The sequence below is a fragment of the Phyllostomus discolor genome, chromosome 5 (genome assembly GCF_004126475.2).
Source record: "Phyllostomus discolor isolate MPI-MPIP mPhyDis1 chromosome 5, mPhyDis1.pri.v3, whole genome shotgun sequence".
In the NCBI taxonomy this organism is placed as follows: Eukaryota; Metazoa; Chordata; class Mammalia; order Chiroptera; family Phyllostomidae; genus Phyllostomus; species Phyllostomus discolor.
Window position 1 is genome coordinate 62,788,277 of NC_040907.2, and position 72,089 is coordinate 62,860,365.

Consider the following 72,089-nt stretch of genomic DNA (forward strand, 5'->3'; position numbering starts at 1 on the left):
GGTATTACTAATATCATGCATTTATTGTAAAGAGGAAAACGTCCTACATGAAATTCTTTGGTTAATAACTGTGCACACACTAAGACCCCAAGAAATGGGTGCTATTAATGCAAGTAGCTGGGTTATTTTCCCCAGAATATCGATTCTGCATTTCTGTTTGAAAGCAGTAAAAATAGACTCTCAGAAGTAATCTCATTTTAGTCATGATAGGGTCAAAATAAGCAGGGGAAAAAATCATTCATAAATTCTTTAGTTTAAGCTTTCCCTTGTGTTCACCCTGAATCAGTTGTGAGCTCTGAAACCACCTTTCCTCACTTCCCAATTTTTACCATCTATTTAATGGGGGCAAAACCTTAATACTTCTCCCACAGTTGTACCATATGCTTAAATAATCTTTCAAGTATTATTCTCTCCTTTTCCCCTTTTACATTAATAAACATGTGTCTCCAAGCACGGAGCAAAGGAACTCCCTTTTGATTCTGCCCCCTAACGTTCTATGCACAGCTCACATGTATAGAAACTCATCTGAAGCCAAACAACGAGGCTCTCCTGTCAGCCTGTCCCTGGGCCTGACTGTCCTACACGGCCCCGAGCCATGTTATCTCTGTTCTTCTGTCACTGTGGAGGCACAGGAAACCCCTTATGGCTGTTTTGCCATGTTTCCACATGACTGAACCATGATGTGTTTGTGCTTGTGTGTTCTTTTAATCATTACAGTTTTCAAAAAAATATTTTGATTTATAAAATTCCCCATTCTCACCACCTCCCCACTTCTAAGAAGATGCTTAGAAAGAATTCGGATATGCTGGTATATTTACAAGTGTATCTACAACTTTTTTAAAGCCAGTATAATTCAATGACTTTTAAGTTCACAGATGCTTTAAATTAACATCCAGATTTAGTATCAATCCTTTAGGAGGTACTTAATCTTCACCTTGACCATGACAGAATGCATTTTTGGATGGGGACAAGGGAGTTAAATATCTTACAGTGAGAACATTAAGACAATAAATATGATTAAGTCCCAAGGCTAACACTCCTTTTATTGAGAAAAGTAAAATTGTTTCTTCTCTTTTTCCTATTTTTTAAAATTTTATTTTAATTGTTGTTCAAGTATAATTTTCTATCTTTTACTCCCATCCCAGCCCACCCACCCAGCCCTCCCCACCTCCCTCCCATTTCCACCCACCCCTAGTTTTTGTCCATGTGTCCTTTACACTTGTTCTTGTAAATCTTTCCCCTTTTTCCCTGAAATTCCCCTGAAAATTCCCTCCCCTCTTCTCTCTGGACACTGTTAGCCTGTTCTCTATTTCAGTGTCTTTGGTTATATTTTGCTTGTTTCTTTGTTTTGTTGTTTAGGATCCTGTTAAAGGTGAGATCATATGATATGTTCATAGCAGCACAATTTACAATAGCCAAGTGTTGGAAGCAACCTAGGTGCCCATCAGTAAAAGAATGGATCAAAAAACTACGGTACATTTACACAATGGAATTCTATGCAGCAGAAAGAAAGAAGGAACTCCTACCCTTTGTGACAGCATGGTTGGAGCTGGAAAGCATTATGCTAAGCGAAATAAGCCAGGCAGTGGAAGACAAATACCATATGATCTCTTTTTCCTATTAAAGAAATTACCAAGTCTGAGTATCTCAATCAGCATTCTTCATTTAAACTCAAGGTGGATTCTTCATCGTCTACTGAACACCTATAACTATTTAACACTTTCTCAGTCAATATCACACTTAACCTCCCAAAGAACTCTTGCAAGCCTTTGGCATCTCCTTTATTTCAGGGTACCTACAGGTTAGAGAAAGCAGATGATATAGACCCATATTCTGACATTGAGTCAGCACAATTTCAGTACTTTCTACTGCTGCAATCACATTAGTTTTACAGCATTACCAGGATTACTAAAAACATTCAAGGTTTGGTCTCCCAAACAAAAGAGGACAATATGAAGAAAATAGAGTATAGAAAAACAGTAAGGGAACCACAATAAAAAATAAAAGGTACAGTACCTCATATATATATCTATATAGACATATCGATATATCTATAGATTATCTATATATCTATTTTTATCTATATATCTATGTCTATAGATATATCTATGTCTACCTAGACATAGATATATAGAGTTTGGTCCTACAGTATTACTTTGATTATGGTTTCTTATATCTGGCATAAATATATTCCCTTTGTGCATCTTTTTAGGTGCAGTATATGGATATATAGATACATAGATATAATCACCTTTAAAAAAATGCCTAGGTGAATCTATGTCTATGTTGACATCCCAACTTTCAATTTGAAATCACTCTTTTATATATTTTTCTCATAGTATTTTAATTAAATGGTTTAACTTGAATATATGAAACTTTTATGTAACTATTTTATCTATTTGACCCTCTGGAATAGTGCTGAGTAATACAACATTTACACAATTACCACTGTGTCCACTTACAGGATTTAAAATGTAGTTTCAACAGCTAAAGCGTCCTCCTCACTCTTTGGAGCTCAACTACCCTGTTTCAGAGGGCCTTTCACTCGGGCGTTCGAACCACTTTACAGACATCTCGTTATTCGGCTTTGTTTTATAAATTGGGAAATAGATCAAGTAGAAGTTAAGTGGCAGATAGAGGTCAATAGCAGATTACTGGAAGGAACAGGGAAAGATGTCACCCTGGACTCACCTACAGTTATCACTCAGATAATTTGACATTCCTTCATAAGGTTGAGATAGCCTATGAATGTAGGAGGCAGATTAAAAAGATTATTTTTTCATGAGGCTTTTTCAAGAGGATTCACAATTAACTCTGACTCAGCTGACATGTCCTTTTTCCCTGCCCCAATATATCTATATTAAAATCAGATTGACTGCTTATCTTTTCTTCCTATTAGTTATAGATGCTAAGAATGTGAAGATAAAAATATAAGTTTTGGTTCAATATAAGTTTCTATATTCAATTTCTTGATTGAGTGATTTCATAAGGTAGCAAATAACCAAAGTCTTTTTGCAGTGATTTTGGTAAAGGAATGCTCTTTACTGATAACCATGTCTCCACCACTAACTGACAAAAAATAATATCCATTTAAAAATTAGTCATAAAATCCTAATGGCATCAAATAGATATCACTTTTGAATAAGAGCCACATAGTCATTTTTCTACTACAATTCCAGTGTTGAACTAGACTTTTCCAGATCATAGATCTGCAAACTATGGCCCTAAGATCAAATCCAACTTCTGTTTGTGTAAATAAAGTTTTATTGGAATACAGCCCCATTGACCATTGGTTTGCATATTGTCTGTGGCTGTTCTCATAAGACAACAGCAGAATTGAATAGCTGGAACAGAGATCATGGCCTACAAAGTCTAAAATATTTACGATCTAATTATTTACAGAAAAAGTTGCCAACAACTATTGTAGTTTAAACAATATATAAGTTCTGGCAGGTATGAATAGTAACCTGGACTATCTCATAGATCTCATTAAAGTTTAATTTCCAAGGTTCCAAGCAAAATTTTCCAAACGTCCTTCCTTAAGACCACACACTTTGGAATCAAACATGACAGGTTTTGAATTCTTCTCTAAATAGGGTCACTTTGCACCTTTCAAACCAGTAGTGCAGAGGATGACAATTTTGCTGAAAGGCCATTCTGTGAGTGTCAAGGGAAACGGGCTCTTGGGAACATATTTGAGGATCTCAATTTTCTGTACTTTGCTCTAATTACTAGAATACTATAGATACATATCTCTGATTTACAGTCTGCCAAGTGAAGATTTCTGAATTTCTTGGCATGAGGTTGGTCCTACAGTATTACTTTGATTATGGCTTCTTATATCTGGCATAAATATATCCCTTTGTGCATATTCTTTTTAGGTACAGTACAGGAAAAAGCATGACTTCCTTTCTTTCCCCTCTTTTGCCTTTTCCTTTAGGAGAAGCAGCTGTGAAGTCATAATTATGTTCACTTCCCACTGGCAACTGGCGAACCTTTTATTTTTATATATTTGGAATTCACCAAGAATAAAGTCCATTCTCTCCTTAAGGGGCTGTTCTCCCATTTTATCTAGGATTTCACAGTTTGCCAATTCCTGCAATATCTGTCATTATAAATAGCTTTATATCCCTAAAGAGGGGGGCTTATAGAATGAGGTAAGGAAAAACTTGCAAAAGAATATGAAAAAAAATCAACATCATCTTTAAAATATAGCAACAAATTTCATGGCTTTTAAAACTTATAATTACCATTGTTGGTTAATTGGTGCCATAGATTACACAGTACTGACATGTAATTTTCTAAAACAAAGAGATTTTTTTATCATGTTATATTGAGTTATGGATTTAGGGAATTCTTATTTTATTTTTACACATTGAAGAACAAAGGGCAAAAGTCTTGAAACATACAAGGATTTAGATAATTAATTGCATCCTAAATTTAGAAAATATATCAGACAATATAGAATGATTCATGATAGGAATTTATGATCTTGCAAAAGCAAGTTATTGAGACTTTTGTTTATAAATAAGTCAATGTCTCTTGGCTCAGATCTCGATATAAGCCAGAAACATTTAATGAACATTTCTTCTGCTTCAAAAAAGTCAGAACCAGGGAACATTATTTATGTTTTATGGGATAATGTATTTAATATTTGTAAATCCATTTGAATAGTAACATTGATTTTAATAGGCTGATAGATGTATTTGTCTTTTAATGTCCATTATGATAATGATTGCCTAGAGCCTATGAAAAATTAAACATGTACTTTTTGATTAGTTTGTTTTTCATTCATAGGTACAATTACTTCTTTTTTTTATTTTATTTTAATCATTGTTCAAGTACAGTTTTCTCCCTTTTACTCCCAATCCAGCCCATCCTCCCAACCCTTCCCACTTCCCTCCCATTACCACCCTCCCCCTGGTTTTCGTCCATGTGTCCTTTAAATTTGTCCCTGTGAACCCTTCCCATTGTCCCCTGAAATTCCCTCTTCTCTCCCCTGTGGTCACTGTCAGCCTGTCCTCTATTTCATACAATTACTTCTTAACTGAAGTTTTTAGGAGTCACTAGCCTCTCCTCCAAAGTTAACCCTATTTGTCTGAGAATGTGAACAAACTGTAGGTTTGTGACTCTGGCTCTGTATTTTGTCCCGAAAAGCACCCCTGGACTTGGTATTTACTGTCTTCTTGGCTGTCTGGCCTATAAAGAAATGCTTCTGAAGGGAGCCTGATGTTTGTCTCAGACACCGGTTTAAAGGGCTGGGTTCTTTCTGCAGCAGCAGGTATGAAGGTCAGAAAGAAATATTGGGGGTCCAAATAAAGACATTAGTACATTTTAAATGTAGACCTCATGCCCCAGTCTGGATTGGATCGATGGTAATGCTGCAGAGAAAAATGTAGTGAAGATAACTTGGGAATGAACCCAAAAGACACAAAGTAAATGTAGACCCTTAAAGCCCCCTGCCTCTAAGATGAGCATCTTTTTTTAATTTTATTCCTTAAAAAGAATAGCACACACAGAGATGAACTCATGGAATTTACATTCAACAATGGATGACTTTTGGCATTTCTTCCTAATTTCCTTTCAGGGGAAATGACGCAACTGATTCTTTGGAATTACTTCATAATTAAGCAGGCCTTTGGGTGCATCACATAACCACCCTCTACAGTTATGTATCTTATAGCATTTTTTAAAAAAATATTTTAACCTAAAATCTCAGGAGTTACGATGACTTAACATTTTTTAGATAAAAAGACAGTGAAATACAGGCAGTATCCATCTGAACATAAAAATAGCCTGTGACCCAGATGATGACCCAGATGGTGCCATTCTAGGGGCAGCTGCCACCAGCAGCCTCACCACAGCACAGGGACCTGCCACAGTACCTGATGAATTAGTCATGTGGCAGTGCACTTGGTCTGAAGTCAGCAGACACGGTCAGAATGCAAATGAAGAAAACATAAGTAAACACAATAGTCAATGAAGTAAGTAATGCAATTAATGACAACTGTGAATAAAGTAAATTAATAAAAGTAGTGAGAGCAAAAGATAATAAAGCATCCATCTTCCATCCAAATTACATTATTTACACTTTTATACTAGTTTCCACTGACATGGAAGTGATAGATATTTGCACTGGAGCTGCAGTCACTGCTTAAAATTCATGAATAGGAATACTACGTGGTAATCCACCAGACCACCTTGTTTTCCTGTCTCCGAAGTTCCCTTCAATTCGTCCACTCATTCAGTCAACAAGCCTCAATCAAAAGTCATCTGTGATTCAGAATTGGGGGCCCTCGCTTAAGAACTAAGAGTTCTACATTTAAGAGATGAATTTGGGGAGAAATCATTGTAAAATTTTGTTAATTTTTTTAAGATGTGTTTTATTTTTATTTTTCATTTTTCATTTTTATTGACACTGGCTAACAAAATTATAGAGGTTTCAAGTGCACAATTCTACAGCACATCATCTATACACTGTATTGTATCTGTACACTATTGTTTAACCCTCCATGTCCATCACCTTTTCTCCCCCATAACCTCTTTCACCTCAGCAATCACTACACTGTTGTCTGTAACCATAATTTCCCTTTCTCTCTCTCTTTTTTGTTCAATCCTTTACTCCACCCCCCCAAGTAGCCTTCAGCCTGCTTTCTATCTATGAATCTGTCTCTATTTTGCTTGTCACTTCAGTTTGTTCATTGGAATCCACATATGAGTGAAAATATATGGTATTTGTCTTTCTGTGTCTGACTTATTTCACTTAGCACATGTTCTCCAGGTCTATCCATGCTGTCACAAAAGGTTAAGATTTCAATTTTTTTGTGGCCAAGTAGTATTCCATTGTATAAATGTACCACAGCTTTTTTACCCACTCATCTATTGATGGACACTTGGGCTGCTTCCAAATTTTGGCTATTGTAAATAATGTTGCACTGAACATAGAGGTGCATATATTCTTTCGAATTTCTGTTTTGGGTCTCTTCATATAAATTCCCAGAAGTGGAATTGTTGAGTCATAAAAGGTTCTATTTTTAATTTTTTGAGGTAACTCCATGCCACCTTCCACAGTGTCTGCACCAGTCTGTACTCCCACCAACAGTGCACTAGGGTTCCCTTTCTTCCACATCCTCATCATCATTTGTTTATTGTTGATTTATTGGTAATAGCCATTCTAACAGGTGTGAGGTGATAGCTCATTGTGCTTTTAATTTGCATTTCTCTGATGATTAGTGATGCTGAGCACTTTTTCATATGTCTATTGGCCATGTGATGTCCTCTTTGGTGAAGTATCTGTTCATTGTTCATTCTTAATTGGATTATTTGTTTGTTTGGTGTTGAGTCTCATAAGTTCTTTATAAATTTTGAATATAAACTCCTTATTAGATGTATCTGCAAATATGTTCTCCCATTCAGTGGGTTGTCTTTTCATTTTGTTAATGGTTTCCTTTGTTGTTCAAAAGCTTTTTACTTCGATGTAGTTCCATTTGCTTATTTTTCTTTTGTTTCTCTTGCTTGAGGAGACATATCAGAAAAAATATTGCTGTGAGTAATGTCCAAGGTTTTTCTGCCTATGTTTTCCTTTAAGCTTTTTATGGTTTAGAATCTAATGTGTGTTAGAAAAGAAATGTGTTTCTTTTCAAACTCAGATGGGCTCTTCTGTACATTTTTAACCTTACAGGGCCATTCTGGAATGTTTTGTGGGAGGACAGAATTTATCTTCATGTTAACTTCAAAGAGTCAGGTAAGTCCCGCCACCCTCATTTGTTCCCATTATATGTGTTAGGAATCCATAAACTTATATAAACTGTCAAATACTCAGATTTGGTGAGCAAATCCATGTGCACCTATACATAATCTTTATGATATGCTAAATCCCAATCACTCTATTTTTCTTAATGAAAAGACCACTGAAAAGTAAGTTCACAAACATGTTTACAACAATTTGTAAATAATCTTGCTTGAATCTGGTAAACTCTCTGTTTTTTTTATGTTTGCCATTATTTATTTTAAAAATGATCACATTGGATCGTGTCTTCACTTCATGAATTGTCTATGAAACTTATAGTTTAGTGGTCAGGAGACTGTTGCTTAAACAAAGTTAAATTGGGGGGTGAGGAAGGCTAGAGGTGGTGACTGCAGGATTGGAAGCATGTGGTGGCTGGAGGCAGGTTCCAGTGGGTAACCCAGGTAAGTTAGGTTGGTATGTGTATTCCTTGGTCATAGAAACGGTGTTACAGAAATGATGTATCTCTTTTGTGTAGAGTACAATGAGTTCAGCTACCATTTAAAAACAAAGAATTAGAAATAAAGTTTAACAAAGTAAGAAGTCAGACCTTGGGCTGTAAATCTAGTACGTGGTGAAATGTTTCTATGTAAAAAAGGAAAACATTTTACTAAGATATCTGGTTTGATCTCTGCTCAGAATAGTCTTTGAGAGACATTCAATGTAACAACAGAAAAAGGAGGCAAAAAACACTCATCAAATAAATATTTTGTGTCAGTTACATCCAGTGCCTCTAAACATAAAGTACTAGACTCTTAAAGAAGAGATTAGACATTAGATATGCAGAATCAGGCTCAAACTGATAATCTTGTCTATAGCCATTTATGCAGTCAAAATATACTAATGACTATTACAGCTAAAAGTTCTTATTAAATACCAGGTATTTGTTTTTCCAACTATTAGAAAAAATAAGAAAACTTTACATAAAGTACTCACAAAACTCAATGTCAAAAAAAAATCCAGTTAAAAAATGGACAAAGGACCTGAATAGACTTTTCAAAAGAGGACATACAAATGGCCAATAGACACATGAAAAGATGTTCAACATCACTAATCATCAGAGAAATGCAAATTAAAACCACAATGAGATACCATCTCACACCTGTCAGAATGGCTATCGTCAATAAATCAACAAACAAATGTTGGCAAGGATGTGGAGAAAGAGGAACCCTTTTGCACTATTGGTGGGAATGCAAATTGGTGTAGGCACTGTGGAAAGCAGTATGGAGATAACTCAAAAAATTAAAAATTGATCTACCTTTTGACCCAGCAATCCCAGTTCTGGGAATATATCCAAAGGAACCCAAAACACTAATTCAAAAGAACATAAACACTGCTATGTTCAGTGCAGCATTATTTACAACTTGCAAGGCATGGAAGCAGCCCAAGTGCCCATCAATAGATGAGTGGATAAAACAACTATGGGACATTTACACAATGAAATACCACTCAGCCATAAAAAGGAAGAAAATCTTTACCTTTTGTGACAGTATGGATGGACCTAGAGAACATTATGTTAAGTGAAATAAGCCAGTCAGAGAAAGATAAATACTATATGATTTCACTCATATGTGGAATCTAATTAACAAACTGAGATAACAAGGAACATGGGGACAGTTATAGATGGGGAGCAGGATGACAACTGGGGGTGTAGATTAGGGGGAGGAGGCATTGAGCAAAAAGGTAAAAGGGCTCATGAACATGGACTATATAGTGTGGTGATTGCAGGGGGAGGGAGATATGAGGGACTCAATGGTAATGGAAAAAATATAATAAAGATTAAATTATAAGAAAAGAGAAAGAGATCCTGTATCCTGCCCAAAGTCACTCTGGATGTGGTCATTTAATCTCTGACATGTCACTTGTCACCAGAACAAAAATAACAAGTTTTGATCTCTGGTTAGCAAAGATGTAAAGTACTCAGAATAGAGTGTACCTGTTGCCAGCTTCCTTTTCTGGTTTCTTCTTCCCCTGCACATTCAACTAATTTTCTACTTATAGGTGGGTATGACTCAATGAAAGTAAAGGAATGTTGTGTTTCCTACACCCAGTAATGTGGAATAACTTCAAATCTGCAACAGTTGTTCATTGTGTACCTACAATGGGATAAGAGAGCAAGGGGCTGGAGATTCAGGCATCTCTAAAACACAGTTCATGCTCCTGAGCAAATGTGCAGTCTCAGGATGGGACAGAGTACACAGTGATCAGGAGAAAGCATCTGGAGTGAATGTTGTACCTTCAGTCACTAACGGTGTGCCATGGATGGAAGGGTTACCTCTGTCTGGTAAAACCACCAGCTCTGCAGTAAGGATAAGAACATGACCTCTATTAGTGCATTCTTTATACTTACTTTTGTAAAAAGTTAAGTGTCTAATTTTCCTATAGTAACATTCCTCCAGTGACCAAAACATAATAAACAATAAGTGAGTATAATGTGTTTTAATTAGTATTATTACTTCTACCAATAATTATTTGGAATTTATAAAATAATTATTTCTTCCCAAAATCAAGAAGAGAAAATTTAGATATATATCAAAGTTTTAAATTAAAAATATTTATCTTTAATACCATTTAAAGTCAGGTATTTGTTGGGAAAAGGATTTAGGAGGAATAAAAAGAAGAGTGTGCTAGAATCTTTCACATCACAAGATTCAGTTAGCTACACATTCCGAGGGCTTGCATTACTCACTCACTGACATTCACATCACCACAAAGGAGGTCTGCAGCCTCCAAGACATTATGTTGATGTCTAGGACATTCCACCTGTATAAGGTTTGAGTCATGGAGCTTCAAAATTATTATTCCCAGCGATATCAATATGGTTCTTTGGCTTGCTAGCTGAAGTATAGAATATGGGGACAAAAACTCTATTTTTTTAAATTTTACTGTTCACACTGTTGCAGACATCCCCATTTTCTTCCCATTTGCCCTCCTCCTCCAAGCCTGACTTCCCCTCCCAGAGTGGCCCTCACCACACTGTTGTCTGTGTCCATGGGTTGCACATACATGTTCTTTGACTAATCCCTTCAACCTTCTTTCATTCAGTGCCCCCACAGGTGAAATCTGTCAGCCTGTTCCATGTATCCATGCCTCTCTTTCTATTTTTCTTGTCAGTTTATTTTGACAAAACCCCTATCTTGTTTACTGAATACTCAGTATCCTTTAAGACATATTGCACCAAGTTTTACCAAGTATTTTTGAAATATGTGTCAATTTTTTCCACTCATCTGCTGAATGAAAAGGAGGGGAATGTCAGAAGTTTTCAAGCAGATGCTGAGGCCCTGTGGGGTGCTGTCAAGCCCTCGCTCTGGTTTGTCACCCACGGAATGCACCTGGCTGGAGGACCGAAGAGAAGGCATGCTAGTCCTCACCTCACTGGTGGCCCCATCCAGCTGCTGTACCAGCTCCAGTGTCCAGCACTGGCTTCTGGTCCAAGCGTCTTGTCATCTCCTTTCTGTAACACTTCTCCATCCAAACGGTTTTCAGAAAGAATTCTATCACTTTTTATGACACAAACATCAGGCATGCAGCAAACACATTTTCCTGCCGATCCACAGAAATTCTCGAAGCACCAGTGTCTCTATAGCACTAGTACATCACTGCTTGATAATTAAAACATGGTCAATCCATGTTTTAGTTTGCACATACAGACTCCATTTAAATCCAATAATATTTATTTAATTAACAATAAACAATTCCTATGTCTTCCAGTTATATCCAGGAAAATTTCCCCTTTGTCACACTATTTTAGAACTTTGTTTATAATGTATTGGAAATACAATCATGTCTCTAAATTAACAACTTTTAATTGATATAAGAAGGCATACTTCCCTTAAGTTTATTTTGTTACAGCTATGTTTGTCATTTTTAAAAGAAGCTTCCACTCCAAAAAATGTGGAAGGTATTATCTATCTCCAGACTTTGGTGTTTTGACTATTCTGAAATTCTTTAAATAAAATATAATACAGAAGTCGTGTTCTGTATGTCAAGACTGTTCTGCTATGGAGCCTTTAGAACCAGAAAACAAACTCAAAACAATTAGATACAAAATAATGATGACACAAAATAATTAGATACAATAATTTGGACAAAATCATTTTAGTTATTTTTCCTTCTCTAATAAGGAAGTAAGTATTATAAGGAGAGTCATAAGTGTGCAAACAATGGGTATAAATTCTTTTAAAAATTAACTCAGAAATAGGTAATATCATCTTAGAATCTCTTACAATTATCATCTAGCTCTCTCTACCTATTGTTGAAAAAACATAGAGTATATAAAACAAAATGGATGTAATCAAAAGCAATTTAATAACGTATTTACCTGAATGATCCGATTACTCACAACAGTTCATCAGAGGCAATAAAGATCTATGGGGACTGATCTCAGAGTGGGGATGTGTAAAAATCCCTTATATTTCAGCAGAGCCGTTCTATTCATCACACAGGAAAGGTGCAGCTACTCACAGTGAGCAACTGTCTGCTTCCCCTAGGAAACAGGAACAACTGTGTGAGTTGCACTGGACCAAGGATTACAAATTTGTGAACAAAAATCTGATTTTCAATCTGTAGGACAAGAAAAAAACTTTGGAGAGATTGTGCTCACCACCAAGGAAATTGTGGTTGAGTAATATTTTCCAAAAGATTTTATTTATTTATTTTTTAGAGAAGGGGGAAGGGAGGGAGAAAGAGAAAGAGAGAGAACCATCAATGTGAGAGAGAAACATCGATTGGTTGCCTCTTGCACACACCCTGACTGGGGCGAACTGGCAACCTAGGCATGTGCCCTCATCAGGAATTGAACTGGTGACCTTTAGCTCTGTGGGATGATGCTCAACCAACTGAGCCATACCAGTTAGGGCAAGTAACATACTTTTAAGAAGACACCAACACAGAGGACATTGCAGTAAATCATCCTAATCTGGAAACATGTTTTGTACTGACTGAATTTCTCGGTCTGCTGCAAACTTCCTGTTGTGAGACCCTGCTAAGGAGGAAATGAGCTATTCTCCAACTGTACCAAACTTGCACAGAAGTACTGACTGACCCACTCATCACATTTTGCTTTTTACAAATGCAGTTAGTGGGTTATGAAAACTTAACTGCTAAACATTCCTTAGTTGTGAAGAACTAGAAATAGATTATTTCCTTTAGCCTCTACACTATCTTTTTAAAAAATTAGAGTAGTTTAAGTTTTACAGCAAAACTGAGAGAAACATAAAAAGATTTCCTATATTCCTCTGTCTCCTCACATGCCCAGCCTCTAGCATTATCAACATCACTCACCAGAGTGGTACATTTATTACCTTTGATAAACCTACATAGACACATCAGTATCACCCAGAGTCCATGGATTATATACTAGGGTTCACTCCTTGTGTTCATTCTGTGGCTTTAAGCAAATGTATAATGGCATGCATCATCATTGTGATATTATACAGATTATTTTCACTGCCCTCAAAATCCTCTATGCTCTGCCTATTCGTCCATCCCCTTCTCCAACTGCTGGCAACTACTGATCTTTTTACAGCCTGCACAGTTTTGCTTTTTCCAGAATATCCTAAAGGTGGAATCATAAAGTATATATGTAGCCTTTTCACATTGGCTTTTTTTCTCTTAGTACACTGCATTTAAGGTCCCTTCATGTCTTTTCATGACTTGATTATTTTTTTACTCAATAATATTCCATTGTCTCAACGGACAACTGTGTATTCATCCATTCACCTACTGAAAGACATTTGGTCACTTCCACATTTTGCTAATTATAAATAAAGCTGCTATAAATATTTGTGTGCAGTCTGTTGTGTGAACATAAATTTTCAGTTCCTATACCAAAAAATATGAATTTTGGATAATATGATAAAAGCATGTTTAGTTTTATAAGAAACTGCCAAATGTTCCTCCAAAGTGGGTATACCATCCCTGCCATCCTCATTGCTCACTGGAGACATACAGCAGCTTATCCTTGGCCAATGACATCAGCCGTGACTGCATCTGTCTCTCAGCACGCCCTCTCCTCCTGATTCAAGTCTGGACCCATAACTGGCCTGCTTTTCTCTCTTACTCTCATCACCTAAAACTTTGTTGATTTCGCCAGAGGCAAACTCACAAATATATTTAACCATCTTTCCCATTCCTTCTCTTTTTCAATTCTTCCCCACTTACCTGACTAAAATTTTGTTCTATTTTCCTTTTTTCTATAGATTCCAAAAATAGATTCATTTTGAGCCAAAAATACAAGAATAATGCAAATAAAAAACCATGTTTTCAGGAGTAATTATGTGCAATTAAAAAGAAACAATGTCTTCTTTCTTGAATGCCTTCTAAAAATGTCCTAAATTCCATTTCATAAGTCCTATTAATATTTCATCTGTATCTTCCTTCTCCTTCAGATAAGTTTTTATTAAGCTACACATATTCAAAATAAATTCAACATTATTGTATCCAGTTGTGTTATTCATATTGCCATACTATAGCCTTTTAACTTATTACATATAAAGCCTTAAGCTCTGCTATGTGTTAATTAGCCTTTGGAAGCTAGTCTGGAAATCTATTATGGTTAAACAATTGACTCACTAGGAAAATTTAAGAAAATAACTAATTTATGAGTTTAGCATTTATTGTATAACTGTATTAAATCACAAATCTCAAATCCAGTTTTTAAATTGTTTGACTCCAGTATCAAGATACTTCATATTTGTTCTGGGTTACTCTCCATATTTAAGTTATCGCTGATGACTACATCAAAATAGAACACTTCTGAAAGTGAAAACAAAAATTAAACCCCAAACATAGAACAAGTAACAAATAGAAAATATCATGGAGAAGTACCTGATAACTGATAATTCTAAAGTAAATGTAGACATATGATTGCCAGAAATACGGCTTATGAAGTTAAAACAGTTGCAAAAACTAAGAGAATAATTTGAAAGAATCATTAATAAGATTTTTTAAAATTTTATTTTAATCATTGTTCAAGTACAGTTTTCTCCCCCCTACTCCAATTCCAGCTTACCCACCCAACCCTCCCCCCTTCCCCCCCATTACCCCCCACCCCTAGTTTTTGTCCACGTGTCCTCCAAATTTGTTCCTGTAAACCCTAGCCATTCCCCCCTGAAATTCCCTCTTCTCTCCCCTCTGGTCACTGTCAGACTATCCCCTATTTCAGTGTCTTTGGTTATATTTTGCTAGTTTTTTTTTTGTTTTGTTGTTTAGATTCCTGTTAAAGGTGATATCATGTGGTATTTGTCTTTCACTGCCTGGCTTGTTTCGCTTAGCATAATGCTTTCCAGCTCCATCCATGCTGTTGCAAAGGGTAGGAGCTCCTTGAAAGAATCATTAATAAGATTAACTGAAAAATTTTACTCTCACTCTATCTTTAAATGCCTTTTCCAACATAATAAATTAGACTGAAGCTCACTGTTGTTGTTTTTATTTCATTCTGATCAAAAGGCTGAAGTGAAATATAAAAAGCAGATGACCAAATGAAGTCTGAATGAATTAAGTATAGTTCCTACATTAACTTACAGTTAATATAAATTGAACATCCTCTTTGTATAACAAAAATTTTCACCATAGAGATAGGCAGCAACTCACATGTTTGCAAGAATGAGTCACTTCCAGAGTCTATCCCAATAATGACACAATTAACCTTTACTACCCAATTCAGAATATCTACAGCAAGAGGTTTCGACTTTGGTGCAAAATCCTACTAATTGGCTTTGGAGACCCAGGGTGCTGTGTTAAAGATTTGGAGGTAACTTCTGTGATAAATGACAGAGAACATTGTCAATCCACTTGGTAAGGCTTATCCAAGACTTATTTGTGTTAAAAGATTTATATTAAAACCTATGATGGCAAATATGAGTGGTACACATGGTACTCATATTGCACCATCCCCATTTCTGCCCACAGCTGGTTGAAGGTGTAATCCCTGCCATGTTCACAGAAGGAGAGGATGGAACATGAGTACCCTGTTACATGGAGATTTTGAAAGATGTTTTGTGTTATGCAGAAGTATAGAGGTTCCGTCCTTATGAGTTGCAGTGTTTATGCTGCCTGCAACCCTCTATCTACTGCCCTGTGGGGTTCTGCTCCAATTTCACTCAGGAAGGTGCCACTACCACTGATACAGCAAGACGTATATTGTACCTAGGGTAAGAATGAAAGTCACTTTTCCTTAGAACTATAAGATTGTGCCTGACAATCATATACTAGTATATCTAAGTATACGGGGGTGGGCAAATGTAGGTTTATAGTTATAATACAAGTAAATAGTAGTACACGAATAAATGCTGTGCTTTGCATGCTCACAACTGTAAACCTACCTTTGCCCACCTCTGTATTTGTTCAACAAATACTTAGACAATGTACTATATTTAAGAGTATATATACATATAACTATATTTTATGTTTGAATTATAATACATATGTAATTTTAGTAATAAGCTTTGTGATGGTTTCAGGTTTTACATTAAAACTCCCATAAAAATGTAGAAAACAATGGATTCTGATGTGAAAGAAGTTGCAACTCTGCCATTTACCAAACATGCTGACATCTCACTTTTCTTCTCTGAGTCTGTTTTCAAAACATCAAAGGTCTCAAACTTCAAAAAGCTGCATGGAACAAATTAAATAAGATATTACATATGTTTTGGGGGACTGTAAACATGATGTCAAAAGCAAGGTATCCCCATCAATAGCTTACCTTCCTTTTCTTGCTCCTACTAATGCCGCTTTCTCATCCTTGTGTTTAAAGCTCTTCTAAGAGTCCATAGCAACTCTTCAAATGCCTGGCTTCCTGTCTTAAAGTTTTAAGGTTTATGGCCATGCATCTTTTCTTCTTAGGAGAGGCTCAGGGAAAGAGAGGTTAATATCTCAGGGCAAGAAGGAAGGTAATGTAAGTGGACTGGTTGCCTGGCTGGCACTTAGCTGGGTATTGCTTTCAGGGAGTCACACAGAGAAACATAAAAGTACTGGAATAAAAATCATCCCAGCTTGGATGCTGGATATAGCAGAGGGGATTCTGATGAAGAAAGCCTAGAGAGACAAGTTAACTCAGAACTGCTAGGAAAACTAAAATTTTAATAAAAGTTCATTATTTTAAAATGAGAGGAGGGTCTTTCCCCAGCCCATGCTTTGTTCAAAAGAATAACACAAAGGATATTGTCCTAAAAGCAACCTAAAATCCTTCCTTGTTCTTAATTTGTAATTGCTGCCCATAATTTCAGTTAACAGGCCATGAGAGAGACAATCACAAATACCAAAAGGGGTACACACACAAGGACAATTCAAATAAAGTGGGGGGCAAAGGGGGAAAATTGGGACAACTGTAATAGCATAAACAATAAAATATTTAAATCAGAAAATTAAATTGAGCTCTGTCTACATGGATAGAGGAAGCCAATGCTGTAAGTCAAAGTGTAATGCCAGTGGAAAATATTCACTATTAATAGAAAATGGAATAGCTTTATTATCTAGACCAGGGGTCAGCAAACTATAGGCTGGCTTTGTATTTATAAATACAGTTTTATTATAATGTTGAGGTCTGCCCTGCCTGGTCTCAGGAAACTGTAACCGCCTGTGGCTAAGGCTGAGTAAGAGGCCTCCAAACCAGGAACCGCTAAGGAGACAAAAACTTATTTCCCTGGCATGAACGCTGCCTGTTCTATTGCCTAACCCCCAATGCTTGATCAGTTAGCCAATGACGGGTAAGATTTCCCATGGGGGTATCGCCTAAGACAGGCATGATCACATGGAGGCCTCAGGGAAGGACTTGGGGGGCTGCGGAAATGAAGGGGTGATCGATATTGACCCCTGCCCCCTCAGCTTTGTCAAAACCTGAGTCCTTGTTCTTAGTTGTTAAAAATCCAGGTCTCCTGGCTGCGTTTTTTTCCTCTGCCCAACTCAGGCCTGCGGAAACGACAGGGGCGGTGCAGTCCAGACCAGAGTGGGTGGACCCCCCGGGGTAATCAGGCCTGAGACATAGAATATGCAAGATTCTGTAAGATCTGCTTGCTGGAGGATGCTCTTTAATTAGAATATGAAGGCATGGGCAGGAAACAAAACTAAGCTTTTAGGTCCTGTAGTCTTTTTAAATGATAAAGCCCCTTTCAAAGTTAACTACTTGTTTTATCTTCCCTGTCAGACTGTAAACTGTATCGGTATATTTAATAAAAGCCTGCTTGGGTGGGAGAATGAGGTGGTCTCCAATAGAGAGAGTGGCCATTTCGTACCTATTTCTCCACAGGACTCGGTTGTCCGTGTGTATATTTTTCTCCTGTTTTGACGAGCATCTGCAGCAGGGATGGATACTGCTGGCTAGTATCCCCCACATTATAATACAACTGTGCCGTGTATTTACTATCATCTGTGGCTGCCTCTGCACTGTAAGAACCGGGTTGAGGGGTTGTGACAGGGACTATATGGCCCATAAAGTAATGGGAGACATAAGACATACTGGAGCAGCAGATGTCCTGCTGTCATAGAGAGAGCTTAGTATTATGAAGACTTGAACTTGTTGCCCATCTTTTATGAATTATGTGACTTTGGGAGAGTTACTTAAAATTCCTTTAAACTTCAATTTTCTGAGCTCTAAAATGGGATAATCATGATCATTCTCTGCATGCACATATACACAATATGTCTTTTCCTTTACCCAGGCCAGTATGGAAATTGCTGTAGCCACCACGCAGGGAGGGTGCTGTTTAGGGTCTGGGTTTAGAATTTCTAAAGACTCAATGTACCTGAATGATGCTTTTCAGCATCAAGTGGATCCTGAAATATTGTTAGCAGGCATGCTATCTTAGTATTATCATTTTTACTTATATTATTTATATATGATATATTTATATGATTTCCTAAACAATTTCATCTTTTGTATTTTTATCCTCAAAATATGTTGACTTCTATGACCTCACAAATTTAATCATTTATACAGTAAGATTAAGTGATATTTTTGAAGTTTTGGTTTGGGGAGCAGTTGTGCAAAACAGGTTGACTTCTTCTGAGGCTGGGGAGGGAGTCACCAAGTTAATTGAATTAATCATTTGCTTCTGTACCATGTAGACTCAGCCACAGAGAAGACAAACTGACTTTTACAAAACTGCTACAAACCAATCATTACAAACATTAAGTGTGTCAATTTTGCCTGGAGGCAGGCTTATTCTTTCCCATACTGTTTTTGTATTTCCCAGATTAACACCATTTTTTTTTCCTGCAAGTCTCACATTAACAATATATTCAAATGTCTAAATGCTTATATAAGCTTCTTTGGAAAAAACACATTCAAAATTAGAACCAAAGTTTTAGAGATTCATGAGTAGGCAGCATGAATGAGGTTCACTAAATGTAGCATCAGACGCTTACTGTAGTGGCAACAGGATTAATTCAGCAGGAACATCAACTCTCGTTGTACAGAGAGGTGGCAGTAAGTGCGTGCCGTACCCCTGCACAAATGATGAATCCATTTTCAGCTTAGACGCCAAGCAGGAAAATACTACTGCTCCATCTGGAAGTATCTTTTTCCTTTTATCTGAAGCTTAAGAAATCAAGTTTCTCAGGAGTGGGTAAAACTGGGGTGGTGTTTCTGTGCCTTTTCGTGTGACTTGATTGGCATCTAAATATATTGCTATAGGTGTCTGGGTGCTTTAGCTTCCTTTGCCTAAAATATGCTTCCAAAATTAGAAAATATGAGCTTAACTTTTATAAGAGCTGAAGCTCTACAATTTTGAAATCACTCAAAACAATTGAAAAATTTCCCCTTCCCCAACCTTCTTTCTTCTAACACATACCATTTTCTCAAGGGAAGACTCATAAGAGCTTCTCAACAGAGAAAACTTTTAGGAGAGAAATGGAAAATTATAGCTATATCAATGGAACCTAAAAATGAGGCAATTTTGACATAACATATTTATGTTAAAAGGAAAGGGATGTCTTCCTCAAGATTTACACATTTACAGATGAGAGACCCTCTCACAGAAGTCTATCCTGATCCTGTAATGTCATGTACCCACTACAGTCATTTCTTATCAGAGTCACCTGCTTTCTTATCTTCATAAAACATTGTCACTATATGAAATTATGTTGTCATTTATGTGGTTACTGACATTTTCCATCTGCCCTCTGAATGCAGACTCTATGAGATCAGGGCCCCTCCTCCGTTTAGCTCAGCGTCTGATACGTAGTAGACACTGAATCATAGGAGTTGAATGAATAAAGAAATGACTGAATATGTTCTGTGGCAGTGGTCACCTCTCACCGCTGCTTGACATTCAGCCCCAGCAAGGATTTGCATCCATAAAGAAGTAAACATACATTCTAATCTTAAACTTGGGGACAATCTCTCTTCAACTCCTGCCAACAAGCTTCTTATTAATGTATATAAAAATCAATTTGAAAATTCTAATGCACCACACAAATCTAGGTCCTCTAATGAATACTTTTATTTAATAACCAGAATGCTCCTTAGATATTGTCTAATCCATAACCCTTTATATATCAATGGAGAAATTAAAGTGAAATGGATTCTTCCAAGGTCACAAGCTAGTCTTCGCTGAAGGAAGTACAGTGTCAGGTCTCTCAGCTCCTAGCCCAGAGCTCATTTCACTCTCCTCAAGTGGGCACCATCACCGCTGGGCAAAGGAATGAGAAGTCATAGAGTACCTATCATGTTTTCAGGCATGCTGTTGGGTGTTTGTATGTGGCTGAACAAATATTTTTCCTTCCTTACAAAACTCCCAATTTTTTTCAGAGAAGCCACCCATTGTTAGCTCCAAAGTAGGATTCTCTATACTTACCAGTTTTCCTAAAAACTGTTATATGTCCAGGAGTGACTGTGTGACATAATTTGGTCCAGTAAAGCTAAAGGGCATGGAAGACACCATGCCTGGAGGAAATGGTTCTTATTCCCGGACTCTTTTTTTCTCCATCTCTCTGTCTCTGTCTCTCTTTGTTTCTCTTTGATTGCTGCCGGCAACCATTTTATGGGCATGGAGGGACCCATTCTAAGGATAAGTACTGCTGAGGACAGTAGTGTCACTCTCTATTTTAGGAGTTGACAAATTCAGATAGTAAAGGGCCAGTTCAGCTTTGCCAACATGATGGTCCATGGTTCTTGTGATAACTATTTAACTCAACCATCATACTGTAAAAGTTACCAGAATGGAATAGCCCAGTTCAGTAAAATTTTGTTTTCAGTAACAGCCATTGGTCTGTTTATATCATTGAGCCATTTTTGACACCATTGAGCCACAATTATATAATCTCTGGAAGTCATCGTGCATACTAACTGGCAATTATTTGAGAGCATAAATTTTCTTATTTAAACCAGTTTTAGTAAAAAGATTTTTAAAAATATTATTAGTAAAACCAAATCAACTTAATTGACTTAGCATGTTATGCACATTATTTATATAAGCTCTGATAAAGTTGGTATTTTTAGATTCATTTTTAAGATGAAAAGATAGAACCAAAGTTTCATAGTTACTAATTCTCAAAACCAAGATTTGGACCCAAATATGCCTGACCTTTCACTCTGCATTGACAAAACCCTTAATTATCTATTACTCAGCACTTAAAAGTGGAAGAACAGCTGCAGTGTCTATAGCTTCCAAAACCAGCAAAAGCATATCACACACAGGATGATTTTATGCAAGAAAGTTGAGATTACAAAATCTTTGGGGTGGTTGGAGGAATGGATGTGAGTGAACTGCTCTTGAACTTTCAGTTTTAAGGTCATATCAATGTTCATGAAACCCTAAAGAAAGGCAACAGCTATTGCTACTGATTTACATGACTTCAGCCAGCACAGCCTCCTCACACCAATGGCACTGGCATGGATAACTATTCCACAACTATGTCATGATGAGCTACTATAATCCCTAACAACTCTTAGAAATCATCTGTCAATTGCTACAACTGCAATTAAATGGCCCCTGCTCCACTTGTGGTTTCTGGATCTCATTCAAGTCAATCTAAGTGGTAGAACCTAGCTGCAAAGGAGTCTGGGAAGTATACTTTATAACTGTACAATCACTCCAAATAGGAGGGTGTGATGGACATTAAGTAAAGTGTCTCCTCAGAAGATTGAATGAAGCTCTCCTCAGAATGGCTTGCATGTATATCTTCTACACCTGTGGAAGAATGATGGCTTTGAGACAGTTTTTTTAAAAAACAGCTTGACAGGACTATTTCCTCATCCTTAGCCCCATCAACTGAGCCAGAGTAATGACTTCAGAGTAATTTTTCACTGTACATTTGAGGAAACTAATGCATTCATTATTGGAATAAAAATGGTTCATGTGTATAAATCTTGCCCTTAGCAAAATAAATGATCAAAGCCTATGCCAATGGAAAAGATAGCAGTGTCCTGATGTTAACAGCCAAGTTCCATAAATTGATAAGGTAGACAGCTTTCTCTTAAGCAAAAGAATTTATGTTTCATGGTTTAGTACTGGTGAGGTATTGATCCCCCAAATGAGACATTGTGGAAACTGTAAATAAATTAGAGAGGTGTTTAATTCACCTAAAAATATATCGTCAGTTATTGAAAGCATGTGGTACTTTATGCAGGAACACATTCCAAAGATGCTATAAGAAAGAACTGAACAGGCATCCAGCACAAGAAGCACTCTGGGAATTCATTCCTAAGCTCTTTATTTAGTACGGCACATGTTTTGGGGTAAGTAACTCCACTTCTCTCGATTTTTAGTTTCACATCCCTGAAATCTGGGGATAATAGCATTGAAGGTTTAATTATTAAATCTAAGCAAAATTATTTGAGCTTCTTGAAGAGCACTATACTAGCTATATATGCAGGAATATTGCTACTTATAATGAGATAGAGTCAGATGCATAAATTTGGGATCTTTGAACTAGTGACATACAGGAAAACAGTGAATCTATGTCAATGGAGACCTTATTCTCAAACTGTCTATTCTATGAATAAAATACAAAGGAAACTTTTCTAACTCTCTCAAAAGCAAGTCTACTTCTACAGCGATTTCAGGGAATAATCTTTCTCCAGGAGGATACAATTCTAAGGTGGGTGTAGTATCCTTTCAAAAGGAGATTTGGAGGTCTCACTTCCTTACATTTCTAAAGTATCCTCTGAGAATAGGAACTTTATATACATAGTATTAAACAAGCTCTGGGACTGTGCACAAAATTCACACCTGTGTATCTTATTTTCATCTGATTTTGCCACATTTTCTATTAGCTGAAAAAAATACTCATCCATGTTCCAAATCCAATGAGATTTCTACTTTCCCTGGGAATCAGAGAGCTGAACTGAGTTTTATACAAAATCATTCAACAGCCAAAAAAAAGTCTTCAGAATAGTTTTGAAAGCACTGCATCTTCTGCAACCTGAATGATGGCCAAAAACTTTTTTTTAATTTCAGTAAAAAATACTTGAATGCTATTACAAAGGAACTATTGGCTTAACATGCATGACCTATTGATCTATACAATGAAACCAAAATTTTAAAATGTATAAAATGTTATTTCTGTATATTTGTTTTTACTAAACATAGATAGATCTATTTAACTCTTTCAAGGCGTAGATTTCACCTGATAAAATATGCCTATGGTGAATTTGGAGGTCACCCTAGTTGATACATCAGAAGAGAATGACATATTATTAGCAAGTGTGATTTATAAAAGCGATAAGGAGTCTTGGTCAGGGGTAAGGTGTTTGGGACATTGTAAAAACAGAGTTGAAGGGTCACTTTCCTTCCCAGAATAGGTTAAATAAAATAACAACTCTGCTCCATGCATAAAGGATCTGAGCACAGAAGAACCTGGGCTGCCTCCTGGTATATTGTCCCCTCAGAAATGCTTATGTTCATAGTAGGAGAGAAACAATCACCATGAGCTGAGCAGCCCCCAGGTTTGATATTTGACAACATCACATTAAAAACCTAAGTGTGGGACAGTGGAAAATGAGGGCTAGCAGGATCTAAAATGTCATCTGCAGCAGAAAACTTGAGTCATCCTGCCTACCCTTCCATGAAACCGTGGGCTGTGTCTCATCCCCTCAGTAATACACACTGATGGCCCAACAACAGCTCTGTGGGAGGTTCTGTAGGTTTGGGTAGGGGTGGGACAGATGTCGGGGATACACAGATGTGTTAGCTGTTACATATGGGAATGCTTAGAATCTGTTTAGAGAGCCACCATGCAATACAGTAAACCCTGAATACATAACCAGGAAATGGCACTCTAGAAGGTGTCACTGGAAACATGCTCTGGGTGTTTGTAAAAGAAAAATCCAATCACAGGAGAATGGAAGAGGCACTGTGTCTAGCAGCAAAACCACAGAGGAAAGATGTCTAAGCAAGGGGAGAAAAAGATGAAAATGGTAACAGTAAGAGTAAAACATACAGTCTATTCCATCTCTTATAAACTGAAAGTTTTCTGAACATCAATTCCTGATTTTGAAAATGAATGAATGAGGCCAATCTACTGCTGAAGGCAACAGGAAGGCAGGAAGTGACCGAGGAGCCCATGTTAGAAATGGCACCAGCTCTATTCTGGGAATCGGGAATGGTTGCCTCCATGGCAAGGAAGCCCAAGTGAAACTTTCCTATTTTGATCTATATTGAACAACTTGATAAACTCTCCCAAAGCCAGTAGTTTCCCAATGATGGTGTGATGGTGTAGCTTCCTATTACCAAGCATTGAGCTGTTGACCATCTATTTTCTAAAAAAATTAATTAATTAAGAATGGTAATATAGTTTTGTGCCACGGTTGCTCAGAAACATTTGCATCTGTAAGAAACATCACTTAGCTCAAAAAAATAAATATTCCTGAATTCAACACATTGGGACCAGGGAAGCACATCCATGAAACTGTGAACCCTGAAACTTCACACCAGCAAAGCCAGAGAGAGATAACACACACACTACTTCCTGGTAGGGCATCACATTGTAGATCCATTCCGTGTGGGCTATATGAGTCCAGAAAAGAGAACCCTGGCTTTGGAGAGGTGATGAAGTCTTTGTGGAGAAGGCAAAACTTAGGTTGTCTTTTAGAAAACAGACATTAAAAAGCAAAAGAGAAAGTTTGAGTGGATATGAAGGGAAGGATTCCAGTAAATCTTAAACTGAGAAAAGAACTCAGGCAAAACCTCCAATATTCTTCATAATGCTCAGGAGAATGCTTATATATGATTTGCACATAAAATATTGAATTTGAAAAGATCTTATATTGAATTCCCCAACCATTTGTTGAATGCAGTGTGAAACATTAATGTGGCAGAGGGGACATAAAACAAACAAGTAAACAAACTCTCTGCACAAGCACCCAAGGGAGATGATGAATAAGCTCACAGACCTTCAAAAATAGAAAAACTCTTTTTCTCGAAATCTATGCAAACATACCTTTCCTGGATAAGGTCAGGATTATAATTAGACTGAGTATATGATTTGAGAAATAATGGAAAGGGTTACATTCCTACCACCACAACCTCCCACTAACTGGCTTATCTGCGGGCAAGCTGACACTGATACTCTACAGTCATGTATGAATTCTTTGGCTAAATGGCTGCCCTCTCTCAAAACAGCAAATAATCCCCCCCCCCAAAATTAGGCAATATATCTCATGAAATATTTATGCAGTAAAGAAAATAAATGTATCATAGCTTGTTTTTAAGATAGAGTTTTTATGGGTCAGAAGGTAGAGAGAATACAAGGGGTACTTAGAGGAAGGCAACCACAGGTATTGAAAGCATTTAGGGTGAAGTGAAAAGACATTCTTTTTCATTAAGTATTTTATTGTTTTTCTATTACAGCCATCCAATATGTCACCTGCTGCTTTCCTCCGCACCACCCACCCCCACTCCCACAGTCTTTCCCCACTCTGTTGCCCATGTCCGTGGGTCATTCACACATGTTTCTTGACTAGTCCCTTCCCCTTCTTTCTACCTTTATCTTTCTCCCCTCTCCCCTCTGGTCACTATCAGTCTATTTCTTATTTCCATGTCTATAGTCTATTTTGCTTATTAGTTCATTTTGTTCATTAGGTTTCTCTTATAGGTGATATCATTTGTTATTTGTCTTTCACCAACTGGTTCATTTCACTTAGCATAGTATTCTCCAATTCCATCCATGCCATCTCAAAAGGTAGGAGTTCCATACAGAGGGTCCATAGACATATGAAAAGGTGTGCAACATCACTAGCCATCAGAGAGATGCAAATTAAAATCGCAATGAGATACCACCTCACACCAGTCAGAATGACAATCATTAACAAATCAATAAACAACAAGTGTTAGAGAGGATGTGGAGAAAAAGGAACCCTAGTGCACTGTTGGTGGGAACGCAGACTGGTGCAGCCACTGTGGAAAACAGTATGGAATTTCCTCAAAAATCTAAAAATGGAACCATCTTTTGACCAGTGATTCCACTGCTGGGTTTATACCCTAAGAATTGTGAAACACCAATTTAAAGGAACCTATGCACCCCTTTGTTCATAGCAGCATTATTTACAATAGTCAAGTACTGGAAACAGCCTAAGTACCCATTAGTAAGTGAGTGGATCAAAAAACTGTGATACATTTATACAATGGAATACTATGCAGCAGGAAGAATGGAGAGAGATGCTTATAGTAGTTGTATTCCTAATTTTTAAGAAGATCTTTATAGGAGCCTGACTGCATAGTTAGCACCCAGAAAAGCTCCTTTCTTGATCAAAAATGTTGCCATCTGGACTTTTACAATAGAAAGTTACTTACCTTTTTTATTCTTTTTATTATATAATAATATGTTTAAACACTCCTCTATTGATGGTTATGTAGTTTTCTTCCAATCATTTTCTACATCCAAAACGCTACATGAAAACTTTGTACTTATACCCTGATACAACTGTGCAATTATTTCTGGAGAAAGAACCTAGACAAGGAATTGCCATCGAAGTTATAGCACTGGATTATCCCACATACAACTGATTCCCACACAAACACACACACACACACAGTCTAACTCTGGTAAGTGAGCATTAAAGGTCTTGGCTATGTAAAACTGATTTAACTCTAAGTCCTCAGTTTGCTTCTCTGCCTGAAAGTACAAATAAGACAATTGCAAACTGATTATTTTATACTCAGTGTCCCTAAGAGTAGTCTAGAATACACAAACATGTACTTGCAGAATTTTGAAAGGGCTTGAGCATCATAGATGTGCTGGTCTTCCCATAAAATGAGACTTCCCACATTTATTTTTATTGTAGTTAAAACATGAATCAAGAATGCTCATTCAGCAACAGGTCTGTGTAAAATCCATTGGGATAAGAGGTTATTTAACTGTCCAGAATGGGAAGAGTCTGTCTTTCTATCATCTCTGTCCATAATAATTAGCCCTTTCTGAAGGGGGTGTTGTAGACACACTGTCAAAATGGTCCTTAAAGGAAGGATGTAATTTGGCTTACAGAAATCCATTACCAACAAACAAATGCTCGTGGAGGAAAAACACAACAAAGCATTGCACTTGGAAATGATAATCAGAGTAAATAGCATCCTGAACCTAGATGCTATTCACTGCCAATTAAACAGTATTTTCTCAGTGTAATGACACTTTAAAATGGGTAAACAAAATTGGAAGGAGAAAAAGAATTTCTCTCAGTCACCTTCCTGTTCCCCATCTCTGCTTCCACAGACCTCAACAAAAAGACACAAGAGAAAATCCAACAATTCTGTATGAATGATTTTTTTGGCTCATTTTTATGAGTATAGCACCAGTTTATACACCAGATAGAGCACCTGTTTTGTCAATATAGAAAATCAGTCCCAAAGGCCCAACCCTGCTTTGTGGCCTTCAGAGCTGCTTCAGTAATCAGAAGAATGGAAGGGCACACCGGGAGGCTTGGGAGCACAGACCTGAGATCACCAGCCACAGAGCCCGATTCCTCCAGGGCTCAGCAACCTTAGCTCAAAGTGTGATGTGAGAGGAAGAACCGTCTTGGTCAGGCGTACATGCTCTTTTGAAGTGAGCCATTTTTTTTTCTCATGCTGACATTTTTGAGGACTTGGTGGGTTAGGTACTGAGCTAAGCCTTTACATAAATTATCTCATTTAATCTCCATAATAGCCCTATTAGGTAGATGTTTTTATAATTCTCCTATACAGAACAGAATAATGACACAGTGTCAGTTGGCCAAAGTACTGAACTAACAAATGAAGTCATCCCCTTTTATCTTAAGTGCTTAGAAAATTAAACTTTTTCTTAGTATCATTGTATTTGGACAGCTCTAACAAAGTACCACAGTGGTTTAAACAACAAAAATTTATTTTCTTCAAGTTTTAGAGGTTGGAAGTCCAAAGTATTAGCAGGGTTGGTTTCATCTGAGGCCTCTCTCCTTGGTTTATAGATGGCCATGTAATCCTGGTGTTTTTACATATTTTCTTTTCCTATGTCTTTATGTCCTGATGTCCTCCGCTTTTAAAGACACCAATTATATTGGATTAAGGCCAACTTAATGACCTCTTTAAAGGCCCTATGTCCAAATATAGACACTTTTTGAGGTACTGGCAGTTAGGACATGTAGAATGTGAATGTTGAATAGACACAGCTGATCCCATAAAGGTCTTCATTATTGCAACTTTTATAGGCCCATCATTTAATTTTTAAGAAAACAATGACCATAACCTATAAATCCAACTCTCAGTCCATGCCATTAAAAAAAAAAAACCTGATTGCAGTTAGAGAAAAGCCTAAGATGTATTGACTGACTGGTCTTACTTTGTATGTTCTTGGCATTCAAGGCAATTGGGGTGACCCCCAATCATACAGTAACTACCCATCCAGTGACTTGCAAACTTCAGTGTACAACAGAACCCCTGGAGGACTTCCTGAGCTCACCCCACCCTCACCCCTCAGTTCATCATTCAATAGATCTGAAGTAAGGACTATGAATTTGCATACCTAGTAAGTTACCAGGTGATGCTGATGTTGTTCTCCTGAAAACTACTGTTCTAGGTCATTTCCAATCCACTCTCCTAGGTGGCTGTTCCACATCTGCTGTTTTCTCTAAACCTCCAAGACCTGTTTGCCCATCTTCACTCTCAGTTCACGATCATCTCTTTTCCTCCCACACCAAGAGAGGTAAAACAATTAGAAGAGAACTTGCTCAGACTCCCTCTACTGTATCTCCTCACCCAACCACTGACATCCATACTCACTCCGCCTTCCTGGCTGTTTGAAGAAATAAATTTTCTGTAGTATTTCTGGAGCCAGTCCCACCACCAACATGTGTATTAGTTCCCAAGCCTGATTGCCTACTCATGAGAATTAGTCAATGTATTTTTTTCTGTCTCCCTTATAGTTTCAACCTTATAGTTTCAACATTTTTCTCCTCACTGAATTATCCACATCAACACATAAGCTGGTATTAATTCTCCCATCTTAAAAAAGCAAAAACTAAACAACAGAAAAAAAGCATACTTTTCACTGGACTCACTCTCCCCATCAGCTTTCACTCTATTTTTTTCTAGTCTAGCAAAAATAACCTGGAAAGGATGGCCTATATTCAATATACCCAATTTCTTTCCTTCCATTCTCCCATAAACCCACTGTAACTGGGCCTTACCCTCCACTATTTCACCAAAACTGTTCTTATTAAGGTCACAAATAACCTCCAGGTGGCTAAATCTCCTGAATCACATTTAGTCCTGTCATATTTGATCAGACATGACATTCCTAACTGATATACTTCTTTTGGTTTCTAGGGTACCACACATAACTTATAATGGGCTTATTATTATGTTAAAAATATTAATGAAGTAAATTTCAACAATTTCTCAGTTTTTATTCCTAATATAGTAAATATAAATAGCTACGATCCACATTTTTAAACAAACTTCTTTGGAGTCTTCATCAATTTTTTAGGACTGTGAAGAGGTTCTAAGAAGCACTAAAGGTTGGAGAAGCGCTATAATCCTGCATGCTCCAGAGATTTTCATAGTTCAGCAACTTCCATTTTATTGTATTTCCGATGCTTACACAGAGTTTTGGCAAAAGTTGGGTCTTGTGTTTTTGTCACATGGATGACTAGGATGTGATTCCCAGCAAGGTGCCACCATAAACAAAAGGTAAAAATCTCTCTAATGTGGCTGAGGTTTACATTTTTATTCTTAGCTAGAAAGGAGCAGGGAGGAGAAACAAAGCCTCCAGGCTCTCAAGTCCTACAAGTTCTCAGCTGGTGAAAGTAAGACCCCATTGGGCTCTTTGAAAAATATTTCTTTGCCAGTATAAATGGTTTGGGGGTTTTATTATACATGTGCTTACCCACCAAAGACACTCACACAGGAACCTGCTAAAGGATTTATTGAAAGTGTGGGCAAATCAGAGTTTCTGTTCCCACGTGTATGATTCTCTTGATAGGCCTGAGCATTAAGGCTTAAAGGTCTGTCACTCCAAACAGAAGTGCTATAAATATTTACTGATTAATTGACTGACTGAAGAAATAAAAATTATTAATCAAGGAGACGTAATATATATAAAATTATCACAGCTTGCAAATGTCCTGAAAGAGATCATTTGAGTGAAGTTTGTAATTATATGCAATATTAGGAATGAATAATTTAAGATAAATTATTTCCCCAATAATTTAAAAAGTATTGTTGCAATGGATATTATAAGTTATAAGGTCATACAATTCACATGGGTAGATGTGCCATATCTCTTGAATAATGTGAAAGGGACACAGAATCTTCAGTTATTCAAAAAGGTGAATAATTCAAAAAGAGTATTATTTCAATTACACCAATAAAGGCTTACAAGAACTACACAGCAAGCTCAGAAACATTTGGTGCACTATCCTGGCAATACTCTACACTATAGGAAAAAATTACTGATAGCTAAATTATATTAAAATATTGCAAGAAAGAAAGAAAAGAGAAAGAAGAAGGGAAGGAAGGAAGGAAGGAAGGAAGGAAGGAAGGAAGGAAGGAAGGAAAGGAGGGAGGGAGGGAGGGAGGGGGGGAGGGAGGGAGGGAGGAAGGAAGGGGCCAAAAAAAAAGAAAGGAAAGGAAGAAAGAAACATTAGACAGCAATGCATGGAACATATTTTTGAGCATTTTCCCCAAGTTTCAAAACACAATTCAATCATTGTTTCTCATCCAGGAAGTCCCACAAATATTACTATTTACAACCCAGGCAAAAAAATTAAGGGAAGAAAATATATTTATTTTTATTTTCTCTGCCATTGAAATTCTACTAACATTTAGCAATCGAGAATCCATTAAGACATAACAATTCTGATGCACTATGAGTATTGTTATTCTACATCAACTTGAACATGGAAATTGCAATTCTTTTGACTATTCACCTCTAATTTTTCTCCTTAAAAACCATTAATATAAAGCTTTTGGGAATACATTATTAAAATCCATTCTTTCGGATTCCAAAGCACCTTTGCATATTAAAAAAACACTACCAAGTGAGGCATTATCTTAGAGAAATAGTTACTCTTTCTAAATACTAGATAAAGAAATAAACTCTAATAGTTTTATCTAGCACTCACATATAATTCTTTTCAATTCATGTAATATTTACAACCTTTCTACTATAAAGTGTAGCTGTGTAAGGACAGAGGCTGTGATTTCTCAGCCTTATTTGCCTTGTTTAAAATAAGTTCAACAAATATTTGTTGAATTACAAAATTACATGTTGCCATCTGAATCTTCAACAAGACCAAAAAGTCAGCATTTTATTCTCCCCTTGTTACCTATATTATTGATTGCTTTATCACCCATTCATTTACCAAGGCCAAAAATATTAGTTTCAATAACTGTAGCCCCTCCTGTTCTAAACTTTATAATCAATTAAATACCAAGTTCTACAGACCTTTTTACAAATTTTCTATTATACTACAAATTTGGGTTCATTATTACTTACCAAAATATTACTTTATACTCACTTATTTTGTGTAGCATAATACTTTCTCCAACTCATTCCATTATAATGTTGGCAGTATTTGTTTCCTAAAAGGTGAAAGAAAGAAGTATAATTGATATGTGAAGAAAGAAGTATAATTGTTATGTTAAGAAAGAAGAGAAAATAGAATCATCAGATGTTCAGTTAAAACCAAAAAGGCAAAAAAAAAAGAGTGAAAGATAAAAATAAGAACAAAGAACAAGGGCAACAAGTAGAAAACTAACAAATATGATAAATATATTAATAAAACTATATTAATAATCACTTTGAATATCAATGGTTGAAATGCACGTATTAAAACACAGAGATTATCAGAGTGGATCAAAAAATAAGATCCAACACTATGTTGTTTATAAGAAATACACTTGACTCTAAAATCACATATCAATTAAAAGCAGAAGGATGGAGAAAATAAACCTCACTAACATTAATCAAAAGAAATCAGTAGCTATATTAATATCAGACAGACCAGACATTTAATAAGGGAAGTGATCAGGGATGAAGGATATTCTGTAATGGGTCAATTCTTCAAGAAGACAATACAATTCCTAACACATGAGCACCCAACAAATGTCACTATACATGAGGTAAAAAACTTCAATAAGGATAGAACTTCAAGAACATGTATATAACTATAATATTATATTTGGAGACTTCAAAAGAAATAGAACCAACATGGCAGAAACATAAATGTATATTAGTAAGTGAAAGAGGTCAATCTGAAAAGGCTACATGCTATATGATTTTAACTATAGAATGTTCTGGAAAAAAACAAAACTATGAAGACATTAGAAAGATCAGTGGCTGTTAAAGGTTGGGGGAGGGATGAATATGCATATCACAGAGAACTTTGGGGCATTCCTAGTGCTCTGTATAATACTATAATGATAAATATATGCCCCTATACACTTGTCCCAATGTATATAGTGTACTGATCGAGAATGAACTCTAATACAATCTACGAACGTTACATGACTATGATGTGTCAATGGAGGTTCATCTTTGGTAATAAGTATACTATCTGTGAGCTTGCAGAACATATATAGGAAATCTCAATATTTTTTATAAATTAAAACTGCTCTTGAAATAGTATTTTTTAAGTAGCTATAAAAAATTGCTTGTGTTTTCTTTGCTGCCTCCCTTCTGTTTAGACTTTCAATATCATCCTGTATTATCCAAATAGGGATTATGTCCTACTAGGTTTCACTATCTGCCTCCAAACAACAGTTCCCCCATCAGCACCTGCCTACACTCTTCATGTTCCCTGTATTCCCAACAAATGTCTCTATCTTAAGTTAGTTTTCCAGAAAGCAGATCCAGAGACAAGGCTATGAATATAATTGCTTTATAATTTGGAAAATGGAGACAGGAAAGAAAAGAAAACAGTAGGATGTACATTATCAAAAAGTATTTAGAACTAGGGAAATTTAGGTGTAATCTCAGTGGGAAATCCTGGGAGATAGTGAGAAATGCCCCTTTTTTCTTATCTATACCACAACCCCACCAGCCTCCAAGGGGTATTTATTCTCCAATCCATTTGCCATTGGCCAAGAATTGCTCCTGGGTTCATTCAGTCCCTCACATTTTTAGCCTGTCCATGCACAAACAGATAGAAAGCCTCCAACAGAGTTAAAAGTGCTTCCAGTAGAATGCAAGTTGACAGGATGGTGAATGCCAAGGCCATCATGGGTGGATACTGATGCAGGGCTAATTTTGTGCTCATTGTACATCTATGGCTATGCTTAAACTGCTACTTGTGTAGGATCTGCCTCTGTTGTTGTTGTTGGCAGTGAAATTTTACTTAACCTTCACTCTCAAGGTAGTCACTTACTCTAAATACATCCCTAAGAAATAATTAATGATTTCTCCCTTGTACTTTCATCATACTTCCTTGGAGATTAGAATATCAACCTGTATTCCTGGTTCCCATCTGCAATATCATGAAGTGCTGTCGTTTCTGTTTTACAAATGAGGAAACACATAAGTCATGCCCAAGATTGTCTGACTCCTAAAAGTTGGAGCCCAGACTTCAACCTAATACCCTCTACTCAGAATCTTACACTTGGCTCAAAAACCCAACCACCCTGACACAAACTAAATTTGTATCCGCAATATTAAACGATTTAAGACCAACAGGATGAAATAAATCCTCAGACATTCAGAGACTCAGCAGCACAGTGAGGAACAGATTCATCTAAGGACAATTATTTTATATGGATTACTGCTATAGGAATTGCTCCACAAAATCTGAGGGCAGATATGAACATGTCTATATTTTCCATCAACAGTTCAAGCATTACCCACTTTATAAAAAAGAAGTCCAGTTTCTCCCTCCAGGTGCTCCTCATTTTACATGGCAGTCCTCACCCCCCCCAAAAAATCACAGACTCCACACACAAGCATGCAGAGAATCAGCGTCTCAAACCACTTCTTCCACTGAGTCCTGCTACAACACAGTGGACACTGGGAAGAGGCCCCACCCAGGCGGCTAGTCGAGGTGGCTTCCTGCTGTGATTATCTCATGGCCTAGATGGTACCCAGCTGACTTAAGAAATTTCACTGATCTTGTACCCTCAAAGCTACACTTGGGCTTCCAGTATTTATTGAAGCAATTAGTGCTCAATCCCTTACAGACTTCTACACAGCAAACTCAGAGTGTTTCCTGGCCCCAGAACACCAAGACAGGATGGTTCTGGTACCTGCTAGTTAATATGTATAACGATCTTTTCTCTTTTCTGTTTTCTCTTCTCAACCCTATCGCATATATTACCAATTTAATATTAGAGTGTTTGTTCTTTTTAGTGATACTAACTGGTGCAAAGCTCAGACTACACATTCATGTGAGCAAGAATATACAATCCTTTACTTTATAAAACCTGATTTTTATTTTGAAATCCACCTTCCCACAGAGGTGGTAGGAATCTTGAACTCAATCTCATTCATAATGAATGAGATTTTTTGGTATCCTTGTGGGGCACTGGAGAGTGCTCTGGGATTCAGAAGTGGAAGCTCTCCTATCTTTAAGTATTCATTCATACAGAAGGCAACAGCCATACCCTCAGCTCCAGTCCCTACGGCCCCTTCTAGTCTGCTGGCTCACTCATGCTTTCAGGAACACTTGAAACAGATAACTCTTCTCAAAATTCATCCATGGAGCCCATTTCTCCAATATACTACACAGTCATTTCCTCTGAGAGTTTTGCCACTGCTCACTACTGATGGCTGAGGCCTCAGTCCCTTCTGCACACAGACTTATATATGTTATCTTATTTTCACCTTCTAGGCTAAGACATATCTCTCCAGTCTTAAGGAGTTAAGTCTAGCTCTACCTGCTACTTCAAGCCAAGATATTTTGTCCCACTTGCCAGTCTTCTCTCCTATATGGGATTTTTTGAAAAAAATAAGCAAATAAACCAACAAATAATAAGCCCAAAAGAATGGCAAGGTATTTCTACTTTCTGCCTTTTCACAGCTCTTCCCTGAGTTGGATAAAGAAAGAGATGGAGTGATTAAGGAAGAAAAAGATTCCAGATTAACAATGCAAATTATTACCCTAGATACATGTAGAAATGTAAAGATATAATTACAATCCCTTCATCACATTGGAGGTATAAGCTGTCCTTCTTACTCCACATAAAGCTAATAGCCTAAGCCCTTGTACACAAGTACCCCCTTCATACTCCATACTTTTCCCTCCAGAGTAGGTCCTCTTGTTATACTCCTACTCTTGTACTATACATAAAAAATTTTTAGGATTCTAGAAAGCCTTGTTCATCCCCCTTTTTAAAAGGGAATTGCTCCCTAAAAGTCCAGGGTGATTTTCTGGCTACAAATATATTCTCTACTGGCCTATCCACAAAAAATATATATATAAATCAGAAAAAATTAACATGTGTCAGTTGATATAACTTGATAAACCTTAATATATTTACACTCACTACCAAATGACAATAGAGGGGAGGGTAAAGATACCCAGAGATTGAGAACTATAATTCTGAGTTAGAACTTGTCTTCTGCTTCTATAAACATCACCTTGTTATGAAAGACTTAAAAATCACTAGACAAAGCAAACCTTTACTCACGTCCAAACAGAAAGAAACATTTTTGTGACTGTCTGTTCTTATAGTCTAACAAGCATCACTCTGGAGAAAAAAAGGAAAGATCAAAAAATTTCTGAAAAACAACACAGCTATTCATATATAGAGAGATCATAGTCATCCTCTTTGTAAGATACTCTAAAGATGTTTAGATGTTCAGAGGCTGCTCAGGAGAAAAAGAAAAAAAATGCAAACTCTTAAATCTCAGTTAAATAACTGTGTTTATTGCAATATAAGCTAATAGTTATTTATTATTCACTATTTGGTAGAAACAAATAAATATTCTTCCACTTGTTGGTCCCTGGGGGCTTTCTTAATCCTATCTGGATTTACTTTCTGTGAATTTCTGAGTAATCAGAAGCGATGTGTTGGATTCATCTTGTGCTAGGGACACCCATGGTGTAACTGCTTCATTTTTTCTTTTTATTTCAAAGGAAATGGTCCATCCAAAGTGAAAATTGTTGGGGTTTTTTTCATGGTAGAGCATTTTCCTTTTTGTTGGTGCTGTTATTGTTGCTGTTGTTTTAATCAAATAGTTATTTCAAGCAGAAGCAATCAAGTTTCTTTTTTCATTGCCACCACCCCTCCCACTCAATCCAGGCTGTTAAGGAAATATCCTTGTTAGTAAAGTGATGTATCTATTTTTGTGTGTGCAGCTGAAGCAGCTGGAAAGCTCATCCTGAAGGACTCTTTTCAGATTGTCTATAGAAGCTAAAATGTCATTAGAGACATGACAATGTCTGAAGGTCACAGGTATTTTCTCAGATCTAAAATGTCTTCCAGAGAAAGGAGAAGAAATTTGCACTCATCAGGGTAAAAAGGAGGGCATTTAATTTTAAACTCCACAATCTGAAAGTGGTCCATGCATCATCTGTCTCTAAAACTGGAAGTCAGCTTCTCCTCCTTTCATTCATGCATGAGCTGGAGACAAGAGCTTTCTCTGCAGGTGAACAGAAGGTGGGTAAAGACCTGAAATAAAGGAACACTATCTGGAGAAAGCAGATTAAAAAAGTAGAGTAGAAAAAGAGGGAAAGGAGAAAATAGCTGTAAAAGTTATTCACATCTACATTCAAAATATTTTCTCAACTGCTAATCAGAGGTTCCTTTCTATACAAAGGATGTATATATAGATTGGAAACCTTAGCTGTTCCTCTTGGTAACTAAATCAACTTGCTGAAAAAACAGCTGACCAATTAAGTATTTCATTAAATGAGTTACAACAAGAAAAAATTACAAAGAAAGAGAATGTTATCTCATGTTTTCTTAGAAACAGTAAAAAATTTCTTGCTTTTAATTATAGTCAGTGCAGGCAAAGGGACTATCATTATATCTAATTCATAGATATTTCTTCATTTTCTCACTTTGGCCACATGGAAAATAGCTCTAAAAAGAGGAATCCAAAGAAGAGATATTATGCTTCTTCCTCAGCATTTCTATTTTGGTTGAGAAGAATCCGAGAAGAAATAAATGATTGGTGAAATATAGGAAAAATGTTTATGCAAGCTTTGAAATTGTTAAAAGTTGTAATTGGGATTTTCTGTTCAAATATTCTCTAGCCCACATGTCCAGAACTCATTATGAGAGTGTTGACTAACCAGCTTCAAAGTTCCTGAAAGTGCTTATGCTTGAGAGGTGTCAACAATTTGCCAATCAGAATGGACATTGTTAGGTAATTGGTATGTATGTACATCTCTGTGTATAAGAGAGAACATGAAAGAGAGTAGCAAAGAGACAACACAACAGAAGGAAAAATAAGAGAAGTAGAGTGAATCCATCCACAGTGGCCAAAATAAAAAAATAAAACAAAACAACCTTGCAGGTAAGTTAAGAAGCAGTGTGGTAACCATCCACTCGCTTTCTTATCCTTCCAAAGTAGTATGTAAGTGCTCATGATATATCAGACACTAAAGTTCAAGGGCAATAAGCCAAACAAACCAGTAGGGAAGCAATCCAGTGACAAGAGAGAAAAGACTTGAACCCAGTGTCAAAAGAGCTGATAAATTTGCAAGTCCTTAGGTTTTGTAACCTCATCACCACACCTTTTAAATGGCTACCCTTTCATGTCCTTCCAAACACCTGAACTACTTAAAAAATTCTCATCTACACGCCATTTCACATGCCCCAATCCCCTTTTCACCTTAATTAAACAACTATTTCCTTCCACAAATGATATCTGCCTGATAAATTCCCACTCACCTTTTAGGACAAAATTCCAAAACATAAGCTTTCGGGAAGCTTTCTCCTGACTTTCTAGGCAGGGGGGTCTCCTTCCTTCTCTATAGATTGTTTCACCAGGCAGGTAACATTCCTGCACATCAGCAATTTCCACCTAGTGTGCTGTGACGCACTCGGGCACTGCAAGCGTTTAAAAAACGTACAGTACCTGACTGTTTAGTCAGGGGCACTGACTTCTTTTCCCTTAGACTGTCAAATTTTAAAGATGACAACAGTCAACACAATAGCCAGCTGTGTAAATGAATCAAAATTATACCTATTTTTGTCACATCTGCCACAGAACTTTAATAATTAGTTTATGTGTGCCATGAGATGACAAAGGTTGACTGCTGCTGGTCTGTTTGATGGTCTTTTCCCAGCCTGAGCTAGAAACTTCTAAGGCACATTATGAAATTTTGTCTTAGCATCCTCAGCACAGTTTCTGGAACAATGTAGCTCTGAGAACAGGAATACAAAGAGAAGATTCTATGCTTCAGGAGTTTACAGACAGTCACTGATGGTTAAGAACCAACCCCAAGCAAGAAAAATGTATTCCACCTTCCCTAACTCTGAGGGTTTTTATAGGAAAAATAATAATATAAAAGACTGAAGGTGCCACAAATATGCAGAACCCCACACAATTATTTAACAAGCAAGTGTATATTGTGTGCCTGTACATATTAAGCACAAACTATGCGCTATTAGATATGGCCACAGTTACATGGTGTATGCTCCCTGTGCCTTTGTTAAAAAGGTTGCTAGAAAATAAAATAATCCTGTCTTCTTTATTTTAAAGGTTTCCCAGGAGTCTTCAGTTTCCCTGGAATTTCTATTAATAATTCCATTTATCCCGGTAGTACAATATGTGTCAAACATCACAATGTCTGTGAGAGATTAATAACCCAAGTTTGTCTTGACATGAGGAAAAAAAAGATTGATGAAAAAAAACTCTGGAGAGAGATTTTGATGCCAAATTAGGATTTCAAGGTGAATTGTTAAAGAGCAACTGCAGAATTGGCGTGTTGCCCTGTAAAGTTCATTTTAGACACCACACTGATATGCTATGTGGCCTTAATTCACCTACGTGGCTTGAATTCTGACTTGGACCCCTCCTGTACCCTCTCCTCACACGCATAAGACCTGCCTTGCTTCCAATTGTCTTGGTTTTTAACTGTAGTTCGCTTTCCCATTTTTGTTTATATATCTGCCATTTGGGTTTTGAGACATATCTTCTCACAGCAGATCTAATTCTGTTCCAGCTTGTTTTCCTCGGGCTACTTTAGGTAACTGCTCTGCCTGGGACCTCCTGCCCTCTGGATTTATCTTTGCTCAGGTAGAACCGGGCAACTTGTGAAGTGCAACCTGCAGTGTCATCACAGTGTCTACAGCTTTGTGTCCAATGTCTGGCATGTTGAGGGCACTCAATAAACCTACATAATTACATTAATTGTGTGTTCCTTTATTACATAGTTACTGTCACACTGAGCCTGAGACAGTAGGAAGTCAGTGACACAGGGTTTTAACTCAGGATAAGCAATACCAAACAAACAAACAAAGGCCAGAAATGAAATACAGGAGCAAGGCAAGGCAGTAGTGTGGAGCAAGAAAGGAACAAGGTAAAAACAATGAAGATAAGAGGCAGAGGTAGAATTTTGAGGAAGCTGATGCAACTGAAGTCAGAGCCCCTCATTTGTACAGGCCCCTTCTAAGGCCCTGTACCCAATTTTACATTCATAACTTTATGTTTTATTCCTTAAAGAGGATGCTACAAATTGTATAAAGCCCCACATAAAAGATAAAAGATAAGAATAGTAAGTTATTCACGTTGTCACTCAGTAAACATTTCTTGAACATTTAGAACTTTGCTAATTATAGCAGACTCAAAGTTAAATAAGACAGTCTAGCAATCATATTACTTATTAATATTTTACTCATATCTCATATTCATTTATCACTTTCAGGTATACAAAGTACATATACCTTGTCAATTGATCCTCACTACAAGTCAGTGAGTGGATCTTCCCAACACTGCAACTGAGAGCTGTTAACCCCATTATACAGATGAAGAAACTGAGGCAGAGACAGGTAAAATCTGTGTGGATGGCAGAATAATGACCCTCGTTATGTCCAAACCATCAGTTCCTAAACCTGTGAATGCTACCTTGTGGCAAAAGGGATTCTGCAGATGTAATCAAGGTATAGACTTTGAGACAGAGAAATTATTCCAGGTAGACCAAATTTAATCACATGAGCTGTGATTCCTTCAAAGTGAAGAGAGACTCTTCCAGCTAAGGAGAGTTTGAGAGATGCAACAGAAGAAAAAGGAGAGATTGGAAACATGGTAAGGACTGGGCCCATGTTGCCCATGGGCCCATTGAAGGTGGAGGAAAGAGGGCAAGGAGCCAAGGAATGCAAGTGACCTCCAGCAGCGGGAGACAGCCCCTAGCTCACAGCCAACAGCAACATGGGATCTTAGTTCTACAACCAGAAGGAAATGAGTTCTGCATCTTATTAAGGGCATATAATATTAGGTTATCTTACTTTTAGTTAAATGTAATTAAAACTATTGCACAGAGTCTTGTGATAGAGCACATACACACACAGAGATAGATATATTTTATTTCTGTATAAGCTGAAACTATGAAAACCATAGAAAGGGCTAAACATAAAGGAAGAAAACACTGAGAGAGCAAAGAGAGAGAATTATGGTTATTTTATAGTCAGTATGTAGATCCAGAAAAGGGATTGAATGATGCTGAAAAAATTACTAACTAAAAAATCTGTAAAACAAATTAATAAGGGATTCCACTTCGAACCACAGTGACCTTTGTGCTTCCAAGGCTCTGGCTTGAAACAAGAAAGGAGATCGTGAGTCACTGAAAACAAACATGCTTCTTAATATGTTGCTAGAAATCTGAGAAAGGAGAATTTCCACAACAAAATTCATGAATTAAGGATCTTTTTAAAATCTTAAGAAAAGTGAACTGAAATCAGACTGTGATAAATAACAAAAAAAAACCCAGGATTATTCTTAAATAATGCCAACCACCACAAAACAGAAAGCGAACCTAAAACTTATCTACTGAGCCTGGACGATTGGGGAAAATAAAGCAGACCCAGATCGATACCGCCCCACTGACACAGCCAAAAAAATAAAAAGAGACACATATTGCTAAGCATAGCTTAGTGAAACTACAACTACAAACCAAAAGATCTCAAAAGCCAGCAGAAAGAAATGACAGATTTATACAAAAGAAAAAAAATGATGGACAGCGGATATCTCAAAGTCATAATAGAGAGCAAATGTCAGCATAATAACATTCTCTAAGTGCAGAAAAATAACTGTCAACTCACAACTGTGCACAACAAAATTATCTTTCAAAAACAAAGATGGAAATGATATTTTTGTGAACAAAAATTGAGACTTTATCAAGAATAAAATCATTAAAAGAAACATTAAGCTTTAATAGTACTTCAAGTGGAAGGAATATGGCTCCAGAAAGATCTAAAATAAGGGAGAACATAAGCAAAAAACTTGGTCAACACGTAAGAAATCTTTCAGTAAAACTTCAAAGACTAGCTATCAAGTAATAGAAATATAACAGATAACTTCAAAATTAGTAAATAGGAAACAGAATAAAAACAAAAAAATTCATCCATAAATGAAAATGAATACAAAAAAAGGAAAGACAAAAATGTGAACTGAAATGGTAGAAATAATTTAAAATAAATAAGTTTAGGGGCAGAGATTATTAGTTTGGATTTTAAATTTTACTTTTTAAATAACCAACCTACTAGCTGTAAACAAAAGATATATCTAATATGTAAGAACACATAGAGGCAAAGTTAAAATTAGAAAAAATATATATATAAAATAACCAAAAGAAACTTGGATAGTTATAGTAATGCCAGACAACTAGATTTTAAGACAATAGCATTTTAAAGACAAAGAAGATGACTATATAAGATGAAAGTTTGAATTCACTAGGAGGGTGTTATAACTATAAATTATATTTGATTGATAAATTAGCCACGAAACATACAAAGTAAAAATTAGTAAACATACAGAAAAAAATGTACATATTCACATTCACAATAGAACTATCATTTTTATTAAGGTAGAGACTGTTTCTTGCCCATCATTGTAATCTTAGCAATAAATACCTACCTGGCTTATTACAGGTACTTAGTAAATACATCTTACATAATTTGAAGTACCAGAACCACCCCCCCACCAAAAAAAAAAAAAACCCAGAAATTGGAATGGGCAAGTTTCTGCAGCAAAAGACTGTTTCAGAGTATGGCCAAGGAAAGATATGAGTAGCAAAACTGTGTCTCCACATCCTTGTAGGAGCAAGTCTGAATCTAAAGTACCTTGCTGAGTGTGATGTCAATGTCAACGAAAGGAAGGCAAAATGACACAGTCAAGTGCTGGATGGGAACTTGACAGTCTGAATCATCCTCATAGGCCCTGTAGTTTGGGCTAAGAATTATTTTACAGAAATAGATACACTTCTGTTCAAATGAAAGGCACAGTTATAGGAGCCCAATCTCAACAAAAGTCTGCATGATGGTATTAATCCAAGATTTATCTCATGGAAGATGCCCTTTTACCAGCTGGCATACATGCTCTGAAATATGTAAATTTTTTTACCTTAATGATCGGGGCATGATGAAGTTTCATGATGAAACAGGCCAATGGGTACAATAAATCCTGAGAAAGCAAGCAATAGCTTCTTTCTGCCATCTCAGACAGGTATCATATATAATTAGAGTATTTTTTAATGTGAAAAGCTCTCCTTTGTACATGAGGTGTGACTCCAAATATTTTGAGCTATGTCCTAATGTGATTATTTAAAATGCATAATTATAAAGGAATTTAATGTTAACGTAGCCAGGAATCATGACACACACATACTTAAATCATTAAAGAAAACAGTGTTTTCCAATCTTTGCAATCAGTAAAATAAACTAATTTCTCCTTATTGTCCCTGGGTACCCACTTCCTGCAGTCTGTAAGAAGCAGTCTATAGATGGTGTCATTTACAAGGCTAATTTGGTTGAGGTTGTAGTGAAATTTGTGCAATGAAAGATGTTGCTTTATATCCATGCAAGATGACATGAATGATGTAGCCCACATTGGGTTGTCTCTAAGTGACATGGAGCTAAACTTTGCTGATATATAAGAATGTTACATGAGCCCTTTCTCCTTGGAGTGGCAGATTCCAGGTCAAAATTGGAGACACAGTGCACCTGTGTACATAGAATTACTGGATGCTGAGATTTGATTTTTCTGGTTATTGATAACAATGGATTGAATGGCAAATTCAGTCCTTTTGGGGGGCTTGGTATGCTTTTTATCTCTCTATTCATTTAACCAAATGTATAGGTTATACTGATGTCTTATAAACCCAGTTTATGTCAGTTTCAAAGCAACAAAGAACATGGGGACTGTTTATTCCCAGTGCAGATGTTAAAAAAGGGGGAGTTAATTTGCTTTCTAATATGAGATTCACCCTACTGTTTTGTGTAGACAAATGTGATGCCAAAGGGAGAGGTGGCTTCAGAGGAGAGACATTATTTGGCTTAGACAAAAGGGACATCTGAGAAGTGAGACCTATAGTATCGCATGGCTCTGACGCAGTAATGCCTCCTGCTGCTGGCCAAAAAAAATGTGGTGTGGCTTCGACAATAGCAAGCCCCAGGCGCTTTTTAAGTACCAGGACTATGAAAGCTGTGAGTATGCATAGCTGATGCTGCTTTTGCTCTATTCCAAGTTCATACTATGTAGATATAAATAACATGTCACAGAGTCTCTGTGAATTGGACTGTAAGATGGCAGAAAAGTGGCTGTTGGGACAAAGGAAGAATAAATGATTTTAGTTTATTTATTAAAAATATGTACAGCCATGTGGAAACCTTACTTTTCTCTCCACCCCAGTGGGCTTTCCATCTAAGTTTCACTTGCTGCCCAAGAGAAGCACTTTAAACTTTATCATTTATAAAACTCAGCTACTTCCTTCACTTATTACCATTGCAAACATATTTTTTGAAACAATAGACGGTGTTGGCTCCTAACAAGTCGACAGCTTTTGGCTTTAAACTAGACATATTTTTCCCCAATTTAAGAATCTTCTTGTTACTAGTGACCTCCATTTCAAATATGCTCATTACCTTGAGTACACTGTGGCATGCAGTACATCACAATGCTGAGATTACCTCTGGCTGCTGTTTAAAAAAAAAAAAGATTGTTTTCAGAAACCGAAATGAATCAACAATTTCATACTTTAGAGACATGGAGAACACAAGGTGGTCCTGTCCCAGTGCCAAAATAAAAGCCTTGTAAAGCATTTAAGAAGTTTATTCCTCCCAAGACATGAAAACACAACCTACCTTAGCTTTCATTTGAGTTATGCATTCAGAGTGAATGGAAGGTAGACCTCCACCAAGTGAATAAATCTTTTTAAAAAGGGGTTTTTGGCTTGCCTAAATATATACACTGTACATAAAAATATAAAATATATATTTGTGTAGTTTAAGGCAGGTGTGAGAGGAACTAAGTGGTGGCCAGGGTTCTGAATGAGGTGTACAATGTGTGATGAACATATGGTAATGTGTGAAAAAAGTAAGCCTATATACAGAAGAGCTGACCTATGTGTTTATGATGTGCTCAAAAGGTCATTTCTTTCTATTTTCATAGCTTTTTTAATCCATATCAAGGTGCCCCTTGTGACAAGGTGTTGCAAGAGGGAAACACAATCTCAAGTGAATTCTGTATGGCATGAAAACTATCAAAATTCTTTATACTAGGTCAATATATTGAGGACCCCTAATAAAGTTTGCTAATTTAGTATTCATATTACAAAGCTATTATCTTTGTGTAAGACCTAATTAAGAAATTTGGCTTTCAAGATTTAGACCCAGGTGATGTGCTTGTGCATGTAGGTTAGGTTACAACTCATTTTAAGCTATAGACCCACCACCTGTACACCACGTCCCACATCCTCTGACCAAACAGGGTCCTCATGCCTTTTGTCTCAAACAACTAATACACCCTCCTTAAAGAAAAACTCAGTTCATCCTTCTAAAACTTTATCAAGACAAGTTGTCTGTCATGCTGTATGGTAGATCTGTGGCTGGAAACCTACTTGTTGCTGTAATAATCTACACAGAATGCAAGAGAGAGAGAAAATGCTAAATCATTGATGCTAAACTTGCCCCAAGAAAAGAGGAGATGTGTATCATGGAGTTGAAATAAGACTATAGAAAAGTGACTGGAATCAAGAAGAGTCCTCCAAACCAGAACTCATCTAAAAAATGCTACTTTTGTTCTCATAATCAGAAAAGAATATTAATCCCACATATTATACAGAAGGCATCAGAAGCATGTACAAAGTGTAGAGGAGAGGCAAGCTTCCTGAACATAAATTTTTATAGTAACAAGGGGTGAAGGAAAAAAAAAAAACGAATATTATAAATTCAGTTGCTGAAGTGAGGCTGCCAGGGAATACACAGTGAAAAGAGAAGCTCTAGGTCAGAATCCCAAGAAATATTAATGTAGCATCAAACTGGCTAGAGAAGGAAAGTTCCACAAAGAGAATGAGAAGGGATATCTACAGGAAAAGTGGGAGAACATGCAGTTATAGAAGTCAACACTAGAGAACTCTTTAAGAAGGGGCCAAATGACATTGAGAAGTCAAGGGTGATAAGGAGAGGGACAAGTCCACTGGATTTAGAAATTGAAGGCCAAAGGAGTGAAACCTTGAGGAAAGCAGGGTTGTGACCACAAGAAGAGGGGTGAAGAAGTAGAGAGCATGAGTAGAAAAGTTTGGCTCAGAAGAAAATAAAGAGATAGAAATGAGGAAAAGTAGGGTTTATTTATTCACTTGTCCATTTGTTTTTTTTTTAAGGTAGAAGAACCTTCTCCCACAGCATGTTTTAATATTGATGTTCTGGAGTCAGTAGAGAGGAGATAGTGTTTGTATTAGAAAAGCATAGAACAAAGAGTCCTGGCTGGTGTGACTCAGTGGATTGAGTGCCGGCCTGTGAACTAAAAGATCGCTGGTTCGATTCCTAGTCAGGGCATATGCCTGGGTTGCAGGCCAGGTCCCCAGTGGGGGGCACGTGAAAGGCAACTACACGCTGATGTTTCTCTACCTTTGTTTCTCCTTCCCTTCCCCTCTCTCTAAAATAAATAAATAAAGCCTTAAAAAAAAAGAACAGAATAAGGAAAAGGCAAGTTGGGTGTATCCAAGTTACTCTGGTGGAAGGAAACTGAGACAATTTCTTTTTATGATTTCTATTGTCTGTGTACTGTGCAAGGCAAAGTCATTTCCTAAATGTAGGGAAACAGGACCAGGTCAGAAGTCTGAGCAGTGCAGAAAAGTTCTGAAGTCACTGCTGAGAATGGAAGAGAGATGGCTAGGAGAGACACAGAAAGACTGCTAGCAGATATGAACACCTACCAAACCTGGACAGAATGGGATAATATTTTCACATCTTCTAACCTCATGCTTGGCATATCATGTGTGCCCAATAAAGACAGTTTTTTGTCCCTTCTGTTATCTGAAATCCTTCTACAAAAGTTGCTATCATCAATAATTCATACACATTTTCAGACACAGTAGCCCAGCAACAAATTTTTTAAAAATCTGTGTTGAATTACTCTCAGTGTAAGCTTAGTGTATGCCAGATTGAAGAAGAAAATGGTTTGTACAAAATTATTTTAAGAGATAAATGGGGAGAAAGGGTCTTCTATATTTACAGAAAACAATCACAATCATTTCCCAGCACTCTTACGGGATGTTAACAAGTAGTCTGTTTCTGTTTTGAATCTGTGTGCCCTCAATGGCCCTGCTTTGGTTTATGTGTTCTCAGCCATCTGCCTCCTGTCTTTCTTCCATCATGACAGAAAAGGCTCAGAAATTTCTATTTGAAAAGATATTTATAAATCAGATTTATTGATGTAAACTTAATACTTTCGATTATGCCTGCAAACAATAATTACGTTTAACAGATAACCTTTGTAAGAGCTAGTATGTTAACTACCAAGACTAAGTAAGAGAGCATGAAAGAAGGTTGACTTAAGTGGTCTTTAGGCAGCAATTGGCATGTCGTAGGCTATGTCCTGAGAGCAAAAGCACAGCATGTTTGTTTATTAACCATTATTTAATTGTACCATTGCTTAAACTTATGTTGTGTTTCCCTCTTCCTTTCACTCTCACCCCATCATCAGTGCCAAAGGCTGAGGTGTAGCTGAGGAGTATGTAACAGCTAGGAAGCATCTCTCTGAGGTGAAGTGACATGGCATAAGAACAGAAGAGGAGGAAGAGACACATCATCAGACTTCCTGTTTTTCCCTTTCTTACCTGCCATTCAATATTTTGAGCCTGGACTAAGTATTTGGAGGACTTTGATTTTTACTTAGAGTAACATGAGATACCAGTGAGTACAGAAGCAACAGCACTGCTGGAAGAAAACAGCACAGGAGGCAAGTAAGTCAGACACAGGAGTAGTTTGCACTAATCCAGAGCAGAGATGGTGTCTTGAGCCAAGCTGTTGATGGTAGAAGCGATGTTAAATGGTCTAATTCAAACCTATTTTGAAGGTAGAGACAATAGAATTTTGATGGATTAGAGGAGGGTATGAGATTCAAGAATAAATGTAAAGTTTTGGGCCTAAGAACCCAGAAAGAGGATTCGTAATTAATATAATAGAAACACATGAAGGAACCACTTTTGCACTGAAGTTTAGGATTTTGGTTCAGAGCATGAGAATGTTATTAAATAGTTAAATGGAAAAACTGATTTGGCAGCCAGACAGATAAGCCTGAAGTTCAAGGGACAAGGCCAGGACCAAAATACACACTTGAGAACCATGAGGATATAAACTGTACTTAAAGCCATGAGACAAGATAAGTTGGCAATGAAAGAGTGCAACTAGAGAAGCATTCTGGAGCTGGATCCTACAAATGTGGCCCAAATGAAAGAACAGATCAAAACTCCAAAAATAGAACTAAGTGATAAGAGATAGCCAGCCTATCAGACGCAGAGTTCAAAACACTGGTAATCAAGATGCTCACAGAAATGGTTGAGTATAGTCACAAAATAGAGGAAAAGTGAAGACTATACAAGTGAAATAAAAAAAATATGTACAAGGAACCAAGAGTGAAGGGAACGAAACTGGGACTCAATCAACAGTTTGGAGCAGAAAGAAGAAATAGACATTCAACCAGAACAAAATAAAGAATCAAGAATTCAAAAAAAATGAGGAGAGGATTAGGAACCTCCAGGACAACTTCAAACATTCCAATATCCAAATATAGAGGTGCCAGAAAGAGAAGACCAAGAGCAAGAAATTGAAACTTATTCGAAAATATAATGAAGGAGAACTTCCCCAATCTGGCAAAGGAAATAGACTTCCAGGAAGTCCAGCAAGCTCAGAGACTCCCAAAGAAGTTGGACCCAAGGAAACACATACGAAGGCACTTCATAATTATGTTACCCAAGATTAAAGATAAGGAGAGGATGTGAAAAGCAGCAAGAGAAAACAAAACAGTTACCTACAAAGGAGTTCCCATAAGACTATCAGCTGATTTCTTGAATGAAACTTTACAAGCAAGGAGGGGCTGGAAAGAAGTATTCCAAGTCATGAAAGGCAAGGACCTACACCCAAGAATACTCAGTCCAGCAAACCTATCATTTAAAATGGAAGGGCAGATAAAGTGCTTTCCAGATAAGGTCAAGTTAAAGGAGTTCATCATCACCAAGCCCTTCTTATATGAACTGTTAAAGGGATTTATATAAGAAAAAGAAGATGATCAAAAATATGAACAGTAAAATGACAACATACTCACAACTATCAGTAATTGAACCTAAAAAACAAACAAACAAAAAAAAAACAAGAACAAAAACAAACTAAGCAAACAATAACAGGAATAGAAACACAGAAATGGAGACCACAAGGAACCCTCCTATCAGTGGGGAGGGAGTGGGGGAGAATGGGGTAAAGGTACAGGGAATAAGAAGCATAAATGGTAGGTACAAAATAGACAGGGGGAGGTTAAGAATAGTATGGGAAATGAGGAGCCAAAGAACTTATATGTATGGCCCATGGACATGAACAAGGGTCATGGGGGAAAGACTTGTGGGAGGGGGTTACAGGGTGGAGAGGTATAAAGGGTAGAAAAAATAAGACAACTGTAATAGCATAATCAGTGAAATATATTTTAAATAAAGAAAAAATAAATATTGGGAAGGTAAGCAGAAGTTAGCAAAAGAGATTGAGAAGGAAAAGTTAGAGGAATAGGAGGAAAACCAGAAGCTTTTGAGGAAATGCAAGCTCAAAGGAGAAAGCTGATCTAGGATGAGGGAGCAAGCTTCTGCTAAGGCTTATACTGCCAATGGGTCAACTAAGGCAAAGGCGAGATTCTCCAGAGGGTTGAGCTACATGGAGTTCTTAGGCAACCTTGAAAAGTGCACTTTCAGTGGACAATGGGTGTAAAAGTCTGGTTGGACCAAATTCAAGAAAGAAAAAAAGGAGAGGAATTTGAGACAGTAAGTATAAATAATTATTTTAAAGAGTTCCCATAAAGAAAAGAGAAAAGTGGGTTAGTAGCTACAGGGGAATGTGGGGTCAAGAAAAGATCTTCTAAACATAGACCACTTTAAAACATTTTAATACAATCATGGGAATAATTTTAATAATGAGAAAAAATAAATTCCATGATAAATGCTGAATTACTCATTTTAGGGAAACTAGAGCCTTTTGGAGAAAAGGGAATTCATGTGCCAATTATGGAAGTGTGTGAATTATTTGAGTGTTTTATGAACCCCATTTAACAAACTATTACATTAGAGTGGTAGTGTGGACTCTCTCGAATTTTTCTGAAAGCCCCATTCTCGGGAATATAAAGGCCACAGCGTGCTGGCAAATCATTTAAATATACCTGTTGATGAAATGATTGAGGAAATGAACCAATGATATAATTTGAGAGCATAAAGTTTCAATAATAATAGTAAGCACTTACTGTGTGCCAGGAATTTTTCTAAGTGCTTTAGGTACATTACTGAAGTAACCTACGAAGATTGCTACTGATATCTCCATTTTACAGGGAGTGTCCCCAAGGAATAGAGAATTTAAGTAACTTGTTAGCATAGTATCTGGAAACAAAGCCCCTCCCTCAGTCTGGCTACAGTATATGATAATCAGTGGCCTGTTCTGAAATCTAAAGAGTTAGTAATACAAAATAAAAGACAAATAACAGCCCTTCTGTTGGAGGTTAGTGTTTTGCAGATCGTATCCCAGTGGGGTATCTACCTATTGATGCACTATGCTTACAGAGGAGCATGTTCCCCCCCAGGTGTGGGGAACATTTGCATCCATTTCATCCTTCTTCCTCCAGGAATTAGGTGTACTCAAATTATCTCACTACACACACACACACACACACACACACACACATCACTACCACCATCCCCACGAACAGCATCTTCCAGATATTTTTCCCCTCTATTATTTTCATTTTTCTGTCTTTGATTGACATATATCACGTCTCCTTTATTTACTAAGGAGAAGCATTTCTCTTGACTTTGTCATATTCTCTGTTTCCAAATACTCGTAACTTGTATTGAAAAATGTCTCTGAGCTATGTTACTAACCTCAACCTCAGCTTTATTTTAACTAACTGTCTATTTAGTATCTTCCAGTCTGTCCCCTCACCACTATATTTAAAAACACACTTTCAAAATGTACTGATGGTCTTTAAATCACCACCACCTGGTTCTCATTCCTCTTTAGCCTTTGGCATAAGAATACAAGAGACAGGAACTAGATAAGTTTATTTATAATTGGAGAAAAAAGAAAATCATAATCCATATTTATTCTCCCTTTTCCAATATCCAGCACAACACCTTGTATATAAAAAGTGAATGCTTGATGAATGAATAAGTGAATGAATGAATGATGTTAAATATGTGGCATGCTGAACCCTCTAGTTCCACTGAAGGAGTTTTGGATTTCTTTTGGTATTGTCAGAGTCCATAAGAGAATAACTGTTTTCTGAAACATCACATTTGGTACAGTGAGTTTCCATAGTGTTGTGTACATTGGTGAGAAATTTCAAGTGAAGAGTATGCCTAACTTCTTGTGGCATTGACCTAAGGTCAACTATAGACTATTACTCTGAAATGATTACTAATATTTCTATGTTAAGTGATCAATGGAAAATACCTATTTTTCATTTGCCAGGGAGAAATTATTTTGTCTTTCATGTTTACAGAGTAACAACAGTTAGTATACAGACACACACACACACCAGTTTAAGGTGACAGCTACATTTATTGTTTTTTTCTAAATGAATTCATAGAGCTAAAGCAGGGGCATCAGACTCATTTTCACCAGGGGTCATATCAGCCTCACGGCTGCCTTCAAAGAGCCAAATGTAATTTTAGGACTGTATAAATGTAACTACTCCTTAGCTGTTAGGCAAGAGTTCAGTGCTGCCGCCAGGTGGAAACAAGGTGCCCAGTCAAATAAAACAAGGTGGAGGGCCAGATTCGGCCCAGGGTCCTTGTGTTTGCCACCTGTGAGCTAAAGATATGCCCAAGAGTTGAAAACAATCTGAAACAGCAAAGCGAATCTGTATATTTCTCTAAGAGTTTGTAATCTTACCTTCCATTTTTGTTAATTCATTTCCTGATAAAGAACATAAATGTTTGTGGTTGTATAACTGTTACTGGGTATTGACATTGGTGTTGCCATATTGTAAAACAACTTCTAAAGATGATAAAACACTATTTCTAAAAAATAATGGACTATTTGCCTTTCTAGATTGAATTCTAAAATATCCCTTTTAAGAGACAATGAAGGGCCATTGGTGTGTTTCCCACCCCCAATTTTGTGCTTTTAACAGAGAGTTGGAATTCCGTTTCAAAATGTCATATGGAGCACTTGCCTTGCCTGATGTTGTCTGGGAGAGAAGACAGGGAACTTCCAACCTCTTGTTTTTCATTATTTCTTAACTGACTTACCCAAACATTCTCCTTGAAAGACAAAACAACAACAACAAGCACTACAAAACCAAATGAAGCCATGGGAGGTCTGCTATATTAATAAAAAACCACCACATTCTGTCTGAGTCCCACGCACTGGAATAATAAAATAAGCATAATTTCATTTCTGGTTTGTTTCTTTTTCCTCTTCTTAACTTGAACAAATCATGAAGTTACGGCAGTATGGGGGAAACCTGCCTGTTAAGAAATAACTTAGAGATCATTTTACATGAGACTGTTTACTGGACTATATCAAGAGATTTGTTGAAATTGCTTTAAAAGTGAAGACAAAATAATCTAGATTTATGAGTAAATGGAAATAAATGTTTAAATGCAAGGAAAGAGGGCAGCATGCCTCCCAAACCATCACCCAATTGGCTAAGCATGTAAAAACTGCTTAGCCTTCAAACTTATGCTTTCAGAAAATAAAGTTTAAAGAAGCCAAATGAATATCCTCAAGGCATAAAAGAAATGTATCCTTTTTAGAAGCGTGCCCCTAGAGATTTATATCTTGACTTTCTGATATAGAAATAAAAATGTGTTTGCTACCTTTTAAAAGTATATAAAATTATGTCATCATCATTACTACAAATACCTGAGATACTTATTTACTTATTCAGAGGGCAGTCATTTTCCTTGGGTGACTCTAAAAACATCACTTGTGACTATTTTTGGATTAACACATTGAATAACTCAGTAGCACTCCATTTCTTTTGGTGTATAAAACTTTTCTTACGAAATAAGATCACCCTTCACCTATTTTCTATATGTGATCATCCTTAATGCCCTTTTAATGAATGTCCTTGCAGAAATCTTAAATTATACAATAAATTCTTTATCAGATGATTCAGCAGGAGAGGATTTACAAGCCAGCATGCAGAATATACTCATAACCAGTTGAGTTGCACAGTTCAGAGACCACAGATGGCTTGCATGCTAAAAGAACATTTACCATAGGAGTAACGTGGTAAAGATCTCTTGTGGAAGTTACCACATGGGACTTAGCCAGCCAAGGATTAATAGTATTCAACCAACATGGGCTCGATGTTGGGCAACGTTTCAAAGTGGAGATCTATCAGTAAGTAGAATAGTCTCCCAGGGGAACTAATGGGAGTATAATTGCCTTTCTCATTTAAAACTGAGCCAGACAAAGCCTTTCTGGAAAGAACCATGATATTATGCCACAGTGATGGACTGCACAACTCATGAGGTCTCTTCCATCTCTAATTTTATGACATGAAAAATAAAGAAACACATTAAAATTAATGTATTTCAGCACATATCCATATATCACCTCAAAATAATTCATAGCTGAAAGAAAAGGACAAATAACAATTTCTAAAACCCATTACTAATCATAGGAAAGCACTAGTCATCGGAAATACTCTTTTCAGAACAGCCACCACCTGCAGTGACTATAATTAACAATACTGTATTGTATACTTGAAATTTCCTAAGAGGATGGATCTTGTTCTCTTACCATGGAAAGAGAAAAAAAGGTGATTATTTGATGTCACAAATATGTTAACCAGTTTTTAGTGATCATTTTGCAATGTATAGGTATATAAAACATCAAGTTGTGTAGTTTAAATATATATAATCTTTATTTGTCAATTATACCACAGTAAAACTGAAAAAACCACCACCTAACTTACAGTATTTTTGGTTAACAGTGTTGGGAGTATGCCAGGCAGCAAATCTCACAGCTAGTATACCTTATAGGACTCTGGTTAAATAACGTAGCTAATGTTCGTTTGGAAGAAAAGGAATTTCAGCTTTTCATGAACTCTCTTCCATCATTATTTCACTTTTTTTACCCTAATATTTCATGCAAAACAAAACTCAGATGTTTTGGGGTACAAAATAGAGTTAGTGGTTTTCTAAGTGTGGTCTAGCAACCACTGAGGGGTCCATGACACTTTCAGGGTATCCATAAGGTCAAAATTATGTGTATAAAGATCCAGGGACAACATTGGCATTCCTCACTCTCAGTATCTAAGGATAAGCTATATGATATACTCCCAATGATCAGAAAAGCTTATTAAAATGGATATCTGTATGAGGACTGATCTTTTTTATGTACTTAACCAAAACAACATATTATAACTGAATGCAGAGACAGATAGGAGAATCCATGTTTTTTCTGTTAAGCCAAATATTAAAGGAATTTATAAAATTATGTAAAAACTTGGTTCACTATTTCTTTGCTTTGAAAAATATAGTTTTTCCATTAAAATGTGTTCTTTAAGTTAACATGTGATTTCTATTATTATTTTAATCAATTTATATGTTAAATATTTCTATATATTAATTTCTAATATGGTAATTATCCATAACTATCTCTAATATGTATTATTATATATAAAAGCATTCTAAAACCAAAAAGTTTAACAACCACTGACCTAGAGTCTTCGAGAACTCCAAGTTGATTCTATGTCCTTTGTAGGTGCTGTACTACACTGTTTTCTACTTCTAATCTTTCAAAGAAAATTTATAAAATGTTGTCTGTATTTAGTGACTTCATCTCCTACCACCCATACAACTTTTTTTATATCTTACTCCAATCAGGCATTTTTTCCCCCAAAATTTGCCCAAACCACTCTTACAAGGCCACTAATGACCTTCACTTTACCCACATAGCACTCAATTTCACTCCTAATTTTAATCAGTCTGTCACTACTGCTTTAGAGTTGACCTCTCCTTTCTTCACTTAGCTTCCAACTCACCGCATTCTGGTGGTTTCCCCACTGCCTGCGAGGTCATTTTGCTGCCCCCAGATCTTTGCATGTTTTCTTTAAAACCATTCATGTCCAAACTCATGTATAACTTCTTTGAAGAGTTTTGTTTAACCACTCCATCAAAAATATTCACCTATAACTTTACATCCCCTTATCCTGGCTTTCTTTTCTTCACAATTTTTATCACCTTTGAAAGACTATTTATTTACTTATTTACTGTCTTTCTAAGTCCAAAGAGGGCAGGGACTTTTTGGTTCTCTCGCCGCTTTTTCCTCGGGGCAGGAGCAGAGCCTGGTTCACAGCAGGCATGCGGTAAATAGCAGTGACAGCAATGGTGCTGGTGGAACACATCTCCTTCTAAGTGGAACGTGAGCTTCTCCACTGCAAATCTGTGCCTGGCACACATTTTTATAGGAGCATTGAACACTATGCCTGAGACATAATATGATATTAAATAAATGTTTGATGAATGAAAGAAATAATAAATGTCAACAATAGAATGCTTAATATTTACAAAACACTTTTTTAAAAGATTTTATTTATTTTTAGAGATAGGGGAAAGGAGGGAGAAAGACAGGGAAAGAAACATCAATATGTGGTTGCCTCTCATGTGGCCCCCACTGGGGACCTGACCCACAACCCAGGCATGTGCCCTGACTGGGAATCAAAATGGCAACTCCCTGGTTCGAAGCCTGGGCTCAATCCACTGAGCTACACCAGTCAGGGCTTACAAAACAGTTTTAGATCCACTATTGTAGCTGATAATCACAATAACTCCAAACAAGAGATAAAGTTGCTTTTCCTATGTTTATAAATACTTGCACTGTATACTAAATCTCACATTCTTTTCTTTAGAAATAATGTAGTAAATGAGCAGATGAATATCCTAAATTTTTAAAGCAAATAGAACTGAAAATGTATATTTCTATTTTGATAATTATCCAATCTTCTATATTCTGGAATAAGGATTTTTGTATTCCAATTGACTATATAATTCTAAGAATGCTGAGTAGTAATAAAAAATGGCAAAAGTGCCAATATCAAGAAACTAAAATATATTTTAAACGTTGCCAGATTTATAGTTATCACTCAGCAAGTTCAAGTGTTCTACTTCAAAAAATGTATTGATTAATATCTATGAGATGTGGTTAGCTTAAAATCTGTTGACTCATGAAGGGCATCATGGGATCTACCCAACAGTATTCAGGCATTTTTTCAAATGTATGCGGATTCCTTTTCTATATTAACAGGGCTGGGGATGGTGGAATGCGGGCAGTGGCGATAATGAGTATATTAAGCCTCTGCCTACCTCATTCCATTAATGTTTGGAACTTGAGGCTATAGACACAATAGCTTCCTCAGCTGAGACATGGAACAATCCCTTGCCTATTTTCTCATCATCAAAGACATTCTATGTTGAGAATTTCAAAAAATCCATTTAGTTTTTCTTTTCTAAGAGCTAAAATACATCTCTTAGAGATAGATTTGCCTGTGATGGAATAACGGCGACGCCCTCTTTGGGGGTGGGGTTTTTGGCCTTGCTGGTATCCCTTGCTTGTATCCCAGGAGTCACATATGGTTGGTGCAGCAGATACAGCAGCAGCCCTTCTGCCAACTGGGCATCCAGGAAAACGTGACCTAGGATTGAGCCAGACACGTAGTGTTAACATACTGAGTATGTTGTTATGATTTTTTCATCTCTCTCTCTCTTTTCTTTTTTTTTTTTTCTGACTAGTTCCCGAAAACCCAGATTTAGTTCCAGTGTGTTCACATTTTGGGAAATGTAGATATGATTAAATCTCTTAGGCCTCAATCCATGCAGGGTGGACAAGCTTCTGGCTTGAGTTTTACTGTGGTATTTGCACTTGGGACATGAGCTTAGGAGCCCTTAAGCATTTGGTGCACTTAAAATAAATCAAACAACAAGCAAACAATTTGAATTCATCTTCCTGTTACTTAGATTCTTCAATAGTAAATCTATGGTTTTTAAAGTAAAAGCATTAGTGTTCAAATTTAAGTTTTTTGTGATATGCATCTCCAGAGTCTCAAAAACAGGATTTGAGAAGATTGTGGAAATCATGTGCTTTCCTTAACATCTTCGGAGTACCGAAGAAGAGAGACAGGAACAGGATATTCCCTTTCACAGTGTGGAATAAATTACATTTTTATGTAACGTTTTTATAAACCACAATTTAAAAATGACACACAAGCCTAACTAACTTCTTATAAACAAGTTTTCAGAAGATATTTACAATTAGTAAGACACTGCCGCAAAACACCAGGCAGAATCAGGAGGACAGGGATCTCTGACTTCAAAGCCATCACCCCTTGCCTTCCCCAAACCCTCTGCTCCACCCAAAAGCATGTCTCTTTTTAACCTCTGCAATTTTACGCAAGCCTGGTGTCTGGTTCTGACTACAAGGCAGGAAACAGCCCATATGCAGCATCCAGGGAGGAAGAGTAAAAAACAAAACAAGCACAAAAATTTTTTTTAATCTGATACTTTACAAAGTTTATTTGAAGGAAGGGTTGGATTGTATTTTTTGTTTGTTTTGTTTTAAAACTGCCTGTTCCCAAGTGGACGAGGAACACTGAGTTGAGGTGAGGACAAGTTGGCTTTCAGCCTGCATGCTCTTCCTCGTTACACCCAAAGGGGATTTTAGAGGGATTTGGAATTCTTCTGATCTTTAGCTTGGAGGCCATGGGTGGAGCCCAGACATCCAGCATTCAGCTGATGGTTACTACTTCAATGCTTGCCCAGTGACCTCCACTGGCTATACTGTTTCACAGGGGAGGAAACATATCCCATGAGATAACTGAGAGGAAAAGAGGGATATTGGAAAAAGTTTGCTGGAAACTGGGGATGACGGTGTGGTGTACATATTTTTCTAAAGGAAGGAGGTTACCCAACCTGAAAGTCTGGGTCAAAGAAGGCATCCTTTAAGTTTACATAGTAAAAAGGCAGAATTGAGAAAATTAGTAAAATGGTTCTACCAAATTAATGAACCACAGTCAAGTAACTCAGGGGCTCCTTGAAAAATTTTCAAGCTGATGAGCTCCTTTAAATTGAAGCTTGCAAGGATATTACTGTTAATCCCTCCATAGTTAAAGGGACCATAATGCCTATTTGGCAGGGTCACTTTCTATCTACAGTGGAGTAATATCAATAACGGTAACCTCTTATACTCTCAAAAGAGTTGCAATTTGTATGGTAAATAATATGGTCACTCTTGCCCTGGCTGGCATAGCTCAGTGGATTGAGCGCGGGCTGCGAACCAAACTGTCGCAGGTTCGATTCCTAGTCAGGGTACATGCCTGGGTTGCAGGCCAGGTCCCCAGCAACTGCACATGAATGTTTCTGTCTCTCTCTCTCTCTTTCTCCCTTCCTTACCTCTCTAAAAAATAAGTAAATAAAAATCTTTAAAAAAAATAATATGGTCACTCTTTTTGTGACCCATGACTTTCAAGACTCCAGACAGTTTCTAGTACATAATATATATTATAGTGTCATAATTAAGGAGTCACTGACAAACTATTTATATCAAAAACTTCTTAAAGAGACAATCAGAGTGAAGAATCACACGATGCTTCAGCAATTAGGTGTTAAGTACAAATTCAAAACAAATTAATGCTGTTATAAGGTTGCCAAAACAAGTTATCTTAAATTACATAAATTGAAGTCTAATATCCAGAACCAGGGAAAACATTGATATTTTTTTCTGTGCTTTCAGATTCTATTTCAAGCCTAGTCTTTGATTCTAAGCATACTCCCTGAGATGGATTAATAAAATGAAGCACATTCAGAAAACAGAAACAAGGATAGAAACTCTGTGTGAAGCTATTGCATAAGTGATACAGTTAACAGAACTAACAAATGGTGTCCAAAAGGAAAGAAGGATTCAGGAAATGTCCTCAAATATATAAACACGTATCAATGTAGGAGAACAATGACTTTATAAATCTTTAGGTTAGAATAATAAGTTAAAGTTAAGCAGCAGTAAGAATCTGTCCACAATGAGGGAAAACTTTCTGCCTAATAAAATTTTCCCAAAAGGAAATGATATATATATGAAGATGATAAAAACTGATAGAGGTATTCAAGCAAAAGCTAAATGACATGTTAATGGGGATATAATAGGGCAAATCAATACATCACATAGAAGCTAGGACTCACTAAACTCATAAATTCTACACACTATCATTCTAATTAAATAGTGGGTCGATAGTTCAGAAAAACCTTCTACCATGGTATTAATCACCATCACTCTGTTTACATTTTGAAGGTTCTTTGAATTTGTCACACTGTCTGTTCTTTACAGTAAATACAATAGAATGTCCAATTTTTTTTTAGTCTATCAATTATCAGTACCATTGTCTAGATGGTACTGATACCATCTAGGTATCAGAGTAAGGGAGGCCATTAGAAATGTGAATTCCTGAACTGGCCCCACTCCAGGATACTTAACCAAAATCTCTGAGAGGATGCCCATGTAGCTAGAAGATACATGTTCTGGAATGATCCACAGTCTGTATCTGTCTACCTACCATCATTTAGTACCCACTGGAAACATTAGAAATATTCTGCAGTCATTATTATTCTCGAAAGCTAGAAACAGATAACCCTGTCTCACCTGCTATAAATGTTCCTTGTTTGAAAATGTATTAGGCTCCTTTAGGATGCATACACCAAAAACCTAACCCTCAAAAGAAGGAAAATAATTGACTTAAAACACTAGAAAGTTGAAGAGATGAGGCTGTATTCAAACATGAATTCACAAGTTTCCTGCCATCAGAGTCTTGTTTTGCATTCTCCTTCTGCTTGCTCCATTCTGCTCGAACCGTGTCCTCATGTGGCTCTCTTAGCAGCAAGATGGCCCAGCATTCTCACAGTTTAAGTTCACTGAAAAACAGTGAGCATTTATTACCAAGAGCTCAGAGAATGGGGAAAATTCTGATTGTCCTAACTTGGGTTGAATGTCCACCCCTGGAGACATGTGCATGAGGGTTCCAGTCCCATTCCTGCCGTAAGGACTAGCAGAATATTATGGAAGGATGACTGAGCCACCACATGCACACTACAAAGGATAATACAATGGACAAAAGAATAGAACTAAACCACAGTCATTTTCTATTTTAATCTCCAACAGGATGGCCTTTTCGTGATAATACTTGTTAGCAACTGACACCAGCTATAGTGTCATGCTATGAAGTTATAGTCCCTGTCAGAAGCTATCACAATGCATTAGGAAAATCCACACTCTCTGAACATAATGCTGTTGGCTCCTACGTATTTGCATTATAAGAATGTGACTGTACATTAAGTATAACTCATCACTGGACTATACTACCCATTACCCGAACTTGAAAAGTTCCTGATAAAAGTGTCTCTTCATTTTGCATGACTCTGGGCTCTCCTCCAGGTGGCTCATCAACATGGCTGAGTTACTGATCTCGATTAAGGTGTTCCTTCTATAAAAGGAACAACAATGGAAGTTTACAACACAAATATTAAGGTATGAATCACCCATAATTGAGGTAAAAAGGACTTTTCTAAGCCTTAAGGTTTGGGATTTAACTCTCTGGTTGAAAGCCAACAGGAGCTGAGTACATAATTCTTTATTATAAAATCTGTAAAAACTAAGGTCAAGTTCAATTCAAATGAAATTATCACTTCTTAGAAGTTCAGTAGATTTGGTTTAATTCACTTTTTTGATTTTCACATAGCTGATTAATTCTCTTTTCAGTTGCTTTTCTGGATTCCCCATGCCTGCCACCTTTTTATAAATTCCTTTGATTGGTTCACTAAGTTAACAGCTAGTTCTTGCCCTGAATGTCAGGCTCTTAGGAGAATCATAGTTACCTTTTCCTTCAACAACTTAATTAGAGACAAGGGAATTCTCAGCTACTCTCATTTCAGGGATCTTTAAAAACCCCGAAGAAAAGAGATTTTAATGGGCTTAACTATCCGTTCTCAAAGAGAAGTTAGATACCTCTGTCCCTTATAAGAAAACATCACAAATGTGTTTAAACTTCCACATGTCCAATCCAAAACAGAGTAGTTTGTCATTAACAAACGGGATAGTAAAAATATGTCTTTATGCTGCAGAGGAAGAAAGAGATGGAGAGAAATAGAGGGAGAAAAGGAAATTTTCAAAATGGAGTAATAAATATTTTCATTATAAATGCTCAAGACAGAATCTTTGCCAATATAATTATCTTCAGCAGAAATAAATAGCTGGATAATTTATACTTTTATATGCTGTATAACCCAAAAGCCTTCCATTTGATTTTCATGGAATACTTTACTATAATCACCTGAATAGAAAGTCATAATTTATTTTACCATTCAACTCATCTTATACAAAGCTTTAACATCATTCAATGGATTTGACAAATAATCACTCTTCCTAAATAACTGATCTTGTTGCAAAATCTTGGCACTGCCAGGAAAAACGGTTTCCTGTGCTTGTGGAACATAACACTAAACTCTTTTCCCTGCTGCCCCCGCAGCTCCCAAGGGACCTGGCTTCCAAAGAGAATTCTTTTGTGCAGGTTGTGAATACTTTTTTAACTTCAATTTGTTTGGAAAGGGTCAAAGTTAAGGAGGAGGACTTTTTTTCATTGATCTATTTCCTGTATTTAATTATTTGACACAGTTGACTCATGACTATGTAATTATCTCTTGAAGTGTTTAACATTAATATAAAATGGTACTATATTTCCAAGCCAAATGGAATTTTTATGAGGCCATACAACCCTTTTTGGCTTTACTTTTTGTTTAATGGTCATGCTGTAGCAAACAATGATGTGCAATATGAACGGTTAAACTATTCTCTTAATTATTGCATCTGGTTTACCATATCCTGCCCATCTAGTATGTTTTAATTGAAGGGCAGAAAAGATCTCTGGTTGATCATTGATGGTTTTAAATTGGCACATAACGATAATACTGAGTTCTGGAGGGAGTTCTTCCTAAATCTCAGCATATGTCTTTATGTTAAACAATTAAACCACATCTGGAAAGAGAAAGCAGATCAGTACATTCCTCAGTGGACTCTGAGAAAACTGATTCAGTGGGCTGAATACTTGTTATAGGGAGAGAGAGAGAGAAACAGGGAGAGAGAGGGAAAGATAACCTTGAACTAGAGAGAGTTTGCAGATTTACAAAAAAAAAAAAAAGGAACAGGTGTTTGAAGGAAAATTCCCACAATGAAATAGTTTCATATAGGCAAGGGCATTTAAGCAATAATGAGAAGATTTCATGCATTTTTATGCAAGGGCACCAGGGGGAATTAGTAACAGAAGAATATAAAGATCTTATTTCAAGAATGTATATTATTATCAGGATTTGCCGAGTCTCATGTACAAGTTAGTTGAACAAGGACTTACTTAACATTTAAAAGAGAATTTAGAATATGTTTAGAAAGAGTTAATATGCTGTTCACATTGCCTGAGGCAAATCAATAGGAAAATTACTCTTGGGAGCATATTTCCAGGTGAGAGTTAAGGGGAACTTCCATCAACCCCAGTCTCCTCCTTGGTAGACGATGACCAACTACTGCCTATCCCCCTCTCTGCCTCTCACCTTGAATTTCTCCTAACACACTCCTCTGGGATGCTGAAAGGGAATTCTTCCCCAAACAGGTATTTATCACATATTTTCTCTGCTGAAAAAAAAAACATTAATAGCTCCCCAGTTATTGCCTCAAAGAAAAAAACTCAAGTTAATGTATCTGACAGTCAAATTCTCCATAATCTGCCTCTACACTATTTTCCTGGGCTTATTTTTATTACAACTCCCCATCAGAATTTTCTTTTCTAGCCAAGCTGGTTTATTTTTTTTCCTTTTTCTCTACTTCATTTTTTATTGTTTATTCTATTATAGTTGTCCCAATTTTTTTCCCTTTTGTCCCCCTCCACCCAGTCTACCCCTGTTGGCCACAACATTCCCCTAACATTTTTTGTACTTTCTTATTTCAGCGACAAAATTTGCCTCACCCAGAATGTCCTCTCTTTGGCATCTCTCTGAAAAAATTTCCAACCAATCCAGTCTACAGTGACTCCCCCTTTCTGAGCATCCTCAGAATACCCATGTTTGTGTTATTCACTTATCATTTCTTGATTTAGATATTTTATTTGTTTGCTTTATGTGCAAATGTCTCAAGTACCTGACTGACTGTAAATATTATGCATTCCAGAATTTTGTCTTGTGTTTTTGAATGCCCAATCTCCCACAAAAATACCACAATCTTTCACATAATAGACAGACCTTTTTAAGTAATTGACAATTCCAAAAAATTGCAATTACTCTTGAAATTAAAGTCTACTTCTGAGATGAACAGTACATGTGAACTGTATCTTGTATTAATTTGTTAGGGCAGCCATGACAAAATACCACAGACTGGGAGGATTAAAAAACAGAAAGCTATTTTTCTCAGTTTTGGAGGCTGGAATTCCAAAACCAATGTGTCAGCAGGTTTGGTGTCTTCTGAAGTCTCTCTACTTGGCTTGCAATGACCACCTCTTTGCTGTGTTCTCACATGGTCTTTTCTCTACATGCACATCCCTGGAGTCCCTTTGTGTGTTCAAATTTTCTCTTCTTATAAGAAGACTCTGGTCAGATTGGATTAGGGCCTACCCTATGACCACATTTCAACTTAGTTACTTCTTTAAAGGTTCTATCTCCAATACAGTCACATTCTGAGGTACTAAGGGGAAGGGCTTCAATAAATGTACTTGTGAGGACACAACTGAGTTTATAATCTACATTATATGACCATCTTAGTTATACATTCTATTGTGTCTTTTTCTGCATTTCCAAATAGTTGCACTTGTCAGAAGTTACTAGCAGAGATGTTAGATTTAATGGGTTTCAGCACAAAATCAAAAACTTCAGACTTTGAATTTCAAATATGAACTTCTGGGGTACCATTCTGTCCCCTTTTCTCTTCACTCGATTTATCTCCATGTTTGCTCAACATCCATTGCTATTAAGTTCTTCCTTCAACTTCCCAGTATAAATCTAACTTACAGAAAAGGAACTAATGAAAACTAAAATGTAATTGATTATTACATCAATTGTAAAATATAATTGATTATTTACTAATATAAATAATCAATGTTTCAATTAAGGAACACTTTAGTCACAACCAAAAGTAACCCAGCCTAAATGTTCTTAAACATGAGGAAATTTTTGACTCACATAACTTAAAAGTATCAACAGTGGTGGAACATTAGATTTGGATGGATCCAGGAGTTCAAATAAAGGCAACAGAACATGGTTTCTCTTGTTCCTTCTCACAGCTTTGCTTCCTCCAGTTTGGCTCCATTCTCTGGTATGTCTCACCTTGTAGTTTAAAAAATGGCTCTAGTACCTCAGCATATGCCCTTTCAAGTTCAGTGTTGTTACCTGATAGTGTTCCCAAGACTTAAGAATTTTTCTTACTAGGATAGCTCAAGAAGCATCCTCATTCCTAAACCAATCCCTAGGATGAAGGAGACATAAAATGCTAAATGGCCAGACTTGCATCACACGTGTCACCCCTGGAAGTGAGTGTGGAGCCTCCACTGCCCCAAAATACATACAAATTAAGGGTGAGAAAAGGAGTGACTCTGTAAAAACAAATTACAGTTTTGCTAACAAAAGGAGGAGGGACAGAAACATGGCAGTCAAAATTTAGCAAAAACCCACAGCAACACGTAAGCTTAAATCCACCACTCCTTTGGATAGTAGGGGCAGAGCAGAAAGGCCTCATTAAACCATCAAGGCAAAGAACATTATTGAACAAAGGTCCTCCTTTGCACCCTTGAAATTATACCACGTAGCAGTCAGTTCTGTTTGATTGCTCCTGATTTGGTCCACTTATAAGAACGAATTTACTCCACTCTCTGGTGTCCCAGTTTTCTCAATGTCTCTCTAAAAGCCAGAGTCCAGGATTAAGACTAGAATTCAAGTTGTTGAGGTTGCCTAATAAAAGGACAAAGCAATTTGAAAATGGAAAGCTGCATTCAAGCTCTTATTAATAATTGTGTCTCTGCTGAGCACATGTAGAGACAGATAATTAGATTCATACAAAGAGTGGTCTCTAATTGCATCCAGATGTGAAGAAATTGACAGACATCCACTAAGGGAAACTGTACAAAATAACCAAGAAACAAATGGAATTGCAATGCGGAAGTTTATGAAGACTGATGGGCTGAATGACTACAAAGCCTTTCAGGCAGCCTTTTAGTCACACACTGGAAGAAATTTATTGTTGCACTGAGCATTACTACAAAGCAGCATGGTCAAAAACCAATGGCATCCCCTGAAGAAAGAACACAATACATAACACAGAGTCCACAGTAAGGGCATTTTAAAGAGTTTAACTGTTTTAGAGACACCACTCTTTTTATTCATCAGCTGTGTTTAAGGTTAACTCCATGGCATTAAAAAAGAAACTCCATCACTTGGGGGTCTCCTGTTTATGCCTGTCCTACATAGGGATATTCTATAAACACTGCTAAAAACCTAATTCATCTTCACTTAATAGAAGAGATCTAACTCGATGCTTGCCCAATAGGGGTCCAAATGGGTGTATTCAATTCACATGTAACCATAACCAGGTGTTAGAAGGAGGCAGTAGTTGGCATCAAAACCACCCACATATGGTATCAAAATCAATAAATGCAAATACATACACTCATAATACTTGAGGTAAAAGGAATTATGTAGTGCTTGTGGAGAGTTATAAACCTGAAATTGATCATCTTCATAGTCATTCAATAGCCATTTTGAGTAGGAAATAGAATGTTCCCAGCCCTGACCAATGTGGCTCAGTTGGTCGGACATCATCCCACAAGGAGAAATTTTGCCGGTTTGATTCCCCAACATGGCACATGCCTGGGTTGTGGGTTTGGTACCTGGTCAGGTCACCTATGACAGGCAACCAATCAATGTTTCTCTCTAACATTGATGTTTCTCTTCCTGTCACTCTAAATATAAATAAATAAAACCTTGGGGAAAAAAGTGCTCCAAATAGAGGAAATAGTATAAGTAGAATTTCTGAATGAGTAAACACTTTGTTAGTTTGAGAAAATGAAGAAAGCTATGCTAGATGGATTATAAAGAAAAAGAGGGGAGTGATAGACTGGGAATGAAACAAAACCATAAATATAAAATTATGAATATGTTTTTCTGGCTTGCATAAGTGAACTACAGTATAATTTTCTAAGACAGAAATGACTGGGAAAGAGAGAAAACACAGATTTAAGGGGGAAAGGGCATATTTTGGACATATCAAGTTTGACACGTATGTGAACCACCCAGCTAGAAATGTTAAGTAGGATACAAAAATTTGGAGATGAGGGGAAAAGTTTAGGCTAAAGACATAAATGTAGAAGTCATCACCATAAAGATGGCATTTAAATGCAGAGAAATTGATGAGATCATCTACTGAGAAATGCAATGACAAAAAGGATGGAACAGGATGAGGTAGAAATCACAAAGGAGGCTGAGATGGATTGGTCCATGGGGTGGACGAAAAGGCAAAAGAATGTGACAACAGAAGGCAAAAGAAGGAGCAAGAAAAGAAGGGACTGACTGACAAAATGCTGCTCTCTGCATGACAAAGATGAGGCCATAGAATTGTCCCTGGATTTAACATCATGGGAGTCACTGACCAAAGCCACTCTGATGCAGTAGTAAGTTCAACTGCAGCGAGCCAATGAGTGAAATTGGACATGAAGGAAAGAGAAGAGTAACACTCTAACATGGCATCTCCAAGATGGCTGGACTTTCATATTTGCTGCTTCTTTCGGTTCTCCAAGGTCTAAAATATTACCCAGCATAAATACAATAGGTACTGAATAAACAATTGTTGAAAGAGGAGTAAGTTATAAATTTAAACTACAATTATTCCACTCAGTGGAGAGATTTTTCTATTACAGTTACCTTCTCATATATTAGCATTACAAAAGAATTCATTCAGCATTGGAGTTTAGTCAGGAGAATGACAGAGAAGAGATAGCAAGGGTACTGAGGGTATTTTCCATGAGTAATAGTGGTGATGGGCTATGGAAACTGAGCAGCCAGAAAGGGAAATAAGGCAAGGAGGAGGCTGATGGAGAGAAAGGAAATGATGGGCAACAACAGACTAAATGTGTTACTGCTGCCAAAGAATAGCAGCATTGGGACAAGTCAAATACATGATAAAGAAAATTAAAAAATGTTTATGAAAAAGTGAGGTGTTTGAAACCAACCTTTTAAAAGTGGCATATTTTCAGGTATAGCCTTGGGGAGCTGAGGTCAGGCCACATATGAGCAGATCAAAGAATACAGGGTACTAAGCAGTTTTCTATATGGATGCTCAACTTGCCAAGAAAAATCACAAAATCTGGGGAGAGAAAAATATTTTGAGCCAAGAACTAAGGCCTTTGACAAAGGATGGGAACTGAGGTCAGTAGATGAAAGCAATGAGCCTGGGCAAAGGATAGTATATCTAAATACCACAGACCTCAGTGAAGTAATGTGTGTGTGCACACATGTGTGTGAAAGAGAGAGAGAGAAAGAGAGGGAGAGGCCATCATGCTCTGTAAACAGGGATGGAGAGTAAGATGGACACCAATGTCCCTTCCTGTCCCAGAAGTACGTGAGTATGAGAGAGAAAACCAGATTTGCCCCTAGGCAGGCTACAAGAAAGGAGTGGCCTCAAGAGTGAGTCAATCTTCAGTTACAATGGAGTGATAAAGGAAGGATACTTATAAGAAAAGTTTGGGGACAGAGAAGTGTTAAACCAAGAGTAGAAATCCCAGAGGCAGAGTAGTAGGTTTTCGGAAGAAGGAGAGAGAAAGGTGGTTGGCGCAAAGCCAGACAGAGGCACAATTCTCCTAGTGATAAGTGAGCAGGGAGGACAGGTATACAGCAGTGACTGAAACAAGGAAGCATGGAAATACCCTGGTCATCTCTGAAAGGAAGTGCAAATTGAGGCCCTATTTGGTTTTTTCCTGACTCTAATACAGGTAAAATGTTGTGGGAGCACTGGCAGGAGCTTCGAAGGCAGCTGTGTGCAATGACATGGTGTCCCAGGGCAACCATTTTCAATGCATTCCTTTGGAGGAATGTTTTGGCAACACTTCATAAAGTTGTGATTCATGGTTTCTATAAGTAAGGAATCAAGGAGGGCTTTAGTTTGGTGGTTCTAGCTTAGAAGTTCTTTGAAGAATTCCATCAGGCTGTCAGTCAGGGCTGTAGTCCTCTGTTGTCTACATTGGAGGATGATGTAATTCCAAGTTCATTGTGGTTGTTGGGAGTTATCAGTTCCCCCTGGTTTGGGCCAGCTGCTCTGTTCATCATCATATGGGCCTCTCTGTAGGCCTCCTGAGTGTGCTCATGGACATCTCCATAGCAGATGATAGTCCCTCAGAGGGTGATCCAAGAGACAAAGACCAAGACAGAGGTCATCATCTTTTATTATGTAATCTCAGAAGTGATACACCATCACTTTTGCCATAGTCTATTGGTCACAGTGCAAAGCTGCTGCAATGTGGGAGGGGACTACCTAAGAGTATGTATACCAGGATGCAGAGAGGATTAGGGGCTTTCTTGGAGTTTTTCTGCCAAAACCTATCCTCTGGCCCTTCATCATTCAATATCCTTTCCACACGCAGAATAGACTCAGCCACTCCCAAAGCCCCCCAAAAGTATAACATCAGGTTAAAGCCCAGAATTTCTTTATCTAAAGCAGATACAGGGGAAGATGAACAGATGAACCTTGAAAGGATTTTTAGTATAGTTCTTCAAGTACATTTCCCCTTATCTGCATATTGTAAATTAGAAAAAAAGTTATGATAGCTATCATAAAATGGTGGCACAGAAATAATGTAACCACTGTAGGCATTCTTGCTCAAAATGTGAAGAAATAAATACACAGGACTCACTGATTCATATCAGTCCTGAAATCAGGAAGGCAAATTTTAGACATTCCTTCATTAGGACTCACTGCTACATCTGCCTGGAATGATTCTTCATGGCCCTCGCTTCTGCTCCAGGGCTCTTGGTTCAGCAAGATGACTTCCTGCCATTTCCTAGGTACAATGGAGTTCACAGACTGGCATATTACAAAAACAAAAAGGTCCACCTGATGAATTTCCCTCAACTCCTCAAGCTACCTCTTCTCCTTTGGCTCTCCTCCCTTCTCTCCCACTGCTCTGTTACTAGAGATGCTTATTTTGTTGTGTGGGGATGAGAGAAAAATAAAAGTGATGAAGAGAGCTTTGGAACATTGCCTAATTTTTGAGCTCATGTAATTTTTCTGAACTCTTGTTTTATGGTAAGATTTAGCCTGGGACGTGACCTGACTCCCGTGACGTAGACAGAATGCCATAAAGACAAGAAAATCTTGTAAGAGCCTACCAACCAGTGTTTTCTGTTCTAAATAACCCAAGAGATACAGTTTCAAGGTAAGAGAATGGGTTCATTTGTTAAGAAAGAAATAACACACTCCTTGTTGGACAGCCAGAAACGAAGTCAGATGACAAGTGCAATGATACAACAACACTGACTTACATGGGCGTTCTTTCTTTGGATAGTTCCTACCAACACCTCATTCCTGCAGTCCCAGAACACCTTAAGGTCCATTGTAAAAACAAACAAAAAGCAACACAACAAAGAGGCACAGAGATTTTCTACCATCCAAGTGTAGTGGCTAACACCAGAGCCTTAGGCAAAATGACAACATTGGTTCTCCAACATTTCAGAAAATTTTCATACTCAAATAACTTGATTCTTTCTTCTAACTTTTGACTCTTCCTTACTCCTCAAGAAAATGAGCTTTTTGTTTCTGTCCCCAGATAACCAAACTCTTCCTCGCCTACACCATTGCCATTGTTTCAACCCTCCCACTGACCTCTCTCAATTTGCCCCATATTTGCCACTTCCAATGGATTTTTATGCATGTTAATTTATGTTAATTTAATAAACTCACTCATCTAATGAACAAAATTTTGAAACTCATCCTTTTTGGCATTTAAACAATTATAAGTTTATTAAATAATTTATCTTGATTTTAACTGCTATAATATATGTGACATGGTTTTCTCTCATGTGGGCATGATAGTTGAGTCTTTTAAATATTGTAAACACTTAAAATAACAAATAAAACAGTTACAATGACAATTAATTATTTTAAATGTCAACATCATGGGTCTAAATCATTATTATTTATTTACTTTTATATTCATAACTTTCTAGAGTTACCACTATAATTATTTTTATTTCATTGCAGGGTTGCAGCCCTCAAAATAAAAAAGAAAACCACTTTGACAAGTTGAGTTAAGGTACTTTGGTTATAAATGAATTGATTCTTGACACGGCTAGATTCAGGTTCTTGTTTTCAAAACAAATCAAATTCAAGCTACTAAAAATCAAATTAATTTTGATTTTGTAAGTAAATTTTATTTGCTACATCACTAAGACTTTAAAGTCCATACCCTTTATTTAGGCTCTAATTTTTGCAACTTTGTTACTCCAGCTAAAATGACGCATTTTAAGCCTTATATTTATTACCTAATTATTTTGTTTAAAAGAAATAATTATTTAAAACTTGTTATTATGAAATATTGACTTGGTTTAGTATAATTATTAAAAATTTGTGTTTGCCACCCTAGCTGATGTGGCTCAATGCATTGAGAGCCAGCCTGTGAACCAAAGGGTCACTGGTTCAGTTCCCACTCAGGACACATGCCTGAGTTGCGGGCCAGGTCCCCAGTGGGGGGTGTGCAAGAGGTAACCACACATTGATGTTTCTCTACCTCTCTTCTTCCCTTCTTTCCCCTCTCTCTAAAAATAAATAAATAAATAAATAAATAAATAAATAAATAAATAATTTTTTAATCATTGTTCAAGTACAGTTTTCTCCCCCCTACTCCCATTCCAGCCCACCCCCCCAACCCTCCCCCCTTCCCCCCCATTACCCCCTGAAATTCCCTCTTCTCTCCCCTCTGGTCACTGTCAGACTATCCCCTATTTCAGTGTCTTTGGTTATATTTTGCTAGTTTTTTTTTTGTTTTGTTGTTTAGATTCCTGTTAAAGGTGATATCATGTGGTATTTGTCTTTCACTGCCTGGCTTGTTTCGCTTAGCATAATGCTTTCCAGCTCCATCCATGTTTGCCTTATAGTATTTCATTGAAATGATCAGGCTCACAAAGAAATTTTATCTCCAAAAACTGAGAGATTAGATGCATGTTATTAGATCTTCTTTTGATGAGAATATTAGATTCATTTACTGTTAATGCATTGTTGACTGCCCCTTCCCCTCCTCTGTCTCCATATTTTTCTATTTAAATCAATTTTTAAAAGTTATATACAGTAAAATTTACATTTTTTTGCTGTCATTGTTCCATTACCTAAAAAGTTACCTCATATTGTCCCCCTGTAACCAACCCTTTCCCTCAACTCCAAGTCCCTGGAAATCACTGATGTGTTTTCTGATCTGGTGTGTCACATAAATGCATTCATACAATATGTAAGTCTGTTGAGTTCTGGCTTTTTTGTGCAATGTTATGCATTAAAGACTCATCCACAGCACTCCATGTATTAGCATTGTGTTCTTTTTTATTGATCAGCAGTGTTCCAATATATGCGTGTACCACAGCTTGCCTATCCATTCATTAGTTGAAAGACATTTAGATAGTGTCCACATTTTAGCAATTATTATAACAAAGTTATTTTAATTTTTCATTTAGATTGCTGTATAAGTTTAAATTTGTATTTGTTGGTGTAAATACCTAGGATTGAGTTTGATGGGTCATATACTAAGTGTACATTTAACTTTAAAAAAAAATTGCTATACTGTCTTCCAAAAATGGCTATACTATTCTGCATTCTCACTGGCAGTATATGAAAGTTTCAGTTGCACTAACATTGTGTACTTTTAGTATGATTTTAAAAATTATTATTTTAGTCATTCTACTAGTTACATAGTAATAGGTCAATAGTAATAAGTTTGTAGTAATAAGTTGTATTACATTATTTAATTTGCATTTCCCTAATGACTAATGATATTTAGCATCTTTCCACGTGAACCTCCATTGAATTTTTAGCTCCACTATTACAGAGTTTATATGTTAATGTTCACCATTGAATTCTCACCACTCAGTGCCTAGCATATAATAATTTGCAATTAATATTTGTTAAGTGAAAAAATGGCAGAACCCTTGTATTCAAGAAGAAGTTATGGAACCTTGTCTTTACTTCAGATCCTGCTAACTAAGCCTCCATAAAAGTTGAAGAAAATAAAA